Below are 60948 nucleotides of genomic sequence, written 5' to 3'. Positions count from 1 at the left end.
TTGTTTCATGGTCATTATGTAACTTATCTTGTTATTTTTTTGTTATCATTTCATTCTGCTCATGTGCTTAAAACACATATTTTGTAAATGGTGTATCCGTTGATAAGAATAAATAAATAAAAAATAAATAACAGCAACTTTTAAGGTCAAGTAAAGAATGCAGAAAGTTAGAATATGTATTTATAAACCCTAATTCATTTTTTTTTTCTAAGATTAAAAAACAAATTGTCTCAACAATTTTTTTTTGGAATTTCTTTAGATAAAACTGTTAGCGAATCTTTAAATATTTTTTTAACCGCACTAGAATAGACACAACGTTATTACATGATTATACGTTTACTATTTAAAACATAACGTCGATCAATTCTTAAAAAATAACCCAAAAATCCTCATGACTGTTTTTGTGTTTTTCAATGTGTAAAAGGTCTCACTAAAACAGACACTTTTGCTTTTGAATATGTTTTATTACACTCTTTAAGACTGTACTGTATTAACTTTTACCTTAGCGCCACATAGGTTGCTACTGCTACTTTTAGGGCGTTTACAGTGGCATTCTAGGGAGTACAGTACTGTATTCAATAGTTTTAGTAATAGCCTAGGGAGATGTAGTAGACCTTGAGTAAAAGCATTTCACTATCACTTAAAGAAACTAGCTCTTCAACTAAGAATAATCGATGATACATTCCCATTTCACTAAATCCAAAGGTTCTACCCTTCAAGTATTGTATCTTGAGTTGAAAGACCTCTGAACCCTTTCCCTTTCTCCCCACTTTTTCGTCGCCTTGACAAACACACGTCATTGATGTCGAACAGGTAGTTTAATTGAGGTTTACATATCCGTTGGTGTTTGTGACATTCGACTGCCCCGCGACCCGTGCCGCTGCTAAATTTGAATACACCCCCTCCCCCCCCCCCACCAAGGGACAGCTGGGCCGGTGCAGCCGTCCAGGAGCCGTCACCCTCCTGACAACAAATTCGGCCCCAAAAGCGCAGGCCTGTGACGTATGCATTGAAGTAAACATTGTAATTAGATGTGTTTTAGGTTAATTTAGTCCTTGGCAGTTTTTTCACATAGAAACATCCGTCCATGTATTAACATTCAATTATTACAGCCTGGTAGTTTCTTTGTATCAGAATTAATTGTATTTAAACATTTAATCTTTTGGAGTTTTCTTAATTTATTTATCTGTAAACAAAAATGTCTTAAGTCCAGGCCTTGAAGGTCGGACATCTATCTGTGGTAACTAGTAAGCCGGAAGATCGTAAGGGCCTCTTCACACTGGGCCACCATGGTGGCGACACCGGTGGTGACACTGGTGGCCAGTCAAAATGTGCATGGACCACCAGCTCAGCCACCAGTGCAGCTGCAGCCACAAAGCTCACAGTTGGACGTCGAAGAGGCAGTTGCTTAGCGTATATATTTTTTTGAAATTGTGAAAACATAAGAAAAAAACTTATTTTTTGATCATCCGTTTTTATGAGATATAAGTACCAGAGAGACTTTTTTCATTCACTACCAAGACCTTAGAAATAACCCTGACACGTTTCACAATTACTACTTACTCAAGAATGAGTGTTTTAAGTTTTGATGAGCTTCTGGGACGTCTGAAAGATTAAATATCTCCAAAAGAGAAACTGCTACTAACGTTGTGGAAAATTAAATAAAAACATAGTTAATATACCATTTATTAATAACACTGTAATACCTTGACTCAATGTATACATTGCAATGACGAAAAGATGTAAATGAAATACCTATACATTTTGTTATATCAATAAAATCGTTTCCCCATATTTATTACCTTAACAACTTCAAAAGATTAGTAAACTAGTATACTGAGTAATGCCCGCTGGTAGTGACTGGTGGCGCTGCCAGTCGCTCCAATGTGAACAGTCCGATAAGAAACCATGGTACGACGTGGTGGCGCCACCAGACTGGTGTCTCTGAAAATCGCAACCCCGAGCCACCGCATTTCTGGTCGCGCGGCCAGACGCGCCACCAAAGCCCAGTGTGAAGATTTCCCATTTAAATCAATGTTAATGTAACGTAGCCACCATGGTGTCGCCACCGGTGTCACCACCATGGTGGCCCAGTGTGAAGGGGGCCTAATTGTCGATTGACCGTTGTCCAGCTAAACTACCCTGTGGTGGAAAGGAAAAGCCGTTTGTTATAAGATCGTGTCAATTATAATGGCGAGGCATGCGATACAAGAACTTTTCCCCCACCAACATGTTTGTTATTTTGTACAGTATTATCATTGAGTATCCACGTACCTATGTATACTAAATGGTATTCCGATCAAAAATTGATCGTTGTTCAGTTGAATTGTACAGGGTGTCTCGGAACTCTCTACTAACTTTTTCAGGTATTATTCCTGGACCATAGACAAGTCAAATTATCATATTCAAAATTTCAAAAACTAAAAATCTCATTTTGAAAAAAACGCGGCTATACGAATACGAGTAAGGAATAATGCTTCCGGGACACCCTCTTAAAATCTGTGATACAAAATATATTTTACCAGCTTTATATAGATAAGTAAATTAATTAGCTAAGTTGTATAGCATATCTCTAACACTATTGAAAATTGAACAAGTAGACATATATAATATTTTTGCCGTAACTAATTTGATTTTACCATTATAAACATACCGTTACTAGTAGTAATAAATTTCGAATATCAAATTCGAGCGTAGCATATAATTTACTTTTATGAAAGTAAATCACCATAAAGAAGAATCTTTACAAGTAAAATATTTGATCTACATAATAGACTTCTAAATTTCATTATATTTTTGAAAACACATTGATTGACGTTTGGCGCCACCGCCAACTTATTATTTCAGATACTGCAGCTAACGATCTCTAGCAGCGCTAGTTGAAACTACTTGCAGTTTACTGAAACACGCGATCCTAGCGGTGATAACTGAAACTGCGTGCAGCAACTTTGTACGGAGTGTTTCCGCTAGAGCGCTACTCAGTTATTCTAACATTGTAGTTATATTTCCTGTTAAATTTAACAGATTAAAGGTACTTATGTGAAATAATATCCACAGATAGCTGTTAGTAATATATTTGGTGTTTTAGTATATATTTTTTCAAGTTGACAGTAATGCGTATCTGTAACAAAAACGGTAATTTACCATTTGGATCTCGCTTTGAAAACAAGATCTCCATTTGGTTGGGTGTTTTAAACTCATCCTTCTTGGTCAACTTTGCGCAGTGGCAATATCGTAACCAATGAAGTTCAACTGAGGTGCGATTATTGCTAATTGAAAACTTTTACCAATACCCCGCCATGGGGGCGTGAAATACCGCCCGCATCGGCAATTTTTGGCAGCCCTTACGGGGGCTCATAAAATACTAAAACTCTAGAACTTAATTTAGTACTAGAGCACTACCGTGGTAGGTACACCACAGTACAATTCTACATAATTCAGGTAGAGAGTTGGTGAAGTGAAGAGTGCGAATACCATACTCAAATTCTAAACTCGTCAGTTATATAGCATTGATTAAATAAAACTATAGTGTTATGTCATTGATTTTACATTTAGTCAATGGTTATAGGTTCGTTTCGTTCGTATAAAAACTCAAATATATTAGAATAGAAGGAAAGTAAAATAACATAATATTAAAAGAAAAATCCGCGGGTGATGAACCGACACCTGAACAGATAAACTTAGTGTAACCACAACCTTTTGGCTGTGGTGTAACTCCTGACACACGATGCAAATCCTTCCTTCTATCTCAGTGCAAATGTTTACATTTTCAAATTAACTTATTATTTTATGTTTGTGTTAAAACAAATTCGTGTATGTGTGCAATACAGTAGTTACAATGTTTCCAAAAGATGGCAGCGAAACTCATGTATTCCCATTTCCCTTCCTTTGTAATTTGTAAATAATAAAATACAGTATGCACGTCATGAACACCATTATTATTGTAGGTACTATTAAGGTTTATGTTACCTGGCTTCTGTCTCCAAACCACGGTAGTTTAAGAAACTACAGCTATTTCATGCCTTATATTGGCACACCCTCAGGTTTGGTGAACCCCACATTTTCTATAAAATATCCCTCGGCGTTGCTATAGTTTCTTAAAACCACCGTGGATTGGAGACAGAAGCCAGATAACAAGCTAATTTTAACGACCCAGTGGCAAACCATTATAAAATTATTATTGTGTAACTACTATGGCCGGCCTATACAATTGTATTTTTGTAACTAGAAAATGCGTTTGTAACTAGAAGCGTGGTATAGTTAACCCTTAAAAAAATTATCTTCTTTGTATTTTTGTAATGTGATCTCTTCATTCTGTAGATATTCATTAATATTACTTACTACCTATACCCATGGCCACCTTTGCTATGCCCTTAAAAAATAACACATTTACTACATTACTATTTATATACTTTACGTGTAGAATAATTTTACACACAACTTGCACTTATAGTGTTTATGGTGTTGGTGTTGCGGTTACTTTTGTTTTTTTCTTTTCCAGTTGGCCATACTGATTGTTCTGTTTTTGTTATGGTTTAGAAATTTTTCTTGGCCTTAGCGAAGCGACTGACTCCCGCATAACCTATCAACCTCTCCACAATCAACTACAATATTTTATTCTTATCTTAATAGTAATTACTTAATATAATTTTAAGAAACTGTCTAAACTTTAATAAATAGGCCCATTTTATTTGTTTGAATTTAACAGGATACTTGCAGGTATGTCGAGGTTCTATATTAGATTGAATTAGGCCTACTTATTTAGGATAAGATTCTTCAACCAGGTAGCCTAATTGTGTTGATTTGGTTTGGAACTATTTGATATTTTTAAAGTTTAAGTTAACAGTTATTCATAAAACTGCTAGCCCCAAGGAATTTAAAAAATATAATTTATTAATAGGTTCAGACTAAAAGTGTCTAGGCCTAGGCCTAATTCGATAGTTTCAATCAATACTAGCATAGCCCAGTTAAGAAACACTACCCCATGGGGGGTTAATATATATTTTCACCCTATTTTCGGGGTGAGAAAGGTACACTTCCATTTCTGTTGGCACAAACAACCAAATGAGTAATATTGATTTATTTGATTGTTTAATTTGATAGGCTAAGTTATATCGTTTGGTATAGTGTTAGTTTAACCTTACCTTAACCCTTTCAGACCCAGCACACTCATTTGCGTGGGCAAATTTTGAAGTCCTGACAACCTAACCAGTTCACGATTGTGTAGGTTAGATGTTTATTTGTTTTTTTGAAGTTTCTGGATCTTTCTGTTGCTCAGACCTGTATGCATCGATTGTGTAGGTTATGGAGATCAGCTGGGAATTTTTGTTTTGCAGTCTGCTTTCATGTCTTATGGTAACACTGTTGCAATGTCACGGTAAGATAGGAGAAAGAAGGTAAGAGGAGGAGAAAGGAGGTTAAGGTTAATGACTGTTTTATTTATGTTTATAAACGTATAACTTATAATGCTACCTTAATTATTGCTAAAACTGAAATGGTTAATATGGTATTATGAAGGTTTCGTCTTTAAAACAAAACCAATCAATAATTTTAGTATTTGAAATCTTGGTTAAAAACCAACATTTAGGCTATTCAAAATTTGCTCAGGACTTAAAGCGATCGAGATGACTAAGATTCCCGGGTCTGAAAGGGTTAACCAAACGATATACCGAATAATTGATATTACGATCAATATTTTCATTCGGTTGTTTGTGCCAACAGATAGCCTTAAGTATGGAAGTGTACCCGTGAGAAATTCAATGGAGCAAACGCCGTCCCTTGATTTTTATTAACGTGTAACTTAGCCTACAACTTAGTTTGGACCATTTCCTTTTAGATCAGCACAATCAAGTTAGACCAAAAACTTTAATTGACTAAATTAATATTATTTCTCTTTAGGGGAAGAGAATGGCTGGTCCTCCGCACGGGTTCCCAACAAGTTTCACCAACGCACAGCAAGCTGCTATGAGAAATCAGTTTGTAGCTGGTCCCGGTGGACAGATCCCTGGGCTGATGGCACCCAACCAACAACCAGGTGAGGGTCAGACTTGTCACGTTAAAAAATTATGCAATAGGCCTACCTAACTTAAATGTTTCTGTTAAGGAAATTGTTTAATGTTTAAAGATTGAGGTGCAGCCTATAGTCTTTAAACCTTTCACCACAGATTTTAACAGTTCACTCAACTTAAGTTTATATAAGTTAGGCCTAAGTTGAAAATCATTGTCTAACTTAAAACAGTAGTGACCAACTTTGGCGGAAATGAAGGGAAAACAATTTGTATGTATGTTAGTGAGCTTGTAATATTTTGTTCAAATCATGGATACTTAAAAAGTAGCCTACGGTAGCAAAATAAAGAATCACCACTATTTGTTTCAGGTTTTCTTGTCCAAAACAATAATTCACATTACCGTACGAACTATGCGCTCACAACATGTTTTGTTGCGTGTTCATGAGCTTAGAATTCCCTTTTCTATGAACCGAACCTATTTCTACAGGCCTAGGCCTACTTAATAACATAAAGTAACTAACTGGGAATTAGCTAAAGAATATCGCATTCTCAGGCGTGTGGAACCGTGCAGCCCTAAACAAATTCAGCCTGAACCCTTTAGACACGTAATTTAATGTAAGCTAACTGTGTCCAACAAGCTGAGCCGCCGTCTATAAGTAGAACAATTTAGTTATGCCTCTTGGGAGAAGTCAGTGTGGAATAATTCCACTAGGTAAGACAAGGCGCTGCACTGTGTGCCTGAGTCTGTGATTGGCCTAAACCAAGTATTTTAGGGGCAAACATTAGATTTGGAGCTTTCCGTGACTTTTCGGTCACCTTCGTTCTTTAAAATCGCAACCATATATGTTTGCCTTTGTATTGGGGTGCCAACCCGCCGATTTATTCTGATCATATCCAGTATCTCAAAACTTTTCAGGTGACATCCAAAAGTACTAGGTACAAAAGTACACCGCTGGAGGTACTAGGTTTTTTTATTCTCTGCCTAAAGATATAATGGAAATTAATAATTATTAAAACATTTACATTAAAAAGAAATTGAAAATATTTATAATAAGCAAATGTTACTACTCATTAAGTGAGCATTTTGATAGGCTAATATAGAATTAATTGTATTTATTGATACCATTCTGAATTTATATTTGTATAGTGTAAATCTTGAATAACTTAAAGTGTTTCTGAATCTACGGAAAACAACTTATTTTAACATGCCTTTCACATTTATTGGATTTGAACTCACATCTCTAGCTTCCTTACTCTTTAGATTTCAGCTATCAAAATAAAACCAAATACTCTTCCGACCTAATAATATTGTCCACCACACACACTATATATAGGGAAGTGCCACCACTCTTGTCTTTGGCGATCAGCATGTGGATTTGTTATATCAGGGGTATTCCCTAATAGGCGTATTGCTTTAAATTATATACATGTACCTCCTTACAGTCCTATTTAAATAAGCATCCTTAACACATTTTTGGCGCGTTTAGCGATTTTTAGTGTGAAATAAGTTAGGTGTTTGCCCTAAAAAAAACAGAGGAAAAAGTGTAAAAAAAGTGATAGGCCTAATGATTTGTTTGGAGACCCTAAAGTAAACAAATGTCCAGAGATCGTTGATCAGTTGTTTCAGGCATGGTCAACCCTCAGGCATACGGAGTTGGTATGCAAGGAGGTGTTGGTGTTGGGATGCAACCCCAGAATCCTCAGCAAGTTGCTCAACAGTTGCTGCAGCAACAACAAATGCAGATGCAGCAACAGCAACAACAACAACAGCAGCAACAACAACAAGCACCTCAACAGCAGGCACAGCAGGTATGCTAAGTTGTGTCAAAACTAAAAAACTTGTCTCGTAGTATCCTCCAGGAAGTGGTCAGTTTCTAAATTTGTAGGCCTATGCTATTTGTAATGTAGGTGAATACCAAGTTTATGCTAATGGAGTAAACTGGTGAGAGCGTGGGATTTTGGTTAACTTATAAAATTCTTTTAGCCGACTACCTCGCATTATAATTTATCTAGTAGGCTACCTAGGCTATATGCTTCTAGTCTATATCTATCTTCGATACATCTATCTATACTATTATAAAATTGAGGTGGTGTCTGTCTGTCCTCCTGCCACGACTAAAATACTAAACCAATCCGATACAGCCCAAATTACAAAGACTGTCCACATACCTAGGAATGTCATAAGACTATTCACTTCCCTGAGTTCCTCTCGGGCTACGGGCTTAGATGTCCAAAGTTTTGAGGCTGAGGTTTTAAACAGTAGGCCTAAATATTACCGTAATTGGTCTCCATGGTAGCATGAGAAAATTCACAATCTTTGTTTACCTTTGCGTTGGCATTTCAATGTAAACAGTCAGAACTACTAAAATGCTTATTTCACAATTTCTGACAGCTGATCCAAACATATTAAATAAAATATTTTACACAACTATGTGGTAGGTTTATTTATGTAAACAAATAAAAAACAAATGTAAAATATTGGTTATGGGAAAAAAGAAAGATTCTATAACCATAAGTTATGAAAATTATGTTATTGATATATTTTATTTAATGTAAACAGTAGGACAATTACAGTGTGGGTCATACTTTTTGTAAAAATTTGGTGGCTCTTTGTTTATAAATTCGATCTACTTAACAAGTGTTTGGATTAGGCGGTATGGTACATCTTCCCGGTGTGAAGCACGTGTACAGCAGCTAGTGGTATGTGTTTAGGTCCTGTTTGTGGAACATATTCCGCAAAAGAAGGAATAGCTTAACCCTCCGAGTGTCCATAGTTTTGGCCTTAATGTCTGCCTATTTTTTGCGCATTTGCAAGGTTTTATTAAAACGGATTTGAGAAGCTTAAAAACAATGTTAATTATACTGTTCTATATACCATTTTGTTTGGAAAATCATGGGCTTCAATATTATACATAAAACATAAGGAACATTTGTTTCAAAAAAATTTTTTAGGTAAAAAAAAATATTTTGGAAAATTTTCAAAAAAAAAAATAAATTCACGCTCAATGAAATTGTATAAATTATAGGCCTATAAATATTTGAAAATAGCCACTTTGTTCTAAATTTTATGAGGATTCCAAAAAAATAATAACATAAGGAAGTAGATTTGCAAATAAATAAGTTATGGGCAAAAAACAGATTTCGGTACATAGCGTTTAGCTAAGAATGCATAGCCTAACAACAACAAACGACTCTCAGTTAATTATATAGACAAATTATTAATTATAAACGACTCTCAGGTATTTTATATGGCTAGGAATCTGGCTGATAATTTACATCAATATTACTACCTACTTCTTCAGGATCATAGACCAGCCCTTCAAAATCACTTAAATCTTCTTATAATGCACCACGTATATCACTACTTTTGATTTTTAACACTAAAACAATGATAAACGTTGTGCGGTTCGAAAGGACCAAAAATCCGCAGCTCGAAAGGACCAAAATCCGCGGCTCGATAGGACCAAAAATGTGCGGTGTTATTATAATAAAGAGTAAAAAGTCGAGGGTTTTACTATAAAAGAGGTTTAATTTATGAGAGAAATAATGAGTACATGTTGTTATGAGAGGTGATTCGAGACGAATGAAAGCAACAATGAAAATTGACATATGGTAATGTGATGGGAATTACAGATGGACTGTTAAAAACAAAGACATATAAAATTAATACAAAAACAAAGGCAACTTGACGGAACATACCGCCCCCTTTGAACCAACAAGGTTCAACAAAATAGAAATAGAAAAAATATAAAATTTTTATGAGAGTTGACCAGAGTGGGTTGAAAAATTATTTAAAGAATGCAGCTTAATGGTAGGAAGACACTTTGAATGGTGGTCTTGAATGAGGATCCAGCTGGAATGTAGTTAGGAGGAGCTGGGTGTGTTTTAGCAAACAGGGTCTACATTGAGGTTTTCTTTCTTGAGGTTCCACTTGAAACAACGCTGATGAGGGGTCTTAAAATATTCCTTTCTCCAATGGCAGCATAGGCTTTGGGTGATGTCTTGAGGCAAATTATGAGTAAGAGGTGAGATCTTTGTTGGGTTAGGAACAGTTGTCAGAGAAGAGTTAATAAGAAAATGGCCAGGAGTTACAGCTGTCAGTTTCGAAGGGTTTGAGCTTACTATTGCTTCTTTTTGTTCTTGGTCGGAGTGATTTCTGTTATCAGCCATAGGCTTACTAGGCTTCAAAAAATGTAGGAGTGTGTGATGAAGTTTCAAACAGGTCTTACAAGTATTAGTAGACTTGCAGCGTTTAGCAAAGTGATTACCAAGGCAATTTGTGCAGCGTTTTAAGTCGCGTACAACTTTAAGCCTTCTTGAGGGGTTTTACTAATAAAGACAGGGCAACTGTATATTTTGTGATTTTTACGGCAGCAAAAACATTTCAAATAATTTGAAGTGCATATCAAAGCCATAGGAGGATGTTGAAACTGAAATGATTCATCAATTTGATGTGGAACTTGATTAGGGTTGGAAAGTTTTAGAGGAGCTACTTGTGTAGCGTGACAGAGAGAGGCATCTTCACTGTTGTTACAAAAGTCTTTAAGAAATTTGATTAATTCACTTGCTTGAGGAAAATCAGAAGAATTTAGGCGTTTTGATTCGAAAACTTGACAGAGGTTGGAGTTCATTTTTCGTAAGATCAACATACTTAGTAGGTAGTTGTCTTCCATGACATTATCAAGAACACTAAGAGCTTGTTCATTTTCATTGAACTCATTTAAAAATGATCTGAGGTTTTTGATAGGTTTGTCAGTAATATTGGGCAAATCGATAATTTTACTGAGGTGGACAGAGATTAGCCTACGTTTCGAGTGGTATCTTTCCCGTAAAGCATTATAGGCTACTGTATAGTTGCCAGACGAGATCGGTAGGGATTTGATTAGGTGTAAGGCTTCGCCTTCAAGTGAACTTATCAAGTACTGGTGTTTTTCAACAAGGGATAAGCTACTGTTGTTGTGGATAGTAGTATCAAAAAGGTTAATGTAGGATATCCATGTTTTAGTGTCACCATTGAAGGACTTCAGTTCTAGCATAGATAAAACATACTCCCTTAGTAGATTTCTCATCCTTATGGAACAGCTGAAGACAATTTTATTGTTAGTTCTGTACGGTTTTCTGTAGAGGTCGTGTTTTTTTTACAATTTGTTTCCCGTTATTACAGCCATTTAAAACCTCGTTTAACCAAATAATACGATCTAATCATAAACAATAACCTGTCCCCTAGTTATATAACCAAACAGTAAAGCACAAATCAAGAAATTAACCCTAAAATAATAGAAACAAAGTTTCGTCGACACTAGCGCCCATGTGTCACGTAAATGAACTAGACACGAAAAACGTGCTTCAAAATTTACAATGGGATGAGAAGTCTACTTGTGTTGGTTAGTCTATGGTTCTAGCTTGGGCAATTTTACAACGCTATGAGTAGGCCTAGAGGTTGGGTTTGATGCTACAGAGTTATTTGACAAGTGTTCATCATTAAAGTCCTGAATTAAAAGAGAAATTTCAGTTTGAATGTTAATTGAGAGTTCTGATATGTCGTTCTGGAGCTTTGAAATAGCTTCTTCATTGTCAGAAAAAACGTTAGTATTGTCATCAACATCAAGAAGCTTATCAAGGTTAGCTTCAAAATTGGCAGAAATTGTTTTAGCTTCTTGCAAATAAAGGTTAAGTTTAGTGGTTTGAGCTTCTGTTACTTCTGATGGACACGAATTGGATATACTCACTGATCAAATTTATTTTATTTAATTGCAATTTGCATCTATTAGAAAATGTTGAAAATCTCATTTTGAAAGTTAGGCCTAGGCCGTTCAATGAGTTTAGTAGCAGAGATATTATAATTGGATGGAGTAATTAGAGGATGAGGACGAAGACTGAGGAATAAAATTAGGGTTTCTTTATTATTTTCATGTTGATAATGCTTTATTATTTTGATAACTTACGATGAGATGCGGTGCGTTGTCTTCGAAGTACAAACATAACCTTACTTTTGAGTTTCTTGACGTTTAACGTTGGTTGCGATGCGATGTAGACGAAATGAAGTCGAGTCGAGATGAATGCGGAGCGGAACTAGCAGAACGATGACGATGTTGAACACTTGGAATGAGAGGAGTGTGGACTGTATCGTGACGTAGATGAAAAGTTAAAAATGGCGATGCGGTATTGTCCTTGGCGGCTTCATGTTGGATGAAATACGTTCAACCGAGACATTGAAAATAAACTTGAGTGAGAAAAGTCGCACTAATGTTCGTAGATATAATCCGCGGCTCGATAGGACCAAAAATGTGCGGCTCGAAAGGACCAAAAATCAGCGGCTCGATAGGACCAAAAATGTGCGGTGTTATTATAATAAAGAGTAAAAGGTCGAGGGTTTTACTATAAAAGAGGTTTAATTTATGAGAGAAATAATGAGTACATGTTGTTATGAGAGGTGATTCGAGACGAATGAAAGCAACAATGAAAATTGACATATGGTAATGTGATGGGAATTACAGATGGACTGTTAAAAACAAAGACATATAAAATTAATACAAAAACAAAGGCAACTTGACGGAACAAACGTAATAAAACACATCAGTCATCGGTGCGAGGTTAACCAAGCTGTTTACAAATACGCACGTCAGCTGTCTGCTACAATTAAGATCGGCTCGAGAGAAAAAAGCGCTTAGAGACAGACCTCGGGAGAAAGCTTAGAATCTGCCAAATAAAACGATACCTAACTCGATCCAGTTCAATCCGATTTTGTCAGTCATAGAGCCTTCGCCGTAAACAGTGTTTGTGAGTCGAAATTTCGACACATAACATTCTGAGGGTTAAGACACAGTTTGTGTCTTGCTTTATATTGAGGGTGCTCTCGATCAAAAAGTTCCCCTCTCATTCGAGATTGACTTTGTTTTCCAAGTTTTGCTCCAAACAACCGAACATGGCATATACAGACAGCCAAAAGGAAATGGTAATTGGCTAGGACACGAGTTCACACTAAAAACCATTAGGCCTATACCAGCCATATCTCCACGAGCACAAAATTACAAAGTAGACTACACGTGTTAAAAGCAGTCCAAGGTTGAAAACACATGAACAAAATTGTAAACCATAAACAATAATGAGTGTTAAATAAAAGTTACCTACTTACGAACTCAATGCAATGTTTACAGGTAGGAGGAGTGGTAGGTAACGCCCCTGGAGTAGTCCCTGGTTCCGTACCTCCGGGTGGAATTGCTCAACCTCCTGGAGCGGCTCCAACTCCTCAACCTCCTCAGCCTCCCAAGGAGTTCAACACTGTGTCTCTCTGCAAGTTTGGCCAAGAAAATGTTCAAGAGATCATCCTCAGGACAAACGAGATCTTCGGAGCTCTTAAGACAATCCATGTGAGCTAAGCTAATAAAATAATTAGACTGTAAATGTAAAATCAAGCCCGCTACCTGGAGTAGATACCGAATTAGCCATTGCATTTTTGCCCAAGGTTCTCTTTTGTACCGTGAATTTCATACACAAAATAATATCCTGTTGTCATTTGTTTGGCATAACAGCTGGCGTAAAGGCCATTTTTAAAGAAAAAAAAAAATGGCTTTTTTATGCAAAATATACATTGATAGCATTAGCATTTAGACAAAGCATCTAAATAAATAGCTTATTCCCTATAGGGGAAATTCGCTAAAATAGAAATAAAATTAAAAAAAAAATTTCGCTAAAATTGGTTGTAGGCCTACACTATAGTTAAATTAAACTACAAAACCATAACATTTTTGCAAAAAATCTTTTATTCCTATCGTAAAATCACCCTCTTATGAAATGTAATTTTTGTGTGCAGCCACCCAATGGCACGGCGCAAGGAGTTCAGGCGAGTAACGACAAAAAGGCAAAGGTCGCTGATCAGCTGAGGAACATTCGGATGTTGTTCAAGCGGCTCCGGATCATCTATGAGAAGTGCAACGACAGCTGCCAGCTGCAAGGAATGGAATACATGCACATTGAGGTGATCACTGTTTTTCCAAGGGATTAAGCAATATACATTAGGCATTTTTTTGTGTAGGCCTACATTTTTTTTATTCTAGTAAAATGGATCCTAAGGCCATCGATAATGTAGGCCTACCTGTACTTTGTCAGACGAGTTGAGAACTGCTTATCTTGCCTGTTGTATTGGTGTAGGTCTCAGTGTAATCCATACAAAAAATTAAGTCGGTTTGTGGGGAAGTTTTTCTGGGTCCCCCTCCAATATTTTGCTTTGAATGTATGTTATTCAGTTACTGATTGATGGATAAATAATTTTGTTTTGTATTTTTTACTTCTTTTATGTTCATTGTCTACTTTTTACATTTTACTTATATTAATCAGTAATTTTTATTAAAATACACCATAAAAGTAAAAAGGCAAGGTTACAAAAAACCATCCATTTTGATCATGAATAAAATGCAGAGGACTGATCACCTTTATCTCAGAAATTGAAAGAACAGACAAATTGGACCACAGCTTAAGTTCCTAGTCCTAGAGGAATCTTTTCTACACTAAGGAAGATTTTGTTAAATTAAGTGAAACACTGAACCATATTCGAAGACTAAATTGGCTGACTAATTTTGCTAAATAAATTAACACTAAATTAACATGCGGTCTAAAAAAAATTATCATCAACCTACAGATGAAAGACAGTAGTTGTTGTGGTTACAACACACCGTTGAGAATGTTTAAGCCACAAATGGACATTGTAAATTTGAAAACAATTCCAATACTGTACTAGCACTGAAAATGTTTTTTTTTTATCTTATTTATTATGCTTGTAAATATGAAACACCAGTAATTAGTACTACATTATTTTATATTAGTAGGCCTATAGTTTTTATTTTAGACATTTACCAACCTTTATCCAGCCTTAATATGTCGTAAATAATATGTAACCTAGGCCTATATAGGCTGGCAAAATCAGGGACACGTTAGAAGCTAACCGAGTTTTATGTAACACCCCGCTTAAAATAATGTTTTAAATACCTATAACAAATTCTAGTGATGTGTACCGGTATAGGTTTGGGAAATCTATGATATCCATTGGACTACATAAATGGACCATTCTATTTGTTTTTAATGAGCCATTATATTTGATGTTCCAGAGTTTGATTCCATTGAAAGAGGAATGGGACATGAAGTCAGATGAGCGCAAAATGTCTGAACAGTATCGGGTCAGTTGTGATGACAGCAAAGAAATAATGGAGGTAAGGACACTTTTTGTCAGTGAAACATTCTGTAAATATTTGTAACGGTAGCAGAGCATATTTTTAGGGATTTCCACTGGGCGACAGTGGCGCCGGGGTTACCGGGTTTGCTTAAATTAAAGTGAAAAACACACATTTCTACGTATCTTGTAATTAATTTTTTGATTATATTTGCTTGTAAATCCTCCATATCATCTCACTTAATTACGAACTCTAGAAATATTTACACAACGTTATTTTATAAACACTTTTAAAATCCCAATACATTTAAAATGTGAATAATTAAAAAAATAATGCCGGCACCATCCATAGCCACTGGGAGACAAAATCTCAGCACTGGGCGACATGTTATTTTATGCTCTGAACGGTAGGTAACCCCCAGGCAAATGGAAGTTTACTCACTACTTGGTTGGCGTAGCTCAGGAATATAACTCAGTACTCGCTTACAAACCCAACTTTATTATTAGCATACAAAGAACACAGAGATAAAGATAAGTAACCTACAAAAAAGTAAAATACCCCCGCCACAGCAAACCTGCAGACTAAGCGAATTTGGATATTTATAGGGATGCACTGCGGATGCGATGCTCACTGGTGTGGATTAACGTCCGCACTAGTGAGTACTACGACTATCCGCAGTACTATCCTGATAATTAGACCAATTCGTAAATTACAAGGAAAAATGTGGTTCGGATTCCACTATAAACTGTAGGTCCCTTAGTTGCCATTAGCTGTATGGGCTATTAATTAACAGCTGTGTCTAAGGAACATGTCGGCCTTAGTCACTAACAAGACTACAAGATCGCGCCACTCATCCTACACTCATCCTTCACTCATATTTGGGTTAAATATAACATAGTGGCGTCCCCATCTTAAATAATTGATATAATTGATTGATTTCCATTTGCCTGATTGGATTTACACTAAAATGTCTCCTTAAAAATATCACATTTATTCCCTATTTAAATAGAATCAGTTTAACACATACTTAGGTTTGCTGCAACAGGGAGGGTAAAAGTGTTTTTTTATGTAAAATGTTAATAGTTAGTAAGAAATAAAAACATTTTCCAAATTTGGGCAAAATATGTTAATAAACAAGCAAACTACAACAATTTTCTTATTCTACATAAGAATAACATGGGAATTTTAAATTTACAATTTTTTGGAATTTTCTCCGTAACCATTAGGCGCATTATAACGCTTCAATTTACTAAATTATTTGTTTTTTTTTAAGCTCTACAAAATTGTTTGGAAAGAAATTGCAAAATTTTATGTTTTTTTGGTCAAAAATGGGAAAAACCCATTTTTACCCCATAAAAGCCCCCTCAAACCCCCGTTCCCATGGTCCGATCATGCTGGTTCGCGAACTCGTTCGAATAAACGTAGGTTTACATGTTTGTACGAAATTTCATCAAAATCGGATCATTTTTGCTTGAGTTATTGCGCTAACGGACACACACATATCTATACTTATAAAAGGCAAAGCCCTCACTGACACACTCACTCACTCACTCATCACTAATTCTCCCACTTCCCATATACCTAGGAGACTGAAATTCGGTACACCGATTCTTTGGGCATTAAATAAGATAACCAAGTAGTTTTTATTCTGATCGGGCATTCGGGCTCCGCCCCAGTGGCTCTGGAGTTTCCCATGTTAACCTTATGATTTGTCATATTTAAAAGGAATTAATGAATCTTAACAGCTGTTTCAATTAAACAAGTTGGTTCTGTCCTATGATGTTCAATAGCATTAAATTTACAAGGATTACCAACAGGGTACCTCACTATTTTTTTTGTTTTTTTTTTAATTTATGACAACAGCTAATTTGCAACCAAAAGGTGAGTGAGCGTAGCGAACGGACTTCAACCAGGACGTGATTGAGCCATGCGACCGAGCTCATCTTGAAAATTAAGAAGTTAAACGGGACAAAGCCCGCGGGTACAGCTAGTATATATATATATATATATATATACACGGCCGCGCCCGGGAAGCCAGTCACATAAAATATACACTGGAAGTCAGTCAGTTGCACCCCCCAATATATTTCAAGACCATGATATATATATAATATATGTTGGTAAATATCTTAAGCCTAGACATATCTAAACGTATATATCTCTTTTTTTCTTAAAAATACTAAAATATAATTACGTAAAAAATGCTATGCTAATGCAGTCACCTCCGCATTTGCATGGGAAAGCCAGTCACGTAAAATTTGTGCTGCTAAGCCAGTCACTATATATTTTACCGCATACCACTGGAATCCAGTCACTGAAAATCCACCCGGGTATCCCGTCACTTCAGTCACTTTCACCCCTGCCCTTCTACTTTGTGATATTTATTTGTTCTACAAGCTTGAAAATCCGCACCTCAAACAAATGGATTATGCTTCAGGCATTGAGCACTCTCATAACCCATCTTTCGCACTTCATTTTAATTAGTTGTCTTCCAGATTACTTAACAATTACTATTCTACAGATTAAATACCTAAATGTCAATGTAATCTTTGGTCGTCTTAATAGTCGTCCTGGCAACTGTGGATACAAATATGTACCGTACTAATTCGCAAGCGTAAGGTGGGAAGTTATTGCTTTATAGTCGCACAATTAGGCCTATTGTTAAGTCCTTGGAGGCAAGCGGCCATCTTGGACCATTTCAAAAAGCTGCAAAATTTATCGTCCAAAAATATTTTTCAAACACCAAAGTGTTTATAATTTAAATAGCTAGTATACTGTGGTATTAGAAATGTTCTTTGTAGTTTTGAATTATTCTCCAAGGGAGTCCATAAAATAAGTTAACGGCCACGGTCATCTTGGAAAAAGGCCAACTAATACGAAAACTATATCCTGTGTTGCGCGGGCCGTAGCACACAAATAGTTTTCCCGCCTCAAACAATCAAAGGCGTGTGGAACAAGGCAAAATTCTTGTCTCTTTTGTGGCGAGAGGTAGGGGCGAGCCTAACGGGTTCCATTGATGGGCTACCCGGCTACCGACCGACCTGGGGTAGCGACTAGCGAGCCAGTGGATGGTTAAAGGTTCTGCCGGTTATTTCCATCTTATTGCTGGTTCTCGAGCTTTTTGAGCTCGTTGTACAGTGAAATATTACTTCCCTATTTTATATAGCCACAATCAAAGCGATTTTTACAAGAAAGAATGAAGATATAGACTCAGTGATGTGTGGTTACTTAATTAAGTCATGTTCCTTGATTGTTTACCCTTTTGTAAGAGCCAATAATCAATCAACATATATTTCTTTATTTTTCGATTTATTATCTATATCAATTCAAGAGGTAGCCCTGTACCTGGTTAACAAATATACCGATTACATTTAACGTGTTTTCTTTGAGTTACGCCCCATGGGATTCCAAAGTTTCACAATGTTTACATTTTTGAAGAATGTAGATAACAGAATGTTTAACGAAGTCAGCTTTAAATGCTGTCAATAAAGTTCTTTGATTTTGCGGTCCAAAAGGTAGAAACGTTTCGATTTGTAAAACTTTTAACTTTTGCTACGAGCCTGTTAATTGGAGATTCTGACATTCTTAATTTAAGGAAGTAAACGTATTAACATGACGTGTTTGGGGTGGGATTTGAAATATGTGACGTGTATCAAACTTTTTCTCTTCAAAATCCTCTCCGATGTAAAACACAGGTACGGCAGCTAGGTTTATTAGAATTCAAAAGTTTTTTAATTGTCCTCCAATGTTTAGAAATTATTTTTCGATCAAGTTGTTTAATGAATAAATAATTGTTTTGCCAAATTATGTTTCGAAAACAGGAACTAAAAATAGATCAGGAAATAGATATTTTAGTTCAGAAAACAAAGCCAATCAAATAGGCCTACGTACTTTTTAAATAAAAACACTGGTCAGATGGTTTTCAACTTTGCTGTTAATTTACTTCAATAAATTTCTAATAAAAATCGCCACAGGTACTAATCTATATAAATAGAATTAGAGTTTTGTCTGTACATTGCTCAGAATCATCAACTTTTAGATTATTTTTACGTTTTAAACATTCAAGAATCCGAAAAAAGTTTCATCTCAATTCCGTTATTATCTCAATCATCAATTATTATCTCAATTCCGTTGTTGTCTATCTTCCGTCTGTCACGGTCCAAAGGCCATTTTACGCGGCCTTCTCCTGAAAACGAGAGTACCTATCAAGATCCTCGAATCATTTTAATGTATTCACTGGATTGGCGAAAGTGTCTTTAGCTATTAAAATATGGCCTCGCTACTTTGTAAAAAAAACTTACGGACGTTTAAAACCCAATTTTGTGCGATTTTTGTCAAGTTTTCTCACAATGTTTATCACATAATCATCATATGAAATAGCGAAAAGCTGTTCGGATCAAGATTATTTTTCTCTAGCTGTCACTGATATGTTTACATTGAATATTGTTTACAAATACCGCAATCATTTCAGATCAAGTTTCAAAAGCAAATCCAAACCAAGTTGGATTAAAACCGTCTTTCCTTACATAACGGATTTAATTAATCGCAAGTGCAATAATGTGTAGGGTAACCGTAAATGAAAATAGAGCTTCTTTGTGTATAGAATTTCTATCGAGTTTTGGGTTTATAACCGGGGAAAAGACTTTGACTCAGTGTTCTATATGCCTGGGAAACTTACATTTTTTACATAAGCGTTACCAATAGCTTACATATAAGGTTTCAACTCGTTGACGGCACTTCAATGGTGGTTGTGTAAAGTGTTTAGAGACAACTGCAGTGGGTGATTGTAACAGAGGTTTACGGATTATGCTCAAATCGTATTTCTAATGTGTCTTCTCAACGCTATGTGCTGCTCGCTGGACCATACGTCCAACAGACCAATTATCAATCTCTTGGGTTCGTAGGCTTAAACAATTATTCATAAGTTGGTAGCGCATATAACTCAGTGTTCCGTACGGACAGGCCAAGAGCACCTTTGATAGTGAAATTTCCAACCTGAATTTTTAATGGCGAGGTTGAGGTATAGTATTTTAACCATATATCGTTTGGTTAGTTAGGTAAGGTTAACCTAACCTAACTAACCAAACGATATATGGAATTAAACAATCGAATAATCAATATTACTAATTTAGTTGTTTGTGCCAACAGATATGGAAGTGTACCCCTCATAGATCTATTACGCATTTTTTTTTTTACTTGAAACTGTCAGATACTGTATTTGTTTGTATATAATAGTTTGGCTAGCATATCTGAAAATATGCAAACCAATAGTTTTTCTTTATTTAGGAAGGTTTCAACTGACCACTAGAGGATCCCCGTGCGTAGAACGGGCACACAGCTAGTAATTAATATTTAATTAATACATCTTATCTTACTAATATTATAAATGTGAAAGTTTGTGTGTTTGTTTGTTTGTTTGAAGTTCAATCACGCATTAACTACTGGCACAGAAGATATACTATTTTTAATGTATAAATAATTTGTCATATTGTGCGAATCTTGGTGATTTGAATTTGGTCATTTGCTTTTTTCTGCTGTTTAGGTGCAGTGGTAGAACATTATTATGGATATGGTAGATGTTTTATACTATATTATACCGTAAATTAAAGAAACGACACGACGAGTGTCGTTGTCAATAATGTCGTCTGATTCTGACTGATGTCAGATGTTACACTGAATCGGTCACAGGGATAATAATTAGTTGTAACCTACCACTAGCTTACCTAACTAAGTTTGAGTGTTGCTATTTGCAGTGTGGGATGATTGCACTGGACAGTTTAGCTATCTATTTCAGAAAAATAAAGTTTAAAATAATCAAATTCTAGGATCTGTTCTTAAGTTGTGGCCGTTTTGAGATGGATGCTTTCAGAGTTCAGTTTAGCCTAGCCAGAACAACTGGATTAGTAGCTTGACTTAGTGGTTCATCCATGTTTAGTTTATAAACACTAATCAATGCCTAATCTAGATTATAGGTGCCTTATTCTACTCTGTTTTAAAACTAATATACATAGGCATAAGCTTTAATTTTTGTATTAAATACTGGGTGCATCATTAAGGTAACTCCGTTAGGTTGCTTTTTATAAATAAATAATTTCATAAATCACTGATACCCTATATCATCTAAGTGTGCTCAGTACATAATGACACTCTCTCAAAAAAGTACTAATCCTAACCCAAAAAATATAGATAGGTAGCTTTAGGCCTACGGAGGATGAGTGTTTATATTTATATCACTTATATTTATATGTCTGTGGTTAGGTTTTGGTTATGTTTGCCTTAAGATGGCTATAAGCTTAGGAATAGATATCAAATAAATTCCCAATTAACTTATAGTGCAGCCTAGCCCTAATTTGTCAGTGTCAATGAAATAGTGCAATATCAAGGACAACCAAACTTGGATATACAACCATGTTTATACTTAAGGTTCCTTTTTGGTACTCACCAACAAGGATCAACCGTAATTATTTTCAGTCAGAAAGTGTCCTGAGTTTCCAGAAAATTGTAACTTATTAAATTTAAAAAATTGAGGGTAAATTAAACGTTTCGGTTCTGGTTTTGGAGCGAGTCCAAGTTCTTGCAGTGACTAATACTTCAAAGGAAGGAAGGTGGAAAGATTTTCATACTACTAATAGCCTTCTTTGAATTCAGCGTGAAAAATACTGGGTAATTTCTATAGTTTCGGTGATTTAGGGGAACCAAACAAATTTTTAAAAACTCTTCTATCTCATCATTTCAGTAAACTATGATATTATTATTTGAATAGAAGTTAAATGTAAAGAAAAAAAATACCGCAAATTATTATTTTTGGGATAGATGGATTACTATTCTAACTTCTATTCTTCCTTTTCTACGGGGTGCAATGTATATAGCATCATTACATTGACCAAGGAATACTCTCAAAGTGTAAAGTTTCCCGAACAAAGCTCGGACCCCAGCTACTTGTCAAACAACGCAATAATGTACGTTATTTCATAAAATTTGCACCTGAGAAATGTACAAATGGAAAATGCATTTCTCGTAAGTGTAAGCAAATCTTAAAATGATAGGATTTGTAATGATACGATCTTAAAACGAGCAATTCAGTATTCTTATTCAAAACACCTAACACCAGCCACTGGATCAAAATATGCCCGCACGGCGCAATCCGGCACAGTGGGAAGCCCCTCTCGTACAATTTCAATTACGTACATAAGCCAACAATAAAAAAAATATGATTTAGAACATTTCACTTTTTGTATACAGAATCCACTGTTTTTAAACTAACCTGACCAAAAAATAAAATAAAGTAGTAGCCGACAAAAAAAGTTCCGTGGACATTTGCTATGTCACGTTTCATAAAACATTAAAAATAATCGACTTTATTTGAATATTTAAAATGAAAAGTACCGGGGGACCGAGCCGTGGCTCAGTATGTATATTTCGATTGTAATAGCAATATAAAGGAAACTCGTGTTTTCTTTATAACTAATTTAGGCTTTTATTGTTTAAGTTTCAGTGGAATTTTAATTTACTATGATGTAACTTTAAATGGACAATGCAACACATTAATTTATTTTAATCTTACACATTTCTGTTATTGTAAATAAATCATAGAAATTTAAAAAAAATAAAAGTAGTATTTTTTTAAATACGTTCCTAATGAATGAATTAATATGCGATCACAGGTTAATACAGTAGCAATCAACTACACAGCATTAAAACAGCACAGTGTATGTAAGGGGTGTAATTTATTTCTTGGTACTAAATTAAGTCATTCTTCAAGTATAAGTAAAACTTCAGCATGGGCATACTCTCTAACGTACTATCATATGATGGATTAGCTGAAGGCAGATAAGTCCGATTCAAGCTTATATTGCTTACTATAAAGATTGTTGTAATACAATTAACTTTAACTAGTGGTCGTCCAGTGGTCGAAAACTCGACCAAAAATATGTAATGTACAGGTTTCAAATGATTTAGGCCTAAAACTTTTTTCCCCGTGTGAGTAACTAAGGACTTCTGGATAATTTAAATATGATATTTATATGTTTCTTTCTCAGGAACAATGCCGTTCCGGGACACTATATAAATGGACGTTAACGTGATTATAAATTTGCATTTTACATAGTCAAAATACAATAGGTATTGCGCAACCGTGATATGTTAAGTCATTAACCTTGGTTCACTAGTAAAAACTACACCGTATGCTTACTCAAACAAAACAAAACTTGCTTACTGTACAGCAATAAATCACGTAAGAACAAAACAAAAGAAAATGTAGACTAGAAGACTACTGATACCGTAGTCATCTTAGGCTACTACTACATGATGTTTCAGAACAGAAGTATGGGGATAAAAATATTAAATAACTCATAAAACACCATAAAATCATAGTACTGTACTTAAGTCTTCCTAGTAATAATAACAATGATAAAAATAAGATAAAGATAACGATGATGTAAAACACATCTTATTATTTCTCTTTGTTCTATTCTTTCTTTGGTTTCTCTCCATCCACAAGTTGTCATGGTTACTAATCACCCAACGACCCAACCACAAAATATTGTAGTGTTGTGACAGCAGACAGAAGCAGACGATTGTCAGAATGTCAGTGTCAGTGCAAGATTGTCAGTCTGTAGGTGCGAGCGTATAGGTTGACCTTGACGATACTGATCGATATTTCTCCGTTTTGCTTCCATCTTATTTTTGTTAAATGAACTGTAATATTTCAATAATTGGGAACCTACTGCACATACAAATTACCGTAAATAGTTAAATATATCGTTCATATCGAAATATTAGACTGAAAAACACAGTTAATAAAACATTTTCTTGGGATTTGTGAGGTTATATAATATATAGGCATCATGATGATGCGACTCCAGTTAAGCGAGGTTCTACTGTATTTGCAAGTTAAAGTTACAAATAGAAAACCCATTATGGTTTGTATTCAATGACCGATGTATTATACAAAATAAATTATAACTTATTTTGATATTAATCAGCAGCATTTATTACAGCTTGCAGCACTTATTGGTATATATAAATATCCCAGTTACTATTAGTAAAAAAAAAAAAAAATAAAACACAAAATTGTGTGGCCATTCAATTTTTATAAACACAGTGTTAAACATTTGACTCTGCAGAATACCGGATGGTAAAGAGTGTTTGGTTTCAAGAAAATAAAATAAAAAATAGCTTAACCTGCTTTACTATTTATTTTGAAAAATAATAGATAGGAAACCATAAGGATAGGTATGGGATTGAACTGAAATAATTGCAGGAAAACTTAAATCGTAAAGTCCACAATCTGTACATTGTTAGAGAGCGAGAGAGAGAGAGAGAGAGAGAGAGAGAGAGAGAGAGAGAGAGAGAGAGGGAGAGAGAGAGAGAGAGAGAGAGACTGAGAGAGATTTGATAAGGAATCTGAAAAGTAAACAAATAATCGTTTCTGGCGTTCGTTATATTGTACCCCCCTCCCCCCCCCCGTATTTGCACTCGTGACCACTTTTTGTTGCTTCCTTATCATTCATCCGTCCCAAAATATAATACCTGTAATAGTTTGTTTGTAAAATTGAAATTATTATAAAAATATTTTATCTTTCGAGTGTAGTTTCATGGTTATTCTTATCAGATAGATTAATATCGTTGTCATATGTAATAGTTACTCCTTCGCGTTACGCAATTGCGTAAAAAACAGTTCCAGTATCTCGGACAAGATTCACGTATATTTCTCGAGATAAAGAAAATCCGTATAGTTCCCGGTCCGTGGAAACACTGTAAATACTAGGATAAAAAATATTGTATAAAGGAGAAGTTGACTAAAACTTCAACTGAAGGTAAAAAAATCAAAATAACTTAAAATATGAGATGATGAACGGGTAGGATCAAGATTCAACCAATTATAATTAATTAATATTCGACTATCCTTATTAGAGGTGTATCATATTTATTTAGAGTATGAACATGTTTAAACATTAACACGTAGTTAATCACTATCCCAACACAAATAGTAACAAGGAGTAAACAAAGGTTACAGACCGCTGGGTTTTACCGCTACAAAGTAGGGTAGGGTGCCGTACTGGCTACACTACTCCACGATAGAACACACGATGAGACAGTCTCCGCATTGGTATTGCAGTTACGCTTATCGACACAGGCAGCAGCACCGGTTTGCTGTTTTCATACGTATAAAGTGCACGGGAAGCCATACCTGACTGGCTTATGGGAGAGCTGACTGGCTTTCGGGCAGGTGACTGCCACACCGAGTAAATTACCAGCGCACTGACTGCCAAACCGGGTGGGCACAAAAGTATATATATATATATATGTATATGAATTTGAACGTATGGTGTTTTTGGTCTCTAGGGACCTCAAAACGAAAAAAAAAAATCGGTCCCGGGTCCAGGTCTTACCATGAGTACTACGGTACTACGGTACTACGGTAATAGCTTATTCCCTATATGGGAAATTCGCTAATAGACTGGAAAAATACGTATCAAACAGAAACCCCAATCCCCCAGCAGGAGCCTGTCCTCCAATACACCACACTAACTAACCACAGAAAACTGACCCCCTGAACAAGTGCACTGGCCGACTTAAAACAACAGCCTTCTGTAGGTCAGCACAAGTTATTGTTTAACTAATCTTCCAGACATAATTGCCAAACACTGCCTCCTCACAATAATATCTAACCCGTATGAACTATTAAAAATTAAACTGTATATACTATTAATGTTCAGTGTAATACCATAAAAGCTTATTCATTCTATCATGTTGCTAGTAGGCCTTTATTTATCAATGTTCTAATGACAGTCAAGTATGTAGTTTTTCAAGTATACCGTTGACTTTTTGAAGCTCAAGGAATCGCTAAACACATTTGTTAAATATGGTTATACAGGCTTCTCATAATCTTATAATTATGTTTTGTAGGTTTAGGATAAACTATATTTAATTGCAAGAGGCATTAATATTCATCAGTTCAAGTCAGTTATTTGTTCAATGGGTTAATTAAATGTAGTTTGTTTTTTGTAACATCAATAACATCAGTAAATGTTAACCCATTGGCGCCGACTTACAAGCGTTACTCGTACGGTCGCTGCAGGCTCGGAGGCCGACTTACGAGAGCCGCTCGTGTCACCGCTAGGCAGCGCCATTTTTTATTTAGTTATTATTATTTTTCGCCCTTTTTGTTTCTTCTTACTATTATAATGTTTATAAATATCTTGCTTCTTGATTTGCGTATTTACTCATTTATTTTAGCGAATAACAAACAATTTTGTGTTGCCATGGAAACCACATATCACCAAAAATCAGCTGCGGTAAGGTAAACAAACAATTTTTTTTTAAATGTTATTACTTATAAAAGTACACAACTTTTGATTTTTCTACGTAGGGAATCGATCGACCTTTATAATAGTAGTGTTATTTGGTGTCTGGATTTTGGTGTCTGGTGGTTGTTAATCTTGGAATTTGTATATCAAGTTTACTTTCAAAATATTGTTTTTAAAATTTTTATTTTTATAATCTTTATATATATATTTTTTTTTTAGTTTAGAACTTTGACTATCCAATTAACACTTTTCTGTAGACAATTTTACTGTGAACAAAATGGTGAAAGAATTAATTATTTATTACGTAAGGTTTTCTTTCTATAGCAGTTAGAGTAAAAGTCTACAAATTCAGTAAAATTAATTGCCGCCAGAGGGTGCTGCAGGTAGCGGATTAATTCCTTCCCCAATGGGTTAAACAATCCAAGATAAAAAGATTAGAATCATTTAATATGACTTGATGTAACCAAATATAAAATCTGTGTTACTAATGCAAGACAATGGCTTTCCTTAGTTCTGTGTCATCTAGGACTATATTAGTGATGTGTCAAAACCGAATCTCAAATCTCAAAACCATCAAAACTTGGGAAAAGTTTCTGTTACGAGATTCGATCACCAAGTTTCGAGATTCAAAAGTTTCAAAATTAAAGATTTTGGCAGTTTTATTTTTGAAACTGCTGACATTTTTTGTGCCATTGTTATTGTTTTTAACACTGTTTCCAAACAAGCTGGTAGCAACAGAGCAAACATCACCATTAACAGTAATGAAACAAGTAAATTTTATTCTGAACTTCAAAAGGTATCTTAAAATCTATAACTGGTACAATTCAGTTTCACATCTATATTTACTTATTTAATACGCAAGCAGATTTTTTGTGACAATTACTCCTCCGAAACTACAGAACCAAATGACATGTTTTTGGTGTCATTGGAAAGAGCGTAACGTGAAGTTGTGCAGGAAACTTTTTTTATAGGGAAATAATTAGAGAGTGAGGCCATGGGGCCCTTTAAAGTTTTGTATTTCTCCATAAGATTAACATGGGAAACAAACATTGTTATGAAACTCCAGCTGTTGTCAGAAATGCTGTTCTGCTATTTAATTTAATTTGTTTACAAGGAGAATTGTTTCTTGGTGCCATGTGGTCAATGAGTTATACTTTTGCATATATTTTAAATTATATACACTATATAAAATGATGGTACTGTAATACATTGAGAGATATTCATTTAAATAATCAATAGGTACGATTGAGCCTTTGCCTATATGTTTCCTGGTGTTGTAACTGTACCTTATAGTATATTAAAGTTAAACCAAAAATGATTCTTTTCTGCATCCTCACCCCGTAGCGAAGCACGGGCAGAGCAACTAGTCAATATTTATTTACTAAACACAAAGACATTTTGACCATTAAATGTTCTAATTAATCTAATATTCATGTTTATGTTGGTGTTAGAAGTTTAATTTTCTTTTGTTTATAAAAAACTAGCTGTACCCGCGGGCTTTGCCCCGCTTAACTTCATAAGTATTCGCATGGCTCAATCACGTCCTGGTTGAAGTTCGTTTGCTACGCTCACTCACCTTCAGGTTGGAAATCGTTTGCTGCACTCACTTGTTTTCAGGTTAGCTCGTTCGCTACGCTTACTCGCCTCCAGGTTGATGTTCGTTCGCTACGCTCACTCACCTTTTGGTTGCAAATTAGCTGTTGTCATACATTTAAAAAAGTCATCCCTTTTATTGTTTATAATACAGTACTTTTATAAAGGTTTTTATGTTTTATTGGAGAATTTAAACGTTGTTAAGTGCACAGGTGTGCTGCGATTGGGGTTTAATACATTTGGATTTATTCAAAAGTAAAATAGTTTTCTGTGCTGCAATCTGTAGAAACACTGTGGCACTATTTCAAATCATGACTAATGCTAATACAGAATGTTGTATTTATTCAAACGTACAAAACAGTTGGTGAAAGTAAACATCTGCTTTTAAATTATATTTATTTGTAAACATTCTAGATCAAAAAGTCTGACATTGGCCCACTTAAAACCCTCTGGGGCAGAGCCCTTTTGACGGATCTGCACCAAACTTCACTCGAACCATCCTTGAAAGATGCTTAATAATGCCTGAAAGTTTCATTACAATCTGTCGAGTGGTTTCGGAGTCCATAACGTATATACACATATATATACATACATAGTTCCTCTTTTATAGATATAGATTATGTTGTATTGGGTTTTAAGATTATCAGTCACATTCACATACTGTATATATGTTATGGCACAGTCAGGAGGAGTCAATCTCTTTCAGTTTTGATTGCATACTTAACATTTTATGATTATGTGTATTTTTTGTAACCTTGACCTTTGTAACCAGCTAAGTAAAAAAGTTTCGTGTTTAGGTTTTGAGATTCGAGATTCAGGATTCGATGTTTTAAAGTTTCGGTTTCGGTTTTGAGATTCAAAATTTCTGGTTTTGGCCATCACTAGACTATAGGATTCTAATAAATAATAGCTCAACACAAACTTAAAATTTCAGGCTTCCGTCACAGTAGTGGAAATACTAATTTCGTATTGATTAAGCGATGACCATTATCAGTCCTTTACCATTAGATAAGTAACAATTTAAAAGGGTTTTTCAGCAAGTAATCCTTGAATAACACCTTATTTAATTTTCAGCAAGTAGTGCAGAAGAATAGGCATCTGAAGGAAATAATAGATCACCTCAGGAGGATCATATTTGAAATAAATACAATGTTGACAATGAGGAGGTCATGAACCAGTCAGCACTGCTGTGGTGAGTGTGTTACAAATATACATTAGATTTTGCCATGGTCAATCTTAACAAAATAATTTGAAGCAAGATAGAGATTCCGGCTTAAATCTGTGAGGTCTGTAGCAACTTTGGCTTAAACCCTCCAACTGCCAACCAACTGCATTTTCCTTACAAAAATCATGTGGGTTTGGACCACTTTCCCTAAAAGCATTTTATGAATAACTCTCTTCTCTAAAAATTTCCACCGGCGTTTGCAAGAACCAAACTCTATACTACAATAACGCTTCAAAATACAAAATGATTTTTTGTTTCAAATCTCTACAACAAAGTTTTAATAGAAATTGGCAGTTTTATGTTTAAAGGAAATGAAATTTAGTTACGTATTTCCCATGAATAAAATTAAAAATTATTTTTTACTGAACTTTATGACAAACTATATCCATGTTTCACCCATGGGTGAAATGTTTTTTTGTAAATGGGTTTATTCTTTGATGTGTTGCTACCCCATGTTACAATCAGGCAACGTTAAGCCCAAGGTGTTGAAATTTTTTTATGTTTTGTAAAGTGTTTTTACTCAATGATGTATTTAAAACTCAAAACTAATTGTTGGGTAAATAATTTAAATAATGACATTTCTGAATACCATAATTTAAATAAAATATTCAAGCATGTTGCAGATGTTCTTTCATTCCTCGACTGGAACTTTCAGTGATGTAAACATCCTCTGAGATCCAAGTCCATTGTCCAGTGAAGCTGTGTTTTCTCCTATGTGATTTGTACATTTTGTATAGTTCTTGTAATATTTGTGTAATAAAATGTATTTCTGACAAAATATTAGAGTTGAATCACTGTATACACACAATTCCTGTTTTTTCCTTCCAGTTTTATCTTGTAGGATCGTATTATTGACTTTATATAGAACTAAATGAAAACTAGGGGAACAACACGTTTCCTGAGAGGATATAGTCAAAGTGTTAATGACATATTTTGTTTAGGACATTACAAAACTAATATATCTACTTGATGAATAGGGAAACAAATTTTCAAATGCATTTTCCTCTCAGGAAGTCTCTAGTTTAAAGTGTTTGTAAGAATTGTTGATCCCTTTGATTATTGGGCAATTAATTTTCATACTAAGCAACTCAAAACCCTACCAGAATGTTGAAATGGGAATTGAAACCTGCATTATCCGAGCCAGGTGTCGCATAGTTTCCCATGTGTGATTGCGAGGTGCCTTGTTAGACCAGCCAAGACAATGGCAGGTGTTCATTTCCTCCCACGATGACATCCTTTGTAGTAAATTGACCTCTTCCTTCCACATTGAGGACAGTTGGACTTTGGCCACTGTGTTCAACATGCTTGTATTAGTCGCAGCTTGCGTTTTGTCCTCAGGTAAGGAATGATGGTTTTTTTTTCAATTTTTTAGAGTATGTAGCTGCCTGATCACTGTTTTATGTCTCTAAATGGTTAAAATACCTGCACAATGCATAAAGTGCACATTGACATTGTCACATTGTACATTTTTGTAGTAGACATTGTTGCCTCTACAGCAACCATGGATTATTTCACACAAGTATTTTTAAAAACTAGTGCACCAGTGCACCTGTTGCTCGAATTCGAGCAATTGCAAAGTATTACAGGCGTTATTTCAAAACAAATAACAGTCATAATTTCCGATGACTTAAAAGAGTCAACTCAAAGATAATGGAATCAATCACTCCACTCCAGTTATCGAAACTAAAAACAAACTCACTCTGAAAAAGAATGCTCTTGTGTGTATTATGTGTTTACTATGAACTGCTGTAATTAATACAAATTATTTGTCTGTTTAAGTAAACAAAATCTTTCCTTCTTAAGAAATGCATTGGGATTTTGATGGCCTTTGGGGCCAAGCCCGAGGACTTTTATTACAGGAATTGGTGAAAAGGGGCGTCTACACGAAAAATACTTAATTTTGACAAATTGTTTGTAAAAATCTGTCCATTATTAAAGGAGTAGTAGTGTTTTGTAGAAAACGCCTTCACGAATTATATATAAGGATTTGTTCATAATTCTTTCACCAGTTTAAATAAATAATTAAAATATATTGACATTTACCCAAATATAAGAAACCACAAAAATCTGTATGAAGTACATGTAAAAAAGGCGATGAATTGAAGTATTGGACAATTGTAGTACCAGGCTAAGTGCTTTTCCTTTATTTGGTCTAATTTATTGATACCTAATAACTTTGAATAAAAAAAAATAAGTACAGTTTTATAAAATACAATGTAGCCTACAATTAAAAATATATTCTTACTTTGTTAATACTGTTACTAGTAAAAGTTATATTCCTATCCCTCTAGTCTAGCTCTCATTGTTGGACTATAGGCAGGACTATAGAGGGACATTCCCTCAGGACAGCAATTGTACCACTCACCAGTCTCACGCATCAGGAGTTTTTGTAAACCACCTAGTTTTTAGAAATATAACATAGTTTTGCTTTCAACCAGAACATTAAATTTAATTGCTGCATACAACCTCTATCCACATTTAGCACATCAAAATAAATCAGTAGCGAAACCCTTAACTTGAGCGGTGTGAAGTGAAAGCGACACGATTAGGCTTTAAAGTTTAAAGCCACTACCCCACTATATTGATGGCAGCCGACTGGCTTTTTTTGATCGGGACCGACAACTTGTAGGTTTGGAATCAGATTGCGGCATTTCCAATGAGCACAAGTCTGCTATGAGTCCAAACTTGCCGCTCGGCAATGCCGATCTATTCCATTTGACATAGTGAGGATGTGGTTTTAGAAACAATCAAGTATTTAAATATTGTATTGCACCTAGTATTCTTTTTAGAGCATCCAAATCACACAACATAGACATTAATTTTGGTTTTGATTTGTTCACTTTCTCATGTGTACTTTTGTGATATTGAGGATTGAAAAATTGGATAAATAATTTGAATTATTTGATGACTTATCGGAAACAAATTATTTTTTTACCAACCTGTATAAACAAAAACAATACTTTTAAAGCATATATTGTGAATCTTCAAACACAACAAGCTTCATTATCATGAAATCCTTGATTTAGTGTCTCGCCAATAATTGATATATTGCAATTTTAATATTAGACAGGTTGAAGAAGGGATTTGAGTGGATGTATTTGTGGATATGAGCATGATTGTCACAGCCTGGCCCATCTTAAACCTCCTCTTGAGTCAATTTCTTCTAACATCCACAGTAATAATAAGGTATCAGTAAACAGTGTGCTATAAATATGTAATTTTCTACAAAAGAAAAAACATTTTCTTAATTCCAGTTTCAGTGTCTGTGGGAGGTTTCAAGATCGTCTCCAAGATCGATCCAGTAGAGGATGTTGAATCGTTTGCGTCTGCTTTCCCAAGACCTGAGATAGGCTCACCACTGAATGATTATTCAACTTATGAAGCTGTGTTTGCTGGGAAGAAGAAACCAATCTCAGTTGACTGTACTCAACCTGGAGTCATCTGTAAGTTTCCACTGGTTGTTGATGACGAAGAAGCCTCAACAAAACCTGCCAAAGTAAGAGCTGTACCTGTGATAAAAGGTGTTGATGCTCCCAAAACTGATGAGGATTCAAAAGTGCACACAATTGTTTTCAATGGTGGAATTAATACCAAAGTTCCAGTCCGCAAAGAATCTTTGGATGTAGAAGTTGCTGCTGATGAAAAAGATATCGAGGACACTTGGATTTTGGAGAAGAACATTCAAAATAAAAAGTATAAAATACCTGTGAAGTTGGTGCCTTCCAAGCAAAATCCGGGTGTTGCCCCGGTTTATCCAATGCACCACGATTACCATGATCACTTCAACGGACATCCGTACAACTTTCCCAGCAGACATGGACAGTGGACTCCGTGGATCAGATCGTACCCTTCCGTATACAACTACCCCTCCAGTCAGCCGTGTCAGCCCCCAGTCTATCATCACCCCCCTCCATGCGTCTCGGCAGTAGCTCCGACCAGGAAACCAACCATCAATATTGACGACAAAGTGGACAAGGAAGAAGATTAGTTGTTTGGTAAAAGATAAATTAAAAAATTAAATTTTTACTACAACAGATTTGACTTTTTACCCTTCCAGTTAGTTAATTTAGGTTCATAGGTTTAAAAGGCTCAGTACATTTATTTCAACAACAACAAAATGTTAATTTTGGTACAAGAGATGCAAAATTAGAATGAAATTTATACTAAGAGGTTAAAACCAAGCCTGGATATATTTTGTTGTTTTCATTTAGTTTCTATTACATAGCATTTACTTAAGAAAGATAATACTTAATACTACTTATACCTAAGATAGATGCTTACAAGGATGCAAAATTAGAATGAAATTTATACTAAGAGGTTACAACTAGTGATGCGTCAAAACCGAATCTCAAATCTCAAAACCATCAAAACTTAGGAAAAGTTTCGGTTTCGAGATTCGATCACCAAGTTTCGAGATTCAAAAGTTTCGAAATTGAAGATTTTGACAGTTTTATTTTTGAAAATGCTAACATTTTTTTGTGCTATTGTAATTGTTTTTAACACTGTTTCCAAACAAGCTGGTAGCAACAGAGCAAACATCACCATTAACAGTAATTACACAAGTAAATTTGATTCTGAACTTCAAAAGGTATCTTAAATACTATAACTGGTACAATTCAGTTTCACATCAATATTTATTTACTGAACACAAAGAAATATTGACCACTAATGTTCTAATTAATCTAATATTCATGTTTATGTTGGTGTTATAAGTTTAATTATTTTTTTTGTTGGTTGTTTATGAACAATTATGTTGTATTGGGTTTTGTTTTAAGATTATCAGTCACATTCACATATTTATATTATGTCACGGTCAGAAATCGATCTCTTACAGTTTTGATTGCATACTTAACATTTTATGATTATGTGTATTTTTTGTAACCTTGACCTTTGTAACCAGCTAAGTAAAAAAGTTTCGCGTTTAGGTTTTGAGATTCGGGATTCGATTTTTTAAAGTTTCGGTTTTGGTTTTGAGATTCGAAATTTCTGGTTTTGACCATCACTATACAACCAAGCCTGGATATATTTTGGTGTTTTCATTTAGTTTCTATAGCATATACTTAAGAAATATAATACTTAATAGGCCTACTACTTATACTTAAGATAGATGCTTATATTTATTATACTTAAGAAAGATAATACCTAAGGTTATGTTTTTGTTCATAACCTCTCATTGCCACTGATGGGAATGCAAGACTCATTATCTCAACCCCTCACTCGTTGTTTAATCAATTAAATTGGTCTGAATTAGCTGATAAGTTGACTTTCGAATTATTACAATTTTACTGTTATTTTCAACTCTGAAATGTTCTAACATTTCTACTACCAAAACAGGAAAACTATTCACCAAATCATCACAAATTGAAGAAACATTTCATTTATCATGTTACATTTTAGAAAAATATTTTGATATGATGTATCAAACACAAACAAACAATAATGGATCAGACATAATAATAATGTCCTGTATTAGATTCAAGTTAGATTATAAATCTTTCCTGTAAGAATATGAGAATAGATGACAAAACAACTTAAGGTCTCCTAAGATCTAATCAGACGGAACATGGATTAGAACCAAATGTACCAGAGTTAGTGAAGCTGCCACCCAACCAGAAACATGTTGATCAGAATTTTTGCCCTGTTTGTCAGTGTTTTATGTATTCCTGTGTTCTGTGCTCCACAAGAAGGTAGGTTCAACTTAAATTATTATAATTTAAATTAATTGTCTATTTATATGTAACTTATAAAATTGAAGAATACATTTTCGTAATGAAAGATTTACAAAGATAATTGCAATACATATTAAATGCAAAATAAAGCTAGATTGATTTCATTTTTGATTGATCAATTTTTCATAGTTTACTTTTAGACAAATGCTGGATTCCATATTTTAAAATTAATTTTTCCCAACAAAAAGTAACAGCCTACTGTGGCCAGCAGGGAAATATTGATCCATACTGTTTAAAAAAATTAATCTATCCACATTTAACAGTGACATGTTTATAATAAATACCGGTACTTAATAATGACATTTATGTTTCAATATTTTTTGATAAAAGAATATCTAGCGGCCCTCCATCATAGCTACTTACTTTAGTTACGCTAGCAAGTACATTTAAATAACAATTGTACATTTCATGCATTGCTTGGTGTGCATTGAAGCATTGAAAACACAACTTGTAAATTTGTCCTGTGCATCAACTGAAAATTGTATTGTCCTTTTCTTTCTATCATGTCTCGTGCATATTATAGAAATTGGCTATTTATTCTTGTTATTTCACAAAAACTTAAAAACTATATTGAAACCATAATAATCTACTAATAACCTATTCATAATTATCTGGCATATCGACAAAAAGCAACTAACAGTGAAATTGAGTGGTCAACAAGACATTCATTGTTATCAAACATGAGACACAAGCAAGGTTTCACATAAACTCAATAAATGAAGTCAGAAAATGAAAAAAATATCTCCCCAATTTTCGAATTTGAAGCAGGTAGTTCACTTCATTGTTGACATTTTTATTTAGCAGTATTGTCTGAACTGTTTGTTACTTTTGTGCAGAGGAGTCTGGACCACTGAGTTATGAGATACTTTCTTCTTCTCACAGCAATGTTGTGACCCCTCTCTCTCCAGAGTAAGTTTATTTTTCATCAAATGAAATTGTTTAACTCTAAAACTTATATGTATAACAGCAGGATGCATAATCTGAGACAGACCAATTTTTTTTCTATAGAGAAAATGTTTTGATGATTACGAAAACAAATACGAACGAACGCTGTACTGTTTAACTACCGCATTGTTTTACTTACTGCTGTAGCCATATTTAACTGTTTTTTATGATAAAAAAACATTTAAATTAAAGTTAAATCCCCTTTTCTTTTTACTTGCTGTTTAAAATCCCAGTAGTCAATTTGAATTTAATTTCTTTGCTAACAGATCAACAACAAATGAATTTTGTAGTTTTAATTAAAAAACATTCATACATTATATCAATAATCCCACTGGCATTTGATTTATTTTTTTTCACAGTGGCTTGCAAACACTTACCGTCCACACGGAGGTTCATGGAAGTGAGATGGACGGCCAGGCTTCCAAACACCTACAGGCAGCAACATCAAACAAAAACACCACCTATCTAGTGAACAACAACGGTAACATAACCGCAACAACCCTCATCACCAACAACATGGGCAACAACACTATGACTTACGTTGTAAACTCAACAACCCCTTCTCAAACTGAGAGACCGCAGTATTACGGTTAGTTCTAAATATTTGTAAAGTCATTGATTGTTATGAATACACATTTCTCTGTACAAAAATGTATCTATGTATACTCCTCTGTTCTACAAAGAAGGGTTGGTTTAGTTTAACCTAAAACTACAAAATATATAAACCTCAGGGATACTTCAACCTTGTCACTTAAAGAGTCCTTAATTTTTTTAGATAAGGTTCTAATGTGCTGGTCTAGAGTTTAAAGCGCAGAACTTTGGTCCCCTAGGTTCAAATCCCGCTAACCACCAATATATTCGATCTATCTGATAATGCTGCAACCTCTACGCCTAACCTCAAGTAATGCTCCCGGGCTAGAACCTAGCGTTCTATGATATGAAGGTTGGACATAAAAAATATTTCAAAATAAATGTCTTCATTAAGACAACTTTTATCTGATGAGTTAATTTTACTTGGTTAGCTATTTGTTGAACAATAATTTAATACATTTTAAACAGGTTGGCTTGGGTGTTGAGAGCAATAGTTAGTATAATAGGGATTGTAGACAACACCATCGTGAATAATATTAATGGTTGAATTCAAAATCATTTATAATTGACTAAACCTAAAAAAATCGGATTTATGGGTTTGCTTGAATAATAATTTTTCTCTTTCTAGTAAGATAAATTAGAGACCACCAAAACAACAATGTAAAGGTTCCAACACAATAATTTAAAAATACACCATCATTGACATTGAAATATGAAAATTACTCAGAACAAGACAGAAAGAATAAAAATGCAAACAAACTGTTTCCAATAACATTTATTCATATATAAAATAATGATATTCAAGGGTCATGCGCTGTGTAAGTGGTGACTTTTCCGTTGTCGTTGACTCCGATGCTTGACTGTTTGAAGCTGGTCTTCTTTCCGTTGATGTCACTGGAACCAGATGATGATGAGGTGAAGACTCCAAAACTGGAGCCTCCAGGGGGCTTGAAGTTCCCACTGACACTGGACACTGGGGCCCCACCCAGCGAGTTTTGGGGGGTCTCGTCGAACCCTCCGAACCTAGAAATTACAAAGTCAAACAATTTCAAGATTTGTTAGAAGTTTTATTGGAAATAAAAAAACTCTTAAATCATCATATTGGATTCCGAGGTATGACTCTATACCAATAATGTATAAATTTGAACCGTTAAATTGGTATTGTTTACATAACCATAACTTTATAACTTCACTAAAAAAAACGAGAAAACTATAGAGGTAGTACTCCCCATACATGGTGAATATGCTTTGGTAAAGTGAAGAAACAGAAACAGTAAATGCAGTAAAAGAGTATGTAAAAAACCTTATTTTCTGGTTAAAAATAAGCATTACATTTATAAAATCTCACCTATTGTCCAAACCACCATCAGGTTTAGGGAAGACGTTAGCACTTCCATAGCCTCCCTGTGGTCCGTAAGTAGCTGTAGCTAGTCCTCCCACTCCTCCTACCTCGTTAGTATCCACAGGTAGACCTCCGCTGTAACACACAACGGAAATGTTAAATGTTACTTGTGTTACGAGTTTAGATTTATGAACCTTTCAACCTATAAAAGCTTTGGCTCATTTCAGCTTGTGAGTCAGATGCATAACTTTCACCTTTGCATGGGTTAATTATTTAATTGTAATACGGTTATCTAAAGACAGTAATGTTACAGTATAAGTCACAACAAACCAGTGGTGACTACAGTGATGTGGTGACTACAGTGATGTTGTGAATACTCCAGTGATGAGGCAGTGCAGGCGGCCTGTTCAAAACCAGCGTTTGGCTTAACATGGCAAGATCTTATCACTAAAGCTACCGCTCGGTCTAGTAACAAACTCCCAAACTCTAAATTCTTTTAACAACATTGGTACTCTATCTCCTACGATATGATTACAACTACATTGTCTTACCGATTCTCTTCAAACACCACTACCAAAATCACTTTATGTGTGTTTGGGCGTATCACATGTTTGTGTTTGGGGGTACCAGATTTGGGTGCGAGAGGGATGAGTTCATTCTTGGCATTTCCACAAAAATGTAAGAGGTTTTTGATTACTTTTTCTTAAAGCTTTAAATATTCTTAATTTTTAAAATGCCATTGGCGTTGAAACTGTTAAAAAATTAGCAGGTTGTTTAGTCAACAATATTTTTCAAGGAACATATATTGGTATACAGTATACATATTATCTGAATTAAAGAATCTTAACTATGAGACTGGTCTCTGGAAGGTCCTCTATTTGACATACCTCACCCACCCGAAGAGCGGTGATCTTGGGTAGGAGTAGGACCAGACTGTACCTCCAGGGAATTTGTGGTAAACTCCATGTCCGCTGTGAGAAGAGAAGAAGAAGAGCAAAGCAAGTGTTAGGTAAAGTGGCAAATAGAAGCAAAATAAAATGAAAAAGCTGAAAACTAAAATGTGCAAATTAGAGTTTAGAAGCAGTTATTTAGCATTGCATGAAGAAGGTGTGGTTAAAGGGCGACTGAGTGCTTGCCATCCAATTAATACAAAATACAGATATTTTTAGAAAAATTGCTTAAAATTAATATGGATGTTAGGGAAGAAACTACAATCGTTAACAAATGCATAAAGCAATGGTAAGCTCTGGATGAAAAACAGTCTATGTGATTCAAGATAACATTTTTGCTTGGTTATGTTTGATTTTCTTATTAAAAAGTTTTTAGATTGAAATCTTAACCTGTTAATGTCTCAAAGTTAGAAGCTATTGAAACATAAAAGTTGTGAAGTTTTTTGATCAACAGTGTATTTCTATAGTGAGCCGACTCTTTTATTTTTATAAAAAACGCTGTTCTAGTTTGAGAAATTATGGTAGACTGTTAGTTTTTCTACTCCTTTCAATTTCCCAAGGTATATTTTTACAATGCGAGATTCATTTGGGAAGTTAAAAAAAAAATAATAAGAAACACGTCATGACTACAAACCCCGGTTTTGTGCTTTTCTTGGTCTAGGTACTAATTTTTGTCACTGCTCTGTACACCTACTAACGTTATTAAGTGTTCAAGATTTTGCTATGAAGCATTATATTGGAATAAGAGAATTTTAGGTGGTAATACAGCACTCAACTAAAACTCTCTTGACCAGTACAGCAAACAATACACATCTATAGATAACATCGCACCTATTTTTTTTTTCTTTTTTGCCTATGTTATGTATGCTTTTAATACTTAATACTTTTCAATGAAATAGTGACCATACAAAGTAGGTATTTTAAGGACTAAGGCCGACATATTCCTTAGACACAGCTGTTAATTAATAGCCCATGCAGCTAATGGCAACTAAGGGACCTACAGTTTATATTGGAATCCGAACCACATTTTGCCTTAGTATTAACGAATTGGTCTAATTATCAGGATAGTACTGCGGTTAGTCATAGTACTCACCCGTGCGGACTTTAATCCACACCAGGGAGTATCGCATCCATAGTGCATAACTAAATATCCGCAATTCGTGACCTCCTAGTAGCTGGATTACAGGACGATTATTTTACTGCTAAACATTTTGCAGTTATTATAAAAACTAAAACAATTTTATACAACAACACCAACACAGGAAAAACACGTTTACTAATCTATGAAATCACTTACTTAGCAGCAGCCTGCTGAGCTTGAGCTTCAGCTTGAGCCTGGAAGCTTTGCAGAGCTTGGAAGTATTGGTTGAGGAAGTTCATGAAGTCAAAAGGAGCTCCGAAGTTAGGGAAGGGCGTCCAAGGGTATTGCTGACCGTACTGAGGAACAAACGGGCTATAACCTGGGAACCCAGGGAACCCGCCGGCTCCTGAGAACCCGGAGTACGGGGGCTGACCCTGGGGAGTTCCAGAGCTAGCTCCAGCAGCCACACCCCCCCTGTAGAGCGACTGAGGAGGGGCCATGTTGCTGGAGCTGGAGAAGGCGTTGAAGTTACCATATCCTGAAAATAGGAAAATTATATTTTTGGTGACTAACAAATGGGAGAATGTGTGTGTGTTTCTGTTTGTATGATATATAATGGTGTACTTGTCTACACAGTAAAACTAAATCACAAAATCCAAATAATTTATGAATGTTAAATTGTTTCTAGTTAAAAAAAAATTAAAATACTCAAAAGTACAATTTAATAACATTTTCTATTGGCAAAAATAATTGAACTGAAAGCAGTGGCGGATCTAGAACAGTCACAAGGGGGGCGAACCTGGGGGTCTGGGGGGTTCGGGGGTACCCCCCAAAAAATAGGTGTTAACTAAGTCTCCAAAATGGCAGTTTTATACAATTTCTTTGTCCAAAGTTAGTGTGACAAATTATTTTACGCAATTTGTATGCACTACTGTAGGCCTATACATGCAGTAAAAAATATACGTATATGTATTCCCGAGGGGGGGCGGTCACCCCCTTCGCCCCCCTCTGGATCCGCCACTGACAGAAAGATTGCAGACATACCTCCAGGCCCGGGAGCTACATTGGTCCCTGAGGAAGATGAGCTGGAGGCCGAGGAGAATGCTCCAGACCCGGCCCCCGCCATGAAACCCCCATCAGCTGATCGGGGAGAGCGCACATACAAACCTGAACAACAACACAACTACACATTGGACAGTGAATAAGGATATGATCATTTTATCAAAATGTCTCTTACTCAAAACAGAATACACACATTTGCAGTACAGACTGTAATAACCTGAAATGGGAATGTCCCAGATTTTTTTCACAACTCAAATTTTGATACTGGGGTTTATTCTTCTACTCTACCGGCTTATCCCCATTGCTTTATATCTTCTTAGGGAAGGCCAGAGGATAATGTAATTTTGCAAGCAGACAAATGCAAGGTAAATAAAAGCAGCCTGCAAAAGAACACCGGTTTGATCTGGAGAAAAGTAAGTAGCTTTTTAATGGTTTGAAACTAGACCCAGTTATAGATGATCATTATTTGAACTTTAATAAATTGTCCTGGCTAAGAAAACTGGTATTAGACAGTGAGATAGCTACACAGATCATCTCACTCCATTCTACACTCACCCTTTCATTCATATTTATTTCCTTTTTCATTAATTCTTTACTTATTCATTACCGGTTTATCAACACTATTTCATCAATAACAATTACGTTATCATAACTTAACAAATTAAATATAAAAAGTGAGAGGTTTAAATTTGAAACAAAACTTTTCACACCTAAGAGGTGAAGAGTAGGGGGTTGGTGATAAGATATGAGGAGCCAGGCAGAGGTCAATGTCCACAGATGTTATCAGCCAGGAGGTAATGGTGTCATTATGGGAACAAGGACAGAACACTCCAGGAATGATAACAGCTGATGAATGCAAGATGTGAAATCTCACTCTGCAATCTCACCTCCTGTTTTAAACACCTAAAAATAACCCCAATGGTGGCTAAAAATGAGAGTGGAAAGCCAAAGAAAAAATTTTGTAGTTTGCTGACAGGCTATCCGGTTGGTGGTATTGAGTACTTTAAAGAGAATGAATTAGTTTTAGTTTCCTCAATTTGTTGTTGCACCAGGTTCTAGCAAGCAAGAGGTTAGTAAAGAAAGACACAGTTAAACATGTGACTGTTTTCATAATGGGTATGGATGTATATGAGTGTAGTAGAGTAATAGAGAAGACCTACTTATACATTTTTTTGTAATTTTACTTCTCTTTTTTCAATTATGCTTTGGGAAAAGAAAGAAACTTTTTTCTTTATAGATGAAAATTCTGTTAGGCCGTTTGGACTGAGTAAACTTCATTAAAACATCATTTATTTATTTCATTTAAGCATTATTAACCAATCATAGTAGCGGGCAATTAGAAGTTAAGTGTGAAACTAGAAAAAAACATGCCATATATACCGTTTCTTGTGTTTTACTGCCTTGAACAAGCTTTGTGTCATTGAACTGACTCTCACTGAAGCAAATAGACAACAAAACAATATACCCCTGTCGCAGCAAACCTGACAACTAAGCGAATTTCCATTTGTCTGAATTGATTTTCAATTAAATATATTTAAATGAGTACCTAGGTTTGCTGCTACAAGGAAACTAATAAAGTGTGTTTTTAGTAAAATATTAATAGCTTAGTACAAAATAAATAAGTTTGCCAAGATTGATAAAAATATATCCAAAAACAACCAAACTACAACATTTTACAATATTCTCCATAAGAATAACATGGGAATTTTTAATTTAATATTTTAAAATTTTCTCCGTTTTTTTTTTTTTTTGTCCTAGGACGCTAGGCACGAGCCTGGGATTGTTTTTCACATTACTTCAGGCTAGACCTAGGGGTTGCGGCATTATCACTTAGATAAATCCATTGGTGACTTGGCGGGGATCGAACCCGGGACCTCACGGACCGAAGTCCCGCGCTCTAGCCACTACGCAAGCTCGCTCCCCAAAAAAAAGTTTTCTCCGTTACCAATAACCGTACAAAAATACTTTTATATACTAAATTATTTGTTTTTTTAAGCTCTTTAAAAAGGTATAAAGAGAAATTGAGAAACTTTGTGTTTAGAGGGTCAAAAGTGAGAAAAACCAATTTTTACCCCATAAAACACCCCGTAAAGCCCTGTTCCCATGGTCCGATCATGCTGGTTCGCGAACTCATTCAAGTTTATCCCGCTTTACACCTTTAAACCAAATTTCATCAAAATCGGACAAAAATTACTCAAGTTATCGCGTTCACGGACACACATATATATATATAAATCTATATATATATATATATATATATACATATATAAAAATTTGAACGAATGGTGTTTTTGGCCTCTGGGGACATCAAAATGAAAAAGTAAATCGCTCCCGGGCTTAGGTCTTACCATGCCACCTACGGTAATAGCTACTTCCCTATAGGGAAATTCGCTAACAAACAAAATCTATCTGATAGATGGGATCTTATGTGTGTGAAACTGTTAAAAGATGTGAGTACCAGGATTATGATCACATATATTTTTGGATCAATTTTTCCAAAAACTTTATGAAAATCTAAAACCTTCTTTAATCAATGACCTTTAGAATTTCAATAACTCTTTAATAATTCGAAAAGCAAACCTAGTTTGTATTAGCCTATAGTTGTAATTAATAGACATGATGATAAAATGTTGAGGTGTGATAATCGTCTACCTAGGAAGTAGATAAGTACCTATTCAATAGACCATGACGTCATACCCTCATGAGTAACATTGATCAGATAGATACGGGCTTACATTGTTTGTACCAAGGTGCAGGTGGTCTACCTAGTTCTTTCGTCAATTAAAGGCATGGCCTATATCATTTTAAAAAAGGTTAACAATTACTGAGAGCGCGTAAATCTTGGAAATGTAAAAAATGCAAATTAAGATATTGCATTGAATTTAAGTTATGAACATCACTAATATGTTCAAATCACATTCAACTATATTTTGAAAGTTCGTGAAAACCAGAAAACCCCACTTTTTCAAAGAAGGCTTTTGGTTAAAAATAACTATCACATTATTTGTTTTCGTGAGGTTGTTTTCAAAGCACTGTATCAAAGTGGTGGTTATGTTCAACTTCAAAGCATTGATAAATCAAGAGGTATTATTGATAAGTAATTATTACTGTTGATATTGCAGGTACGTATATTTATCATACCGAAATATTTTAGATGACATTGTTTCTGTTTCATAGTTACTGGGCGTTTTACGAATTAAACATCACTATAATATAAAGTAAAAATAATGCCTATACCAAACCGAGGAGTTGTAAAGATTACGGGTAAATAATCTGTATAATCTCAAGCTTCCAAGGACTCTTTCATTAGATGCAATTGCAATTAGGAAAATACGATCATCTTCAGGATAAAGGAATAAACAATGCTTCATCACCACTTTCTTGGCTTTACTATCGTGGATAATTAATTTATCACTCTGGATATTGATTTTCACCAACAAAAATTTAGCACTTTAGCTCGCAAAATTTAATTTGTGGCCAAAACTCTTTATAATATTTTTGAGCTGGTAGATTTGTTCAAATAGCTGATTGTAAAGTCTTATACTTTAGATGTTACACTCGTTTCCCTATTTAAAAAAAGTAGATAAGCATAGACGACAGACGTACGTTTGTGTGTAGACTTTAATTTATTATTGTGTGGTATTCTAAAGTGATTAATGTAAAAGTTTTAACATACCGGATGATTCACAATCTTGTGTGTTATGAAGTTAAGTACACAATCTTGTGTGTTATGAAGTTAAGTTCACAATCTTGTGTGCTATGAAGTTAAGTTCACAATCTTATGTGACACACAGTCTTATAGCACACAATCTTAAAGCATGCTATCTTGTGTGTTATGAGGTTAAGCACACAATCTTGTGTGCTGTGAAGTTAAATTCACAATCTTGTGTGTTATGAAGTTAAATTCATAATTTTGTGAGCTATGAAGTTAAGTTCACATTCTTGTGTGTTATGAAGTTAAGTTCACATTCTTGTGTGTTATGAAGTTGAGTTCACAATCTTATGTGCTATGTAGTTAAGTTCAAAGTTCACAATCTTGTGTCCTGTGAAATTAAGCTCACAATCTTGTGTGTTATGAAGTTAAATTCACAATTTTGTGTGCTATGAAGTTAAGTTCACAATTAGTGTGCATGCTATGAAGTTAATAAAATAAAATTGTTGTAAGAAAGACTTAGTAAACCAAAAGTATGGCTTTTATTCATTCAAAATTACAACCATGTTTTAGTTAAGAACAAATACAATATTTACAAACAAATCGAATAATAAATATTATCAGGTGATAATGTTCACATCACCACATTTCACAATCTTGTGTGTATGTTATGAAGTTAAATTAACGTTGGTTTTGAAGGAAAATTGTAAAAGCAGCCTTCTATTTGCCCATTCATTACATATCAACATGACTTTATAATGAATACGTTATTATGAATATTTAACATATCTGTTCATTCATAAATATGTTCGAACCTGACCGTTTTGCAATGTTGAAACTAAACTGTCTCTAGATACCTTAGACCGTACAGATATTAATGGTGATAGGTCTTCAATTATTTATAAAGCTATACAAGTAATGTTAATTAAAAACTCCGGCTTTGTCCAAGAGACCAGTAAATGTGTGTTAAACTTAAGGATAATTAAAACTAGAAATTGTACACTAGGCTACATATCCTTATTGTAGGTTGACTTATCAAAGAGTCGTTAAATTAATACTAAGCAGCTGCCTATCTTTAAAGAAGTCCGGCTATCTAGGAAAAGCAGCTCTCCTTGGCAAGCAGGGAATTCCTATTTATCTCAAAACTTCCTCCACAAAAAGCTAGACGGGAAACGGAGCGACTGCCGTTCTGTTCTTTGCCGTGGGGGTCATAAACTGTCAAAATCGTTAGGTAAGCCCGGAGTGCCGTTTGACTCTCCAGAGCGTAAGAGTGATTTAGAGGAGGTGTATTAGTAGAAGGGGGTGTATTGGGCAGGATGTAACGAAGACCAGGTGCAGTTTCTTAACTGGGCTACCCTAATTTCGATTGTAAATATAGATTCGATTACCTATGTTTATGTAAACTTTTTGTTTAGATTGATTAGTACTATCATCCCCTCAAGTTTGTGACACCCCTTTATGAACACCTTGTATTTGTAATTAATCAACATGTTAAAGTGTGATAATCGTCTACCTAGTAGATAAGTATATGTCTTCATTAATTTATTTCATAATCAGCAAGTTTGGTTAGGTTTGGTTCGGTTATAATAATGTAATTTGATACCTAAAACAAGTTTTGCTCATCCTACCCCCTGGTAGATTTTTCCACCCCCATACCCACCGCGCAGTGGGACCGGTCACTGATAGGCTACCTGGCTGGCACTCGCACCACCAAGCATCGGGCTGTAAAATTACCCTCGTCGAAGGTTTTAGGTGATTGGCACTCAGCCCTGCACTCAAGAGAGACTGTCTAAATCACATCCCCTCAAATAATCCGTGGTTTTATCATCGTGATAATTCCGTAACCCAGTGGTTCGGATCCCAACTTAATCTGTATGTTCTTAGGCTAGAATAACTTTCCGTGTGTTAGAAAACTTTTACCACAAAAATAAAATAGCTCAATGTGACACAAGACACACGTAACATGTCAGTGAGTATAGGCCACAAAGTTGCTCTAGGGCAAACCCTCTTCAGTTTTTTCACGCGGAAGGCGGGAGTGTTTATAATTGGCATCGCGGATAAGATCAAGATCCGCTGATTGGTCTGACACGCCACTGACAGCCAAGGTCTCTGGGTTCATCCTTCAACACCGCAACACCAACAACGTAACAATAAGAAACGTGATGTAGAGTTGGACTTGTTTTGAGCCCTTTATGTATCTGTCTTGAGCCATTATGTGTCTGGAACCATTCAGTTCTAACAGTTTCTTTGAACTCGTGAGACTGGGCTAGGCACGAACTGGAAATCTCTTAATTTACGGGGCATGTTAATCCCCTAATACATAAACGCCATTTTTATTGAGGCGACTGTAACTGCATGTATGGTCGCATGCAGAATGGAATTCAAACTTGGATGGCGAAGTGAAAATGTGTCCTGACCTAGTGCAAAATTAGGTGCTGTAGTTTCAATTGATTTGTCTTGTACGAGTTCATCCCTTATGGCTTCACTAGAAAATTTTAAGTTTTAGCTCGATTATTGATGAGGGTGGGCAAGAGTTAAGTACGTGACCGCCAGTACCAAAATGTATTTATACCATAACTGATTAGAAGAGTATTTAGATTCTATGTAGATACTTCGTTGTCCTTTGCATGTATGCCTACCACAAATTTTCATTTGATAGGGTGAATAATTCTTTTTTGTCTTGTTCCTTGGTTTCAAGAAAACACACAATGCAGACTGCAAATGTTTACTACGTTGTTGTTAAAGATGAAATCTCTTCACATAAATAATGTTTTAATTTTCATGACTTTTTGTGTTTTTTGGTATTCTATTTGAGCATTTTTGGATACATAAAAAAGTGTTACATTCATTCAATACTAAACCAAACTAGCAAAATTATGGATGTATTAAAGTGTTCCGTTGACGAAAAACTAAGAATATTAGGTTAAAAATAAGATTATTTAATTTATTTTAATTCATTCTTGAAATATGACACGATTACACACAGTTTGTGATTCTCACTGGAGCTCATCCTAAAAACGTCGAACAACTACTAAAATATTACAAAATTAATGCTGACATTTTAAAATTGGCATTCTGTAAGCCATACATGACATTAAGTAACGCTTGTATAATAGGTATTCATGAAGGTTTTAAAATGCAATACTACAAAATCGCGAACCATTATAGTAACACATTCAACTAAATAAACAAAAACATGAACAGGCATTAAACAAAGCACAACTACTGAAAATGAAAAGAAACTTTTGAACACTTTGAACTCTAATATTCTTTCCATCCTTGCAGAAAGTAAATTATAAATAACACAAATGAAATAATAAAGTGTTTACCTGAAACAGAGCTCACGAGCAGAACTATCAGAAGAAAAGCTGCCATCGCACGGAAGAGGCAGCAAGTAACAACAGCTTCTCCAAGAGACGCGAAGACTCGACGAGGACGACCGAGGATCACCGATGTTCGCCGAACTTGATACGGTTAATCGAGGGGTCAAGGCAGTCCGTATTATCGGGATACCGGATATTCACCGTCCGGAAAACCGGATTGGCTGCACACGATTGCGAAACCGCAAATTAGACGTCCGGATAAGTGCAAGTTTCAAGATGATGGCAACCTATCATAGTTTTATGATCATCAGTCCTGATCAGAAATGATAAGATGATAAGGTGTTTTGAAAAGCTAGTTGAGTATTGTGTTTAAGCTGGAAAGGTAAATAGATGGGGGGGGGGGGGCGTTAATAAATTGTCGGTTGCTGAGAATCACGGGATTGATGGAAAAATGATAGTTCAGCTTGTCTAAATTCACTGTGTCACATCTTTTAAAGTTAATCTATCTTGAAAGTGGAATACGCAGTGCAGTAAAAACCCTGGTGATATGACCGTGAAAACCTCGCCTTAAAATTGTAGGAGATTTTGCAGCATTCAGTATAAAAAGTAGTATTAGCCATAAAACCCTTATGTTTGATGTTTGCAAGCACGACACCGTTTAAAAATCAGTACCACCATAGTAGTTGGAACAGCCATCGGACAGCCCTGAGTATAAAAGAGTGCAGTAAATACAGAGGAATTGTCATAATGAAGTGGATAAGAAACCCACTTTAGTTACAATGGATCAAAAGCATATTAAAATGTAAACGGTGGAGAACATTTTATTTCGAAACTGTAACACATCCTTAAGAACAACACTAAAACACTCATCACTACTATCGTAATCCTGCTGAATACTAGACAAAGATTAGAAAAATATTATTACGAAAATGTTTTCGTATTTAATTATGTTCTTAAGTTTAACAATGATTCTTGACATTCCACTTGCTTAGTGTTTTGAAAGCGAGTAAAGTCAAATTGTTGTTCAATCTTAAATTACGTGTATTTCGTCGATGTATTTAGTTTGTAACTCATAAAAAACACGGATTGTTTAAGTACATTATTACCTTTTCACAGAGAAAAATCCCTTAAAATCCGAAATTTTTACCTTTCATTCGTGACAGATAAAACATAAATCAAGTTCCATGTTGCCTCCTTGAAATGAAAACAGAAAACACCACAAATCTAAAACCCCATCAGCATCAATCACAATTACATTTGATACTGACAAATAGACCAATTAAATTTGCACGATTAACTTGAATTGAATTACAGAGTTTCAAGGCACTAAATCACTCATGTACAAAAAGGAAGATCCGGCAGCAGTTGTGACGTCATAGCGATGACGTAGAATACATTGACGTCATCTGTATCGTCCCGAGTGGTCACGATTTACATACTCATCTCTCTGAGAGGATTCAAAGAACACTTGTAGGAATTCCCTTGTAGACATAAATAAACTAGAAATTAATACGCTCTTTTATTACACGAATCCTATCAACTCCCGGTATTATATCGATAATATTGTTCTGGGGAAGTTAATAAATTTACTGAGGAAGAATAACCTGAAGTCTACTTTTTGGCGGCATCTTTTAACCTTGCTAAAGTCCACATAGACTACGGATTTGTGCGTGGAACGTGTCCAGCAGAGCAAGGGGTGAGTCTGTTACAGAACAAGGGTGAACTGCACTGATAAAAAGTAGTGGTAGTGAACAGGATCCGAACCCACGACATGGTTGCCTTTGGGCCCGAAGACCGCCACGCTACCGAAGAGCCACCGACTGACCATACTTATGGACTTGGCATTAATTATTGTAAACTCTTACAATTTCCGAGCAAACCTTTATCTTATGTTTTGTTTCTTAAGTTCTAAATATTCTACACTGTGTGACAAACAAAATAGCAAAGTATGGTTTTAATAATATTCACATAAAAATATTGACGGGCTCAACATAAAGAAAAGCAACGGGTGAGCCGGTAGATTACAGGAATAAACTAAGTTGATAAGCTAAGTGTCAGAAACTGTAAGTAAATCGACGAAATCACAGCCTTGGTTGGAACTGTCACTGTTTTCGGTAGCGTTTGTACTTATTATAAAATCACGTTAATTACAAAAAATGTATTTAAATAATATCCTTTGTTTAGTAGGAAAAACTTTCAACTTATCCAAAATTGGAAAGAAGGAACACTTCACATTTATATAATTTAACAAGCAGGTGTTTGGTAACAATGAGCAATGATTGCCAAAAATATATTTGAGATGATGTGTTCCTTTTTAGGGGTTTGTTGACTTGAGAGTCACCATACTAATGAGGTGATATCTGTGGAACCAGGATCAGAGCACTCACACCTGATTGACAACATGTTAAGGTTGTATCTTTTCTTGTTTTTCTGTGGATTCGTTGTAACATTCAATGGTGAGTACCGTTTTATAGAATTAAATGTTAACTTTGTTGTAATTTAGCTTAACAGCTTACCCACTAATGGTTTAATGATAAAAAAACTGAAACACTGTATAAATTGATTTTTAATAGTGAAATTGCACGTAGAGGATCGTGTAAGTACAATCCCGTTGATATATTACAATGGTATGTAATGGAACTACTCTATCAGAAGAAAAACAATATCTTGCACATCTAGAAGGATTCTTAATCGTAAACATTCCTTTTTTATACATATCCCTAATTTGAACATACAAATTAAAAAAAAAAACAAACTGGTATGTGATTTACTTAAACTGTGCCTAAAAATAAAAAAAGTTATTGCAAATCGATTAGTTGAAAGTATGACTTAAAAGTAAACCTAATGAAGGATAAAACATGAATGAGTAAAGCTTACTGATGATATCTCATTGTGAACAAAATTGTATACTAACAATATTATTGTATAAGTTGACATTAAGTTGTATAATTGACTATTAGTTACTGAAGGTTATATCAAAATAAAAACATAAATTCTGGTAGAGTAAAAGCAAGGTATATAAACAAACCGGACTTACCTTGTGATCCCAATTAATATTTAAATGATCTGAAAATAAATTTATTTGGGATAAGAAACCAAGCAAACCATTTGTATATTAAATGGAATACTACAGAAAACAGAAGGTGGAATCACGTATTTTTATGAAAACTAGAGGTCGTCCAGTGGCCGAAAACTCGACCATAAAATATATAATGTACAGTGTACACGCATTGACTATTGTATACCGAAGTAGACATCCCATCTATATGGACAACTGTCACAATTTTTGTTATTAATAAACATGTAGATGTGTGAGCCAGTCACAGTAGAATGTGTGTCTATTTTCTACTAATTTTTTTTGCTAACAAAGTGCATGAATCATAATACAGTTGTTATAGCTCATAATACTTCATTCCAAAAGTTTTACTTGGTAAAAAGCATTGTTTATTCGACAGAAATGATTCATTTAGATCAGAGCAATCTTTTGGTGGCTCACATCAACTACGACGAATTTAATTTAACAACTGGCAACAACTTTAAGATGGAGATGGAATGTCTAGTTGTAAGTCAAAGGTACATGCTTCTCTATTTTCACCCCACATTGTAAATAAAACACGTGATTGTAATTTATTAAATTTGTTTTGATTTTCTGTTTATATTTCGTTGTTATTTAGTCACCAGCGGCAACCCATAAAGCCCATGTTAATTTTTTAAATTTCAAATTCATTTTTTGCGCTTATATTTGAGCCTATTTTTATTCTGAAAGGGATTCTGCACATCTATAGGAAAATATCTTTCTAACAGTATGCGTAGATTTTCCCTGCGATGCTCAGGAGCTAAGAAAAAAGGTTTTAAAGAAACATGCTTGCCTATTAATATATAGATTATAATGTTTTATAGATTGGTTACGATGCAAACTGACAGTAACAAATGGACAGTTATAATGTGTGTTATAGAGTGTGTATATCCATTATTAATTTATCAATATGAATGGAAAAATTAAAAAAAAAACACCTTTTTATAACCAGTCCTTTGTTCATAAAAAATAATTTAAAGTTCCACAACCTGAGGATAAGCTTCTCATAGATTTATGTTACTCGCAGATGTGGCAGCAGAAGAGTCCGTTTCTAAAGATGTTAACGTCAACCCACAAGCACCGGAAGCAGTCAAAGTAGTTCCTCTAGAGCAGCATCAAGTCGAACAACCTAAACCCATAGTTTCGTCTGAGAGTTTGTCTTCGCCTTTACACGTCTCACTAAATCATCCCAGATATGATTTCTGGCCTCTCTACCATTTCTACAATCCATACTTATATTTCAACCCGTTGAACAACGTCAACTCCGAATACTTCAAAAACGTCGTCGCTCGTCAATTCGTTGATTTGAAAAACATCAGAGACAGACAAAACCATCTTTTGAAATATGCTGAATGTTCTTGTCCAAACTCAGAAAAATGCCAGAAAGTAAACCAACCGGACGGGACTGAAGAATTTAGATCAGTGTACGAAATGAGCAGGGAATCAAATAAACCAGAAGCAGCTTTTGTCACTTACGATAAGTTTAACACAGCGATGAACGAAATTAAAAATGCTATTCAGAAGTTGGCCCTTCGACAAAACGTTGTTTATGAATTTATTGAATGCTCTTGCACAGTTAAAGCTGAATGTGCTTCTATCAAGCCAGTTTTGAACGCCTTGTTCGCTAGCAACACGGACGAAACTAGAGGTATCCTTCAAAACTTGTTCTTTCCAGGAAGCTTCAATGCACCAAATGCCTTCTTCCAAAGCCTCGCATCCTTCTTCAACCAGATACCATCATGGTTTACTTTCAACTTCAACCCTCTAGCCAATCCATTTTTCAACGGTTATCAACCATTTTACACTCCACCTTTAACTGCATCCGTTCCTTCTTCATCATCTTCAACATCTGGCGTGTCTTCAAGTTCTTCATCTCCTCAAACTATACAGTCACCTCAAACTGCACCAACAACTAGTTACGTAGGAGGATCTTCATCAGGAGGACAACCAGTTTTTGCTTCTTCGTCCAGTTTTAGTTCGACTTCAGGATCGGGTGAGCAAGTCTCCGGAGGTCACGTATCAACCAGTGAAGGTGGGAAACCCACCGAAGAACATTTCTTTGTCAGCTCAAACGGAGAAAATGTTCATCTTTCTTCCTCTTCTGGAGGAAAAGGAGCTTCAAGTTCTTCTGCGAAGACATCAGGAGCTCGGCGGCGTAGATCATCGTCTCTTAAAACTTCCCAGACTTCTCAAACTTCGCATATAACCAGTTTCTCAGGAGGATCTTCTTCAGGAGGTCAACCAGTTTTTTCTTCTTCCTCCAGTTTTAGTTCGACTTCAGGATCGGGTGAGCAAGTCTCCGGAGGTCACGGATCCACCAGTGAAGGTGGGAAACCCACCGAAGAACATTACTTTGTGAGCTCAAACGGAGAAAATGTTCATCTTTCTTCTTCTGGAGGAAGCGGAGTTTCAAGCTCTTCCCCTAAAATATCAGAATCTCGGCGACGTAGGTACGTCATAGATCCAAGGTTGAATCCAGTTGAAGTTGGCATCCTCCAAACACAAGCTGGGGTACAGGCTGGACTGGCGGCTGTGCAGCAAGGGGTGATACTCGTTCAACAAGGAGTGCAAGCAGGAGTCGTAAATCTACAGCAAGGACTCGCTGCCACCCTTGGTTGATATTATGACAAAACTGTTGCTCTTAAATGCTTTTAGTGAAAATAAATTTAAAATCAAACGAATAATATGTGTACTATAAATAAATGTACCTTAGTTAGCTTGTGTTTTAACATCTCCACACGGTTCACCTGGTCTTATAAAACCGCTATAATTCTTAAACCAATCATAGACAATTTATACGTTTACAGATTTCTTTGTTGGGTCATAAGCCTATAGTGAGCTCTTTGATGGAAATGATGATTTGTCTCGGTTGTGTCGGCCGTCTCTAGACCTTCACGATCAGTTATGCACTAGACATTTCCTGCTTGGGGCAAACTACTGTACTCTCAAAATGTTTTGATACTTGTTTAATTGCAGCTTAATCTTAAAAATTGGTTATTTTTAACAAATACCGCTCATACAGTACCCTACGCACTAATTTAAGAAGAGGAAAAATGCATGGTTAAATAAGTGGAGGATCAATAGAACAATTAACATTTGCAGAGGCCAACAGTTTAGCTCAGTGGTTTGACGACAATCTGCTCTCTGTCAATTCCCTTAAAACGCATCTTCTTAATTTCCACATCTCTGATCGTTCTTCCTCATCGTTTAGCTTTCATCTAGATGAGTATCCTGTCCACCCCATTAGTTGCACTATATTTCTCGGATTGTTTTTAGACGACAAGTTAAAATTTTACCATCATATTGACCACGTAATAAAAAAAGTTAGTACAGGAATATTTGCCATCCGCACCATTGCAAATTCGACGAAATCTGATTTCCTACTTTCCACCTATTATGGCCTTATTTTCCCACATCTTACCTATGCCTTGCCCATATGGGGGTATGAGAATAAGTGGACCTTATTTCTATTCCGTTTGCAGAAGCGGGCAATTAGAGCTATATTTTCTTTAAAAAGACGACAAACCTGCAAACCAATTTTTCAAACTGCAAACATCTTAACGTTTCCATCACTTTACATCTACAAAACCTTGTCATTCCTAAAACAAAACATCGCCAAGTTCAACAATTCCCATAACCATGCTTACAATTTAAGAACTTCTTATAATCTTCCAGTCCCTGTCCACTGTACAACCTTTTTTCAAAAAAAATCTCCGTTACAATGCAGTAAATATCTTTAACCACCCTCCAACGCATCTAAAGGCAGAGTCAGACCACCTGAAATTCAAAAGAAAGTTAAAATCTTTTCTATTAAATAAATGCTACTACAGCGTCCGTGACTTCCTGACTGACGACTAGAATCTTAATTTTCCTTTAGACAGAATGTTATGTAAAAAGTATGTTTAAGTTAATTTTATTATTTTAAGTTCAATTCCAATGCATATTATATTATTTTGACCTAACCTATACATGTAATTGTGTCTACTTGGTTCAATAAACGAGTTATTGAGTTATGTATATTTAAACATTTTTTTAGGAAACGTGCAAAGGTGCCTAAACGATACCTGTTCATTGTCAGTCGAAATATGTTCTAAATTTAGTTGGCCTATTACGACTACTAATTAATGGTATAATGTCATAACGAACTACGTGAATGTATTGATTATGAATATTGCAAAAGGGTTATTGAACTAATCAATAATCCTTCTTGAATAAAACAATATCGTTTTTAATAACCATTTTTGTTTTACAAGAAAATGGATGTTTATTATATTTTATTAGTTAACTCTTAGTTATTGGTATATTTGGAAGTAAACTATACTTTATATATTTCACTCAATACAAACTTCTAGTTTATTAATATCTAATAATTTACCAAACAAATCCTGAACTATCAAAAACACAACAATTACTATCTGCTCAATTACCTTCTATCTATCTATCTACTTAATTTATAGATATATCTATTTCCGTCCATCAACTTATTCATAAGGAAAGTGATAGTGGATTTAAAGATCATACATATCTTTCTGATATAACACGAAAACAATAAAATTAGCACGAATTGGACTGCTGGGGGTAAATGGACTCCATTAATAGCTAATGGCTCTGATTAAAAACTAGAAAAACAGACATAAACATCATACTGTATCCTGTCTGCAATCTGCTACGATGTTGCTGTCTTTGGCACTCTCATCTATCTTTGCTGTTACAAGTAAGTATTACCATTGACTATTGGATACTGAAGTATTAATAGTTGTAGTATTAATAGCCAAAGGTATTACATTTTATTAGACAAGATGCACTGTTTCGCTCTTAAGGATGAAAGATTAAAATGATTTGTTCGGAATTTTTTAAAGCATCTTATGTTTATTTAATGCTTAAGTTTAAATGGACTTGGAAAAATAAATCTAGATATTTATTTGAATGTAAGATTTTATTTTTGGTACAACAAAATGGGTTTACTTCAGTCTATTTTGATTCCCAGCCATTATTGATTTTCAACACGTATTATTTTGGTTTTAAATTTATCTATTAAAATTAATTTTACATTAAATGAATGCAGAATTGTTTGAAAGGTGCATTGACCTCTTAGAAGTACTATGTTGACCTTCGGTCCTAAGTTTAAAATTAAATTGAAATCTTTCTCAACGGTTATATTCTGTTGAAACAAAGTTTCACAGGAAAATACATCTACCTCAGAGACAACTTTTTATGCGAGCATACATATGCAGTATATGAAATGAAACTTAACTGATCAAATTGCTAAGCATTTATCTCTCTACTTAACAACTATTTTTAATTTGATTAAGTAAATAAAAAATGTTGTTTGTAAAATATTCATGCAAACATGTTTCTCAACTAGCTTATCGTAGTAGTTACCTTCTAATGACAAATTCTTCCCACAAATACTCTGAAATCTATGGTCGTCTATGAAATTTTGGAGGAATATCATAACTACATAGGTTTTGAGTTTCTAGCGTTGAGATTTAGACATAATTTAAGGATCTATCCAGCATCGTTATGAATCAATATGAGGTGGTATTACCGTTATACATTTGTAAGCGCTACACCAGTGTCATTTTACATGAAAAAATTGTGAAAGGGTAAATAGTACACATTCCTAAAATAGTTTTTGAGGGATCGTCCTGTCACTCTATTTTAAATCTATATTAATTTATTTTATCGAGTTATTTGATTTGTATTGTTTATTACTATTCACCATTCATTTCCAGCAGTCTCGGCCCAGTACCTGGTGGACGAGCTCCCAGATCCCTCGGCATACATAGATGAACCTTCCTTCTACATTCCTCCCCAACTCTACAGGACCGTGGTGCTCAGGGACAGCAACACCGGAGCTATCTCCACCATCATCTACATCGTGGAGCTGTTCAACAAGTTGCAGAACTTCGCGACTGCTATCATCCAACCTTTCACTGTAGTAAACAAGCCCAAGCCTGCTCTGGCACCGGCGGCGCCGCCAATAGCCGTGGGTCATAAAGAGTCAGCACCTCCAGCACCTTCTTCAGCATCTCCAGCAGCACCCCCAGCACCTGTATCAGCACCACCATCATCAGCTTCAGCGGCACCTGCACCTTCTGGCAGATTCTTGCCTCCACAGTGGTTCTACCCTGACCCAGCGTATTTTTACACTCTATGATTTCTTCTATGCACAACAATTGGTCTAGTCTATGCATAGAGTAAATATTTGGCACCTAAATATACATAACAGTGAATTAAATTGTACAAGAACTTTTTATACTAAAAAATGCTTACGTTATTGACCCGTTAGTTTATCACTCATAACTGAAACTTACGCCTATTTACAAGTTCGTAAAAGAGGAATGTTAATACTTTCATAGGAGTAGATCTTGTACTTGTAGTCTATATAGAATTAATTCACGATGTAAGAGACGCATATGCGCACCTACGTAGTAGGATTACATTTTGCATGTAAAGCACTGCATATAAATGATTTAAAATCAGAAATCAACAATATTTTCATTAAAAATCTATTAAACCTACAGTACTTCTAGTGGGGGGAGACTTGCTTTATTTGATTTCTAGGTTTGATTCTTCGGCATTATCACACAACCTTTGGCGATTGTTAGGATTTGTACCCAAGCCCTTTAGGATAGAGACTCTATCTTCTAAACCAGCCACTTATCGTTATATAGCCTACACAGAATATTTTTTACAAATTGTCATACACTCATCAGTCAGTTTTGATTTTGAATTGTAATTATACATCTAATACCAAAGCCTTTGGACTTCTTAAACACACGCCAGGCGCTTCGATAAGATTTGTCACTTAGGAACAAAATGTTATGACGAACCGTGGTGGAAAAGAGGTTAACAACTGTTTAACAGAAGTATGTGATATTAATTTTACCAAGAAAAATGATTACTAAATAATTGTTTTGTTGTTGTTTTGTATTATGAAATGTACAAAAGCCTGCGTACTGTTTAGCCTCGCAATGTCTCGGCAGCGCAAGCACCGTGTCCAACCACTCTTGCGCTTGCGATCGCTAATCACCTGATGTTTGCGCAGTCAAGGTCAAACTCCGCGCCACCATGTCCCGGGATTTCCACTAATTTCATTGCGCACGTGCAGAAAAACTCGTGACTACACTGCAGTTTAAAAGTAAAGTTCATAAAAATAATAACAGGAGTTTAAATTTAGGTTGTTAGGTGAATAGTTTTTCATTGGTTCGATTTCAAAATAAAAATAGAATATAAAGTAATCGAGCTTTATGTTGTATGTTAAGAAAATAATTACATTTGTTTAAACCACAATTAGCATTTTGGTTCTTCATATTTCTCAAATGGAAATGTTATATGGATAAAACACATTATTTTATCTTCATGATTCCCAGATTCGATTCCCGCCTACCACCAATCGCTCTTGGTCACCTTTAGCCAAGTGGTTTTTATGTCCACGCAGCTACCCGTTGGTTTTTATGTCCACATATCTATGAGAAAAAAGACAAGAGTGTCTAGGTAAGGAGATCTTTCTGTGGATTGGAGAATTTCCTTCACAACTGTGTATTATATTCAATATACAACTAGGACCAAAAACACTGGTACGGGGAGCAATCGATGCACACAATCACAATGTTGATGTGTGTAGTGAATGCAAGTGAGATTTATAAATATGTCATCTAATAATTTAAATCTTTGAAACTAAAAGGTACTATCAGGATTATACGCTATTTTACTAATTACAGTTTGTATACGTTTAATTTCAGAATAAAGAGTCAAACAGAGTGAGTGAGGGGCTTTGTCTAATAACAAATAGAATATCAGGGTCATGTAACAATACAACACATCTTTATCATCAGAGTCACCCTAAATTAATTGTTAATCTCTTTCAAAGTGTTTTCCGTTATTTTCGAAGCATTATTTTACTTTAACTTTTAACTCAAGAGTTAAATTGCACATGCCAATGCCAAAAAACTTCAATGTTAACAAAATTTTAGATAGTAATTATTTAAGTCAAAAATATTCACGTTACTCTTAATTTAAATCATTATGAAAGGGTAAAAATTAAAACTTAAAAGGAGTCCACAGCTAATTAGTTTAATTCAAAACATTAAAAAGTACGACTTACGACATTTTATTGAAAACTGATGGAGACCCCAACGCACGGTTTGTCTGAGACTATAAGACTCCTTCTTAGTATTGAATACCAGTGACAGATTGTTTTCGTTTATCATTTGCATTCGTATATTGAAGGATGAACAGAGAGTAGTTCTATATACAATACGTCAATCACTGGAGAAAATATATATTTAACATCATTGAAATGAAATAATTATTATTTTTTTTATTATTTTAAAGAGATAATTTGTTGTCATTCGATTTTTTACATTTCTTTTTTATATGTTCTTTTGTACGGTTTTACACTTTTAACTATGAAAACCATTTTACACTAAAATTATAAATGACGCATAAAATAAAAACAACTGGATCCCAAATAAATACGACATAATTTGTATTTATTTACACGTGCACGCACTCTTGAGATAGAATAATGTCTATAAGTTAATAAATACCTTTCCTCTAAATAACATTCTGGATTCAAGTATTAATGCTTTTTTTTGACATGACTCACACTGGGACACATACAAAAAGGAAAATATTTTCATCCTCTTAAAAAATTACAAAATGGGGTATGATAACTTTGCTTAAGCCAACGTCCAAATTAATATGTATTGTCTAAACTCTTGCCTAAAAAATCCAACGCCGTAAATTCTTACTTAACATCCTTCGCATTTATAAAAAGAGAATAATTATTATATTTTATAGGAAATATAATTATAAAATTTTATAATTTATATAAATGAATATTTTCAAATTCATGCAATGTACAGTCAACAAGCCAAGAACTCTCTACCAAACTTTTAAGATATCATTTATAGACCAAGACAAACTAAAATATCACGTAAAAAATGTTCAAAACTCCAAAATTCCATGTACAGCCACCATTTCGTTTTCAGAAAACTATCGTTTATTTGATAACGGTTTTGTAGCGAATTGGAGTTTGGTGCATAGATAAAGCTCGCTATTCCTATTTTGAGAACAAAACCTTTTTTTTAATATTTGTAGTTTGTAGTTTCATAATAGTGACAAGTAAATATGGTTTAACTGGAATAACATAAACACTGCGTAGGTCAACAAAACTACTGTGGTGATGTTTTATTAAGACCTTTTACAATTTAAACTATACACAAATTAAGATAATGGGTTCATAAATAAGTAAGAAAACTCATTTTTAATATACTGTGTGCATTAATATTTGCGCTCATTGAGTAACCAACAATCAAAACACCTGGTTGTTTTAGCTAACCAGCTGTGATCTTACCCAATGACCAGATTGGGTAAGATATCTTTTGATATCGTTTGATATACAGTATCTTAAAAATTAGTCACCTCCTTTATTTATGAACGTATTTTCTTAATTGTGGTATCGTTGGGAAAATGTATAAATAAATATTTCCCATGGTAGTTTTGTTTAGTTACGTAGTTTTTATGTTATTTCATTTTACAGATTTTTAATAGCTGCCAATTGGCAAAAAATTGTAACTACAATTGATACATTTTTTTAATAGGTATTTTTGTTATTTATATATTCCCCAAATTTAAATTCAACAAACCACCGTTATCAAATAAAAAATAATTTGGTGAAAATCCCAAATTGTGGATGTAAGGGTAATTTGAGAGTTTTGGAAATTGTTTAGGTGATATTTTAGTTGGTGTTGGTCCAGGAATGATACTTTAAAACTTCGGCAGAGAGTTCAGGGACACCCTGTATAGGTCTTCATTTTGTGGTTTTTATTCAGTTCATCTCATTGTACGAGAACTATTATTAATGAACGTTAAGATCCATTAC

At 34.9% G+C, this 60948-nt stretch overlaps 3 protein-coding genes and 1 non-coding gene across 5 annotated transcripts; 3 read left to right on the top strand and 1 right to left on the bottom strand.

Annotated features, from left to right (window-relative positions):
• Positions 1 to 3212: 3212 nt before the first annotated feature.
• LOC128991196 (U4 spliceosomal RNA) lies at positions 3213 to 3353 on the top strand. Its single transcript, XR_008490618.1, has one exon. It is a non-coding gene; the product is annotated as a U4 spliceosomal RNA (small nuclear RNA).
• A 1221-nt stretch (positions 3354 to 4574) lies between these two features.
• On the top strand, positions 4575 to 30073 carry LOC128990042 (mediator of RNA polymerase II transcription subunit 30-like). 2 transcript variants are annotated; one of them, XM_054412268.1, is made up of 8 exons: positions 4575 to 4719; positions 5899 to 6034; positions 7636 to 7817; positions 13166 to 13378; positions 13822 to 13986; positions 15113 to 15214; positions 29155 to 29272; positions 29929 to 30073. In XM_054412268.1, exons 2-7 carry the CDS (start codon positions 5908 to 5910, stop codon positions 29251 to 29253), a joined length of 888 nt encoding a protein of 295 aa, XP_054268243.1. In that variant the 5' UTR covers positions 4575 to 4719; positions 5899 to 5907; the 3' UTR covers positions 29254 to 29272; positions 29929 to 30073. The 2 variants fall into 2 exon arrangements, with proteins under 2 accessions (XP_054268243.1, XP_054268242.1); XM_054412267.1 differs by having other exon boundaries at positions 7627 to 7817.
• Positions 30074 to 30577: 504 nt separating this feature from the next.
• Positions 30578 to 33294, top strand: LOC128990930 (uncharacterized). Its single transcript, XM_054413591.1, has 2 exons — positions 30578 to 30643; positions 32566 to 33294. The coding sequence occupies exons 1-2, from the start codon at positions 30607 to 30609 to the stop codon at positions 33291 to 33293; spliced, it is 765 nt and encodes a 254-aa protein (XP_054269566.1). The 5' UTR covers positions 30578 to 30606; the 3' UTR covers position 33294.
• Positions 33295 to 37327: 4033 nt separating this feature from the next.
• LOC128990221 (fibroin heavy chain-like) lies at positions 37328 to 48120 on the bottom strand. Its single transcript, XM_054412518.1, has 5 exons — positions 47987 to 48120; positions 40988 to 41110; positions 40160 to 40481; positions 37919 to 38047; positions 37328 to 37593 (listed from the first exon to the last, which is right to left on the bottom strand). Exons 1-5 carry the CDS (start codon positions 48030 to 48032, stop codon positions 37371 to 37373), a joined length of 843 nt encoding a protein of 280 aa, XP_054268493.1. The 5' UTR covers positions 48033 to 48120; the 3' UTR covers positions 37328 to 37370.
• Positions 48121 to 60948: the final 12828 nt, after the last annotated feature.

The sequence above is a fragment of the Macrosteles quadrilineatus genome, unplaced genomic scaffold (genome assembly GCF_028750875.1).
Source record: "Macrosteles quadrilineatus isolate MER2022 unplaced genomic scaffold, UCM_ALF_1.0 Scaffold_3__2_contigs__length_128488019, whole genome shotgun sequence".
Taxonomy (NCBI): Eukaryota; Metazoa; Arthropoda; class Insecta; order Hemiptera; family Cicadellidae; genus Macrosteles; species Macrosteles quadrilineatus.
The sequence above is the reverse complement of the archived record's forward strand: the minus strand, read 5'-3'. Positions and strand labels throughout refer to the sequence as shown.

What these genes read in the sequence shown, in the direction of transcription:
- LOC128990042 (XM_054412267.1), top strand. Translation starts at nt 5,908, where the DNA reads ATGGCTGGTCCTCCGCACGGGTTCCCAACAAGTTTCACCAACGCACAG. An exon ending in GGCACCCAACCAACAACCAG is followed by an intron (nt 6,035 to 7,626) that starts GTGAGGGTCAGA and finishes ATCGTTGATCAG; the next exon opens with TTGTTTCAGGCATGGTCAAC. An exon ending in TGGAATACATGCACATTGAG is followed by an intron (nt 13,987 to 15,112) that starts GTGATCACTGTT and finishes TTGATGTTCCAG; the next exon opens with AGTTTGATTCCATTGAAAGA.
- LOC128990930 (XM_054413591.1), top strand. Translation starts at nt 30,607, where the DNA reads ATGCTTGTATTAGTCGCAGCTTGCGTTTTGTCCTCAG. An exon ending in AGCTTGCGTTTTGTCCTCAG is followed by an intron (nt 30,644 to 32,565) that starts GTAAGGAATGAT and finishes TTCCAGTTTCAG; the next exon opens with TGTCTGTGGGAGGTTTCAAG.
- LOC128990221 (XM_054412518.1), bottom strand. Translation starts at nt 48,032, where the DNA reads ATGGCAGCTTTTCTTCTGATAGTTCTGCTCGTGAGCTCTGTTTCAG. An exon ending in TGTAGCTCCCGGGCCTGGAG is followed by an intron (nt 40,482 to 40,987) that starts GTATGTCTGCAA and finishes TCCTATTTTCAG; the next exon opens with GATATGGTAACTTCAACGCC. An exon ending in GATGGTGGTTTGGACAATAG is followed by an intron (nt 37,594 to 37,918) that starts GTGAGATTTTAT and finishes TGTAATTTCTAG; the next exon opens with GTTCGGAGGGTTCGACGAGA.